This window comes from Oryza sativa, chromosome 3, assembly GCF_034140825.1.
Source record: "Oryza sativa Japonica Group chromosome 3, ASM3414082v1".
Lineage (NCBI taxonomy): Eukaryota > Viridiplantae > Streptophyta > Magnoliopsida > Poales > Poaceae > Oryza > Oryza sativa.
This window is the reverse complement of record NC_089037.1, coordinates 16,947,762-17,012,452: the sequence shown is the minus strand read 5'-3', so window position 1 is coordinate 17,012,452 and position 64,691 is coordinate 16,947,762. Positions and strand designations below refer to the sequence as shown.

The 64,691-nt window shown below is 45.7% G+C and overlaps 1 protein-coding gene across 2 annotated transcripts; it reads right to left on the bottom strand.

Moving 5' to 3' along the window:
• Window positions 1-4,769: 4,769 nt before the first annotated feature.
• On the bottom strand, window positions 4,770-14,853 carry LOC4333070 (3beta-hydroxysteroid-dehydrogenase/decarboxylase). Of its 2 annotated transcripts, XM_015774598.3 has the most exons (7): window positions 14,470-14,853; window positions 9,171-9,260; window positions 7,878-8,011; window positions 6,779-6,937; window positions 5,484-5,606; window positions 5,332-5,411; window positions 4,770-5,076 (listed from the first exon to the last, which is right to left on the bottom strand). In XM_015774598.3, exons 1-7 carry the CDS (start codon window positions 14,753-14,755, stop codon window positions 5,007-5,009), a joined length of 942 nt encoding a protein of 313 aa, XP_015630084.1. In that variant the 5' UTR covers window positions 14,756-14,853; the 3' UTR covers window positions 4,770-5,006. The 2 variants fall into 2 exon arrangements, with proteins under 2 accessions (XP_015630084.1, XP_015630085.1); XM_015774599.3 differs by lacking the exon at window positions 5,332-5,411.
• Between the last annotated feature and the right edge of the window lie 49,838 nt (window positions 14,854-64,691).

The following is a 64,691-nucleotide window of genomic DNA, read 5'->3' as shown; positions in this document are numbered from 1 at the left end:
CCACCACCACCCTAGCCGAGGCCCGCCGCCATCGCCGGCGACGGATCCGTCGTCCCCGCGGTCACCAGCGATGGAGCCACCGCCTGCTCCCGTTGCCGACGCTGGATCCACCACCTGCTCCTGTCGCCGCTGGGGAGGGAAGGGGAGGGGAGAGGGAGGGGAGGAGCCGCGGGCTACCGTCGTCGCCGCCGCCTGCGCTCGCCGCCGCCACCACTGCCCCCATGCCTCCTCTCCGTTGGATCTGCACAGGGAGGGAGGGTAGGGGCCACGCACCGCGGTCCGCTGTCACCGCTGTCACCGCTGGCTGCGCACGCCGCCGCCACCGCCGTCCCCATGCCTCCCCTCCGCCGGATTTGCAAGGGAAGGGAGGGGAGGGGCCACGCGCCGTCGTCTGCGCCCGCCGTCGGGAGGAGATCGAGGAGAGAGGAGTGAGAGAAAGATCGAGAGAGGATATGGAGGAGTGAGAGAGAGAGGAAGGATAGAGAGAGACAGATCGACTGGATAAGAGGGAGAGAGGGAGAGAGAGGACTTAGGCGCGCGCGGATGGGGGAGAGGAGAGAAAAAAGGAAATTTTTGAAGTGGGTAGGAGGGAAACTGTGGGGACACCCAATTTAGGTTTGGTGCCCCAAAAATCCACTCGTGATCGTCTAGGATTTCGATCACGCACAGATTGATATACATAACAACTTTCAATTAATTATACAAATTTGGTCATACAAACTAATTATACAACTGTTAATGGTTTTAAAGATCCAAACTATTACAACCTTATTTGAAAGTATAAAGAAAAACCCAAAGCTACTAAACTTCACAGGTATAAGCTTGAGTGGAGACTAAGCCTAGAAAAACTCGTCGTTGAAGTAGGCCTTGCTACCTTCTGGAACTTCTTCGTAAAACGGTTCTTCTATATGTTAGATTAAGCAAGAGTGAGTACTTATGTACCCAGCAAGACACTTATAAACATGATATGAATATTATTATGGAAGCTTAAATATCATCATCTTAAGCATAAGGTATTGAATTAAAGAGAAAGTAAGCACAACAACAAAATCTCATTATTTTCATTAATATTTTATGTTTAAAACTACTTATACGTCAGGAGTAGGAATCACCCTTATGACACAACTCCAGAACCGGGAGTACGGCACATTCGAATGATTTAATTCACCTCTGCGGAGACTGTCCAGCTTTACCCACACGATGAGAACAATTTGCAAGGCTGAAAACACCATAGCCGTTCGAGAGTCCCACTTACTACTAGTTACTGCACAGTGGTGTCTTGGTTCATCATAGTGGTCGAACTCTTGCCAGGCCTAGGCAAGGTATCTATATCGTCACACTTTCATGAATCCCACTGTTGTGAAACACTGCCCCCTAACTCCTTATGCATGTTTACCCCAAAACCACTCATAGAGCCACCCAACAGTCTTTCATAAAGTGGGACAATGTACTAGGCTAAGTCCAATTACTTGGTCGTGTGGATGGACGCAACTATGTCATTTCCCATGGTATAAGGGGGTAATTATAATCCGGTTAAACCATTCAAAACTTTCCAAACTCCCCACACCAACACCACAAACTTCATCATTCATCAACATTCATCATTACAACACAAAAATGCCCATTTTAACCGGATTTTTAAGTTTGTAAAGATATTTGAATAATAAATCACATAAAATGATGTCCACTGTATCTTTCCATAATCTCATATAACAATGCTTAAAAACATTAAATATCACTTTAAGCCACCAAAATGTTATTCATATGATTAACTTAGGCATAAAGTAAATATGGGGTTGATTATTTCATGTGGTCAAAATTTTAATTGTTTCTTGCCTTGCGCCTTGAAATTTTCAGAGGCTTCAGCGTAGTCGGCTGCATCCACATCAGCTCTGATGCCGACAAAATCTTCTGTATTGTCTAACGTACGTATACGTAAAAGATGGCAAATAAAGCCTATACGGAAAAGTACTATAAATAAACGGTAAAATAAAACAAAATTAGAGCATGAAGAGAGACAAAGGTAATAGGTCAAAAGATATTTAAATTTTGAAAGAAAACGATGTCGGTTTCTATAGGTTGGAAATAAAAATGGTATTTTAAAATAAAGAAAAGGTAATTAAATAAATAAAGAAAAGATATTTAAAGAAATTAAAAGATAATTTAATTTGAAAATGTTTTTATATAAAACAAGAAATTTAAAATTAAAGGGATATAAAGTGAATCAAATAAATTTAAATAATTTTTAAAGGTTAATTAAAATAATTTAAAATTAGAAAGTAAATAAATAAATAAAGAAAATATTTTTAAATAAAGAATTTTAAATTTTAAAAATAGGAAATTTGGTATCAAAATGAAGAGTTTAAAATTAGAAGAATATAGGTCAAAGAATTTCTGGAATTGAATCTTTGGTTTATGAGATATGGATCCCTAAAATTTGAAATTAAAATAAAAAGAAAAGGGTTACTTTATAAGAGGTGGGGCCCGCAAGTCAGTCTTCCCCCCTTTTTCTTCTCTTCTTCTTCCTCTTCCTCGTATCGGCACAGAGGAGAGAGAGACAGAGGAAGGGCGGCGAGGGAAGGGGTGCTCCGGTGGCCGACGGCGCTCGACGGCGGCGGCGGTCGGAGGAGGCGCCGGGAAGGGAAAAGACAGCGGCCGGCGATGGGGAACAAAGGGAAACGACGGCCGGCGATGGAGGTTTGGAGAGAGAGAGAGAGAGCGAGCTTTGAGAAGCTCGGATGGATCGGGGAAAATGGGAAGGGTGCGCCGGGTTTTATAGGCCGGCAAAGGCGGTGGAGGGAGAGATGGTCGACGACGGCACGACTCGGCGTCGATTTGGAGGTGGGGAGGCGGCGCGGCAAGGTGGCGGCGGTGGATTGACTGGGCGAGGTGGCGGCAGCGGATTGGCTGGGCGAGGTGGCGGCGGCGGATTGGCTGGGCGACGGCGGCGCCTGTGGTTTCAGCGGGGGCGGTGGCGGCGGCGGCTCACAGGAAGAGAAGGGGAGGGAGGCAACATAGACTTGTGCCAATTGGGCCGAATGAAGGGATTTCGGCCCAAACTAAATAGGAGCCTTTTGCAATTTATAAATATATTTGAAATATGATTCAAAGGAAATGAAACTTGAGGAGATAAATTTGAGGACTTTTTGAACTTGACAAGGAAATTTAAAATAGGGCTTTTAGGATACCAAAAGGATTTGAAAATTTTTGAACTAAAAACACAACCTAATTAATTAGAGATATAAATTTAAAAAGGATAAAAATAGGAAATGCTCCAATTTAGAAAAATGCAATAAGAACCAAAAGGAAAACTTGTCGCGAAAATTTTTCTCCAAAAATTCAAGATTTTTGAGTATGTTACAGAAACTATTTTCCCATGTAGATCCGCACGAGAAAATTGGCTCATTTTCGCGTGCGGTCCATTTAAGAGGACCGCACGGGAAAATCGATTTTCCCATGCGGTCCTCTTAAATAAACTGCATGCGAAAATGATCAGATTTTCCCGTGCGGTGCGAGTTACCGCCCGCACGTAATCTAAAAGGGTCCATGTCCAAGAATATCATTGCAGTAGTAGTGTATGGGCTATTTCGAGGGGAGCTACCCATGTGTGTGTTTATGATAGGACAAGTGTATTGTTCTCCTATGTGTGTGTTTTCTGTGAGGGGATGAGTGTACTGTTTCACCTCACAGCATGGGCGTCTACGTTTGTCCAATACAACGGTGAGTGTCTTGTGGGAAGAGTTGCTTCGTCACGGTGTAAGGGTCGGTAGGCCAATCATCCTGATGACACTAAGGTCCTGGACTTAGTGTAGGTTTTCTGCTCATGTGTTCATGCAAGGAATAGACAATAGATAATGTAAAGTCTTTGTAATGACGTCTAGACCGCACTCAATGTGTGGATTGTGGTAGTACTGATATCGGACAAACTAGAATGGTTCACATCACGTGGGTCAGGCTGTACGAACACTGTAGAGTCTAAAACTAAATGATTAGTCGTGCTCGTGGTTGTTGTTTGGATTTTGTTGCAGGTAGCTGAGTGTTTCGGGATTCGTTGCTTTTTCAGGGTGACTCTATTAGGGGCCTACACCTAGTTGGCTTGCTTGTGGGTTGGGTAGTTAAGCTTCCGTGAATCACTATCTTATTTGGCCGGTCAGCCTATGTTTATGATAATATTATTGTAGTATGTAATTTAATTAATTTCAGCCTTTATTCTTGTTTATCATTGCTTAGATGAAAGTGTGAGACTAGTCCTCGTCCTAGGAACTAGTGAAACACGAGTATGGGTTCAGAGCAATTGAGATGGTTGATGAATTTAGCAAATCAGTCTAAGTCTCTTGGAATTTGTAACATATTTGGTCGCTGCATTCATGTGGTTTGACGGGCATGTTTTAGGCTGACGTTGACTAGCACGCTTCTCCCGTCGAATGTCTCCCTTGTTCTCTACTCGACGCTTCAAGTTTTGTATTATGTGTGTTGTTTGTCATGCCAGGGGAGTGATGAGGTGGGATGGTTACCTTTTTATTTGGTTTATATTGAGATCCCATCTAACTAATATTTCACACTGTCATTCCGAATAGCATATATAATATCTAGCCAGGGTGTACTACATTCTTTTTTTTGGGGGGACGGGGGAGGGCGGGGGTGTTCATTCATTCTTGCTTATTTGAGAAGTAGTTATTATCGCTTGTAACTTTGATTAAAAGATAATATGTTATATAAGCAAAAAAATCTTAAATCTAATGCAGCTAGTCAAAATCCACACCAAGATCAGCCATAAGACTTAATGTTTTTGCATAAAGAGATATAGCAATAAAAATCTCACAGATATATATTACAATTATGTTGACTGCAACAAGTGGAAGCCCATTCTCCAATAAGAATCAATATTGTTCCCAACAAGATTACAATACTTAGCCATTTGTAAAAAAAATACATCAAACTTATATGTGTAGACATCATTGCCATCGACCATTGGTTATCATCCATGTCAAATAAATTTTACATCTTCAATAGCAATAGAACTTGCTCCATGTATGAGGTCTTAGATATGGTCGAAGCAAAATGAATTCACACATTCTGTAGATATGCACCAACATTAACAAACATTTATAAGGAATAAAGAATATTTCCATTAGTTCATATAGTGGCCAACTTTTATAAAACATAAGGAATCAAACAATTTGCATGATCAATACATCCATAGACAACTATCCTTCTAATTTATATTGCCAACTTCAATATTACATCAATTAGAGTGTATGGAGACTGCATATTTTAGAAGCTAAGAATATACTTTAGGTTATATGTATGATATCTAGGAAGAAGCATCACCTTTTATATCCAAGTTCTTCTAAAAGCATATAAAGAAAGTCCCACAAGTTCATAGGCTCCATATTAGTTATGAAGTAAGCCTAGAGAAAGTTAAATGCACCATGAAAATTTATCAGCAGTGAAACTAGTGCAATTCAATAATAGTGATATACCTTGCCTCCACTTATCTTTGAACCCTCTTTAGTCGAGAGAGTTTTCTCAGCACAAATGTGGCCATGTACCACATTTTCAACATATACAAAATCATCACAATTCATTCCATCGCCGATAATAAACTGCAAGAAGATATAGAACCCAAGCCCTTTCTATTTATTGTAGAGGAGAAATATAAATAATGTAACATGAAATATTCAATGTTCTTAGATATGCATGTATTAATGTTAGTCCACATAACCACACGAATTTTTAGTTAGCCTTGACCCCAGTGGTGGGTGCATTGTTGGGGATGATTGAGGCTCTAGCCCAACCTCCAACAGCTAGGAGTTCCTTAATATCTTTGCATCCACACTATCAGAGAAATTTACATGCATGCAAGTAGTGATGATGGGATAGTTGGAGAGATTAAGGGGGAAATACAATAAGTATGGGCTATTAGTTGGCACCTTATTAGCCGATAGTGTTGTAATCAATGATCATATTTTATTTATCTACCTGAATAATTGGGTTGGACACTTAATTAGGGGGGATTCATGGCCCCAGCCTCCATGTCGCATAACACAATAGATGCAAAAGTGAAAAACACACAACGGAGTGGCAATCGTGTGCGGTAGAGATGTGTAAACTGCATATATATGCATATATTTCTGAAGAATGCCATGCGTGAAGCGTCATCGGTTTCTTGCTTTATATGTATGTGCATGCGACTCATAACATGATTCTTTATCTGTGGCTTCATATTAATGAAACATGAATTGTATGGATGGTAGTCTGTTGATTTACTGAAAAATTTTGAGTTTCATAGTGCTTATGGATGTAGAGAAATTTATATGACGTTGTTGCAGAGAATTTACAATTTATGTTATCATTTGTTTACTATATATTTTTTGCAACGCCGATTATTTGGTTAGTTTCTTACAAAGGGTTAATTAACTAGTTCATAATCTTCATATCACACACAAACCATATGCTTGATAACTGAGTAAAAATAATAATGTACCACAGTTATGGTCTGTATGACTAAATAAATTATGTACATGTTTATTTACTTAAGGTGCACATATGTCTCGTGAACTACCTATATGTATATAATTTCCTACAGAAGCAAACAATGATGCACATGCAGAATTTGGGGACTTCCATGAGATCAATATTTCAAATATTGTATATGCTAATTACTTGAGGTGTGCCCAATCAAAAGTAGTATCATTAATCTATTTTTAGAACCATTTTGTTTAGTATTTCGAAGTATGAGAGAAATTAACACGATATGTACTAGACGGCTACATACCATCGTTCTCCAGTGGGAAAGTAAATGTGGTACAATGGTGTCACCAGGGCCAAAAATGCTACCAGGACGTATGGAACAAGTTAGAAGTTCACATATGCCGTTGGAATTTCTCACTAACTTCTCTGCTTCTGCCTTGCTTTGTGCATATGCATCAGGAAACTAACATTAATAAACACATAGTTAAAAACACAAAAAATCAAGTGTGAATTTTATACATACTGAAATAAATAAATATGGCTTAATTAAGTAACTATCTAAAAAAATTAGGCTAGTAGTTAAAAGTAAAAAGATCTCTCCCTGTATCCCTATGTAAATGTGTTGAAACATAGTACTATATATACTTTTTTTGCAATTATACTTTGGTATTCAAATAGTCGTAGAAATGTTCTATGTTGTAGATCTAGCCCTTGTTCTAAGTATACAAACTACCCTCTTCAACCTACAAGTAGTGATCATCACCATAATATATTTGTTGATACCAACATACAACACAGTCATTCTTTTCTTTGTTGCTTGGAACACATAATAATTAATTATTGGTGCAATCAAGGTACATACATAGAAGGTACTACATCCATCCCAAATATAAGTTTCAACCATTCCTAACGCAAAGACCAAGAAAGAATTTAATCACCTCCTTGGTTGAATCATATCCATACATGCAAACAATGTGAATGTGGTGCTTGATGGAAGAGGATTTAAAACAAACTAAATTTAAAGGACCAAGATGTGCTAGTTAATGTATGCAGGCATGCATGCATGCATACCTTATATTATGAAACATGGGAATAAAATGGTTGTGCCTTATATTTTGGGATGGAGGGAGTAACAAATATTCATCATTTAGCTAACTAAAAATAGGCTGAAGGTTAGAGAGAGGTAACTAAAAATACACAGCCAAACTTTTTTGTTAGCATCGATTTGATTAAGGAAAACATTTCACAACATGGGGGCATTAATTTTTTTTAGTTCGTGTACCAATGGGTACAACAAAGAAATGAGATTCATAATTGTACAAGAAATTTTGTGACTACTTGAGCATCTAGTAGCATGAGCAACCAAAATAAAGAAAAAATTGCATTCAGTCACATAGTAGAACCTTGTTTGGGTATGGCATTGATTCATCTACATCAAAAAGGCCATGAACTCCGTCAAATACAACACCACTGGAACTGGTGTATATCAGCCTTTTAACCTTGCACGTTACACAAGCATCAATAACATTCTTTGTCCCTGCGTAATAACACAAAATGACTCTTTTAAAAACAAAAAAAAGACAAAAATTGAGACTAATCAAATCCAAATAAGGTGTACATTTTTGAATTAATAACAATCATGTTACCGAAGATTCAAGAATGTTTATGTCTACTTTCATGCTCGTTGGACAAAACAAGCGGGCAGTGCACCCGTGAAAAAAGAATTCTAAAATTCGAAGCTTCACAGTGTTGTTGTCGCCGCGATGGTCCCACAGCGTCGTTGTCTCTGCCGAGGTCGCACAGCTCCCAAGGAGCAGAGAGACTGATATAAATGAGGAGACATGGAGTGGGAGGAGAGAAATTAAGGAGAGAGATGACGTGTGGCCGATCGATGTGATCTTTTCGATATGGGCCTCTTAACAAGTTCTCCTAGAAAAATAACTTTATTTTCACATATGCCAGCAAAATTTAAGGAGACATGGAGAGGGAGTAGAGAAATTGAGAGAGATGACGTGTGGACGACCAATGTGATCTTTTCGCGTGTATATGGGCCTCTAGACAGGTTCTCCTACGAAAATAACTCTATTTTCGCAGATAAACCTCTTAATAAGCTCGCGTGTAAAAATTAACTTTCATAGGTGGGCCTTTTGTAGACACCCCAAAAATTCTTTTACATACCGGTGTTCTTTTAACCTGTTTGTAAAAATAGAGGTATAAACAATATTTTAGTAATATTTTTTTTGTTTTTTTAAATTAATTTGCTACAGTTGTGGCATAATTTAATGCCTCTAGAAAGTGCTTATTCATTCTTATAGACGTAAAAGTATGCTGTTACATAAATGCCACAAGGCATAGTGATAACTTATAAAATCTCTCTTGGTTTGGTTTCTAGAGACAATTCACCAAAATACATTTACGAGCCATTTTGAAGAATGCCTCATAAAACATTTTAAAAATGGCCCTATAGTATTAAAAAATATCTCTACAAGGTTTTTTTTATTGGCGAGAGGATACGAGTCCACCGAGAGGTACCTTAATATCATGTGATGATGCTTTGATGAAACAGTTCTTTATTGCACTTTTTTTATAAATAATAATATTGATGACTATTTCTGAGTCATGTAAGTAATGAGATCATATGCCCATCATGTATAAAGGGGCTTCTCCATAAATGATTCATCAATGATTTTTCATACCTTCAACATTGACCTTGTAATGTAGTTGGAAGTCGTTGATGTCAGGGTCTGCAGCAGCTGTGTGAAAAACAACTTCCACCCCTTGAAAAGCTGCATGGCATGGATGACAGATTGAAAATTCTATACTTGCAGTTATAAAAAAAAATTGTTTATAGAGATAAATCATAGATTAGGAAAAAATTAGATATCAATGGACTAATATGTTTGGTGTTCGGGGTTGACACGGTTTATCACGATCATCTTACTTTGATTATAAATAATTTTAAATGATTATATTACGATAAAGAAAGTTTGATTATAAATAATTTTAAATGATTATATTACGATAAATGAAAGTTCAATCGATAATATAAGTATATCATAAATTGTATGGTCCTATTTTGTATAGATAATATGACATATTTTCAAGTATATATATTTTTTTTCTCGCAAGAGAAGAGGTGAAAGATTGAACTTGAATAACTTGTGTCAATTATTTGACAATGAAGTGGGTATAGTGTGTCATAGAAAAAAAATTGAAATATATTTTTTTTCACCTAACCGCGTGTGTGAGTTCGCTAATTGGTTTGCAAACTGGCTTCCTAATGCTAAATTAACAATGGCCTCACGCCGAATTAAATGTTACTACTAATTGATTACTAACGCTAATTTAAGAAATAACGCTCAATTAATTAATTACTAATGATGCAAATTAATTAATTAATCGCATGAGTTCACTTCGTAGGGATGCGAGTTCACGTGAACTTGTGATGACATCACGAACATGTCACGAGTTCGAGCACTCACCGTGTTAACTCGCCGAGAATTTGCACCTTGCTTCATGGTGGTAACGGTAGTACTTACGCTACTTCTTTCTAGTAATACCGGTGAAAAAAAGGTATACTTCCAAAAGAATTTTGTGTGTGATAAGGATCCATTTAGAAATGATCGTGTCTTTTCCTACTAATGCCACGATTGAAATAGGCGAATACGAGGATTAAGTAGAAAATGTAAAACGAGAAAATAGTACGTGATTAATTAAGTTTTATTTATTACAAATTTAGAAAATGTTTTTTTATATTTTTAAGCAACTTCTATATAAAAATTTTTCGCACAAAATATATACCGTTTAGCAATTTAAAAAATATGCTAACGGAAACCGAGATAGTATTTGGATCTTAATCTGCATTGTTTTTTCTTGGTGAAACTGTATGATGTATCAGTCACATACTCTCTCTCCATTTACAAGAGTTAGACATATTTCCTATTTGAGTTCTTTCAAATAAGTTGTTTTTATTTGTTGTTTCTATGCATGTAAGAATTAAATGGAGAGGTAAGTAATTGTTTCATCGAAACATGAGGAGTTATCTTAATATTAATGTATTGCATGCGTGCATACACTCTTTGATCTTTGTTTCATGCAAGATAAGTTAATTTCTTCTTTAGTTTTGGTGACAAAAGTAATAGGTGTAACTTTTTTTTTGGGAGGATGGAGTATTTTGTTTGATTGTGATTTTGAGTGGTTGGCTTATCATAAGAGCATTACCTCATGTCACAGAATAATTATTCTGTTGTTTATGCGCCTACTGTTAGCCCTATACTAGGAATTTAAATCAAAAAGCAAGTCAGAGGATTTTGTTTGAAAGTATTGTTGAAAAAAAGTATACTTTACTTGGAGCTTAGCCGTTTTTTATATTGATAATTGTGACGTTACACAGGGATTGTTGCCCGCGCGAATTTCATAGACTTAATTATTATGGTCCTAGTGCTATGTTTCCTCCATCCTCCATGATGTAACATACTTCCTCGGTTCTATAATAATTGACGTTTTGCATAAGATTGAGGTCAAACTTTTATAATTTGACCATCAATAACTTTAAAAATATTTAGTTTAAAAAAACTAGAACAACGTATATAGATTTGTCTTTCAAAGCACTATAATAAAAGTAAACATGCATTTATTTATTGTGTATATTATAATAGAAAAATAAGGTCAAATATATATTTTGTAGACCATGTCATTGTCTAAAACGTCAATTAAAATGAAACCGGAGGGAGTAACCATTAATCCCATTAATTAATCCAGTTTGTGTTATCAGTCAGGTTCAAATTACAAATCCGGAATGGTAATTAATAAGTGTAGTTTCGCTAACTCATCATTGCAAATTTAAAGATTATAGTATACATGACACACATGAATTTGGACGGAGAAAATTTTATATGAAAATCCTGTAACTTTATAATTGATAACCTTTTTATTTTGGCTCATATTGAATGCCTAAATATTTGCCAAAAGCTTTGGAAAAAGGGTCTAGTTAATAAGAAGCATGGGGTGGGGGGGGGGGGCGCCCAGCGATCGGTCCCGGGCCCCCCGCTCCTATAGGCACTCCTCCCACTTCTCCCCTTCCTCCTCACCTTCTTCTCTTCCTATTACAGTACACCACAAAAAAATTTTAAAAAAACAAAAAGTTGGAAAAATTTATGTATAAAAAAATTGAATTCAAATTCAAATTTGAATCGGGTATGTAAACTTTTGACTTATAAACTTTGGATCTATAAATTTTAGGTGTATAAACTTTAGATGTATAGAAATACTATATATATATAAAATATTTGAATTATTTAAATTCAAATTCAAATTTGAATCGGGTATATAAACTTTAGGTCTATAAACTTTAGGTTTATAAACTTTAGATGTATAGAAATACTATATATGAAAAATATTTGAATTCAAATTCAAATTTGAATCGGATATTTGAATTCAAATTCAAATTTGAATAAGATATAATTCAAATTCAAATTTGAATAAGATATAATTCAAATTCAAATTTGAATCGTCGGATATATAAACTTTAGGTCTCTAAACTTTAGGTGTATAAACTTTAGATGTATAGAAATACTATATATAAAAAATATTTGAATTCAAATTCAAATTTGAATCGGATATATAAACTTTTGACTTATAAACTTTTGGTCTCTAAACTTTAGATGTGTAAACTTGAGGTGCATAAATTTACTAAAATAGAAAAGTAATACGGTACCAAAAAAGGAAACCAGGTGGAGGGAGGAGGAGGAGGCGGGGGGGGGGGGGGAATTGATCGCTCTGGGCGAGCGAGGGCGATCGCTAGCTCAGTAGCATTTCCGAGAAGCATCTGCATGCTATCTCTGCGAAGCTTGCTTACCACTAACCACCGGCTAAAAAAACCGGTTACTGCTAGTAGTTTGAACTGTCTCTGGTACCTACTCCCTCAATTCTAAAGTGTTTGACGCCGTTGACTTTTTTTAAAAATATTTGATCGTTCGTCTTATTCAAAAAATTTAAGTAATTATTAATTCTTTTCCTACCATTTGATTTATTGTTAAATATACTTTTATGTATACATTTAGTTTTACACATTTCACAAAATTTTTTTAATAAGACGAACGGTCAAAGATGTTTAAAAAAGTTAACGGCGTCAAACATTGGGAATGAGGGAGTAGTTCTGTAGTACCGATGATTTGTTATCCATAGCCATTTTTGTAACCAACTGTGATGCTGTCACGGCCATATGGTCATTGTTTTCTTTGACATTATATTATATCAACCAAATAAATTAACATAACAAAAAGAAAAGCAAAAGCGTATAGACATTATATGTTGATGCCTTAATAATTAATTATTAGTCGAAATTCATGACGTGTACTCCCTCAGTCCTATATATAAAAACAAATCTATGATGGGACTATGAATCTAGATAGAACTAGGGTATCTAGATAGAACTAGGGTTTAGGGCATAGATCTGTTTAGGGTTTAGGGTTTTTGGTTTAGGGTTTAGGGTTTAGGGTTTAGGGTTTATTTTTTTAAGGACGGATGAACTACTTTCTTCAAGCATGTCTTGTATTCGCTTTTTCTTTAATGAAAGCATAGCTCGTATTTCTCGATGGAGAGAGCAATTGAATACATAGTTGCTGTCGAAGGGCCACGTTTGGAATTGACTGATTAGCCACATGTAAAATTAGAAACGTTATTAGATATGATTAATTGAGTATTAATTAGTGAAATCTTGAAAAATGGCCTATTTAGAAAACATCATGTCATTTTGTACTAGCTAAGTGTATCGATCACCATTGATTTTTCTTGGTGGAACTGTTATATTGTACCAGTCACATATTTGATTTGATTTGATTTTAAGTGGTTGGCTTGTCATTGGAGCATTAGCTCACGTGACAGATCAGAGAGGCCCAATCAACTTAATTATTCTCTTCTTATGCGGATTTTTGTTTGAAAGTATATATATGGATAATTATACTCCATTTTAGTAACAATCAAACGTTGACTCATTGCACTACACCGTGACCCACTTTTGCCAACACTCCTTTATGTAGGGAAAATATTTGCCAAAAGCTTCGGAAAAAGGGTCTAGGGGAAGAAGCATATCTGTGTGCTATCTCTGAGATGGTTAGCGGTAAGCAAGTTTCTCGCATATCGAGGTTGAGGTAAAAGTTGCTTGACACATCGTATTATTTACTAGTAGATTATTCGTATAATACGATTTTTTTTCCGTCAAAGAATTCGAATTTTGCAACCCAGTTCATAAACCACAAAATAGCAGTGATATAGTACTATACATATTGTAACTGATGGTGTTATAACCGGCAATTATACCTCCAAGCACAAGCATAATTGTTACTTACTTTGTTACCACCGGCTAAAAAACCGATACTGATATTTTCAAAACTTCTTGTATTTCCTTTTTTTACATAATAAGCAGCTCGTATTTCTCAATATAGAGAGAGCAATTAAATACAGCGTTGTTGTCTAAGACCCCGTCCTAAAGTGCTTTTTGAAATGGCCGATTAGCCACACGTAAAACGAGAAATTTTATTAGCATATGATTAACTGAGTATTACTTCATTCATTACATTTTGCTCATCTCATAATAATCATTATATAAGAGGTGTCAATTCGTTTATTTCTGTAGAGTAAATATCATGATTATATGTCTATTTGTTTATTTATATACAAGTAAATACTATGGTTGCATGTCAGTTCGTTTATCACTGCAGGAGTAAAAATGATATCGTTGCATATCCACATACATGCTAACATAACGTTTTGATCGATGAGGTTTAATTTAAAAGGAAAGATTTTTTTTCTTGTCTTGGCCTCAATACCATTCGCAAATATGATGAGATGTAGGAAGTAATTATTGAAAACTTTAAAACTAGATTTGTTTCATTTTTAAAATAACCTTTTATATAGAAAATTTTCATACAAACGGTGTCGTTTAGCGGTTCGAAAAAAGCGTACGTATACGGTAAGAAGATCGAATTAATTAACCTTTGGTCAACTGCGTTATGTCGCAAACATTGACGGAGTCATAGACGGCGTGGCCGTCGCGGAGGGCCTCGCCGAGGAGCCCCTTCTCCTCGACGGGGTCAAGGGTGATCGCCGGCGCGAGGTCGGTGATCCGCACGCGCCACTCGCCGGAGCGGAGCAGCGCCGCCACGAGGTGCCTCGCCATGAAGCCGCGGCCACCGGTCACCGCGCACCACCGAGCTGCGGGCTCTTCTTCCTGCAGCCGGCGGCCGCCACTACAACCGTTCGCGGCCGGCGCCGTTTCCATCGCTCTTGCTCGAAAGAAACAAGGGAGGGATATATAGCTAGCTAGTAATAGCTAATGGTCGTATTGTGTATAGTGCGGTGATCGATTAGTGTGCTGCCGGCCGGTATAGCTGCATTATCGTTTATTTATAGGCACGGCGCTGTACATAGAAATTGCCGCGCGTGGTTCAAAATATAAAATGAGACCCTACTGTTAGGTATTATCAACAACCAGAATAAAACAGAATAGTAAATTAACAGAACAAAACAGAATATAGTGCATTTTACGTTAGGCAGATATGTACATTTTAATAAATTACGGCATTGACTTTTACGTGTGCGTGTTGGACCATTCATATTATTTAACAATACGTAAGATATATGAATAATGATTAAAATATTTTTATGATAAAGTAACTGAGCCAAACAAAATAATTTTTAATCATGCATGTACTTTTTTAAATTATAAAAGAAATTATCAATCATGTATCCAAAAGTTAACGGCCATGCTATCTGTTAAAAAACGAAGGCAGGTAGTTTGTTCATCAAAGTTACACACAATAGACCAGTCTATACTTACTTTTTTCACTAAACGGTAAAGACCATGAAGAATTGTGTCTTGATCCAGTGATTTATTTCTTTAGTGATTTATTTCTTTTGTAAAGCAGGAAAAAAATCTGTAATTCCTAGCACATACGTTGACAGCAGCGTTATGAGACCAGTGGTGTTTGATTGAGTTTTAATTATTGCAAACTTGAAAATTGATTAATCTGATATTTTAGAACAACTTTCATATAGAAAGTTTTCGCATGAAACGCACCGTTTAGCAGTTTAAAAAACGTGACACGAATATTCAAAACTTTATCCAGTTTTTGAAGTGGAAACTAACGGAGATATAGTTGTTTAAAGTGGTCCTGTTATCGCCGAACATTTAACCGAGTTCAAGAGAAAAAAGCCCGTTCTAAATAGATAACTAAAGTAGGAAGATCAAAACTTTTGAAAAATGGAAAGATATATTTTTAAACATGTTAAACCTTATAATTAGCATAGACCACTACTAAAAAAGTATTTTTCCATGTGGTTGGGATACCTGTCTACCGAGAAAAGTTTGCGGAAATAGCGGTATTTCCATGCGATGCCTATGTGAGCCGCATCCAAAAATAAAATTCCAAAAAGAGATAAAAATCTCAAAATTGAAAAACTGAAATCCTAGCTAGCCCAGTGCCAGCCGTCGCCCGCCTCCAAGCACGGCCGCTGCCCACCAACCGTTGCCACTCCCGAGGTTGGAGGATGCGGATCCGCCCACCGTCGTCGCTCCCGAAGGTGGGGGCAACGCTCACCCCCACCACCGCTGCCCACCACCGCCGATCCCGTGGTGAGGGAGGGAGGGGGGCGGATCCACCAGCCTCCGCTGCCGTTCCCGTGGTCGGAGGGCGTGGATTCTCCCACCATCACTCCCAAGGGTAGGGGCGATGGATCCGTCCGCCCCCCGCTGCTCCTATGGTTGGGGCCTTGGGGGCGGTGGATCCGCCCACTCCTGCCTGCCCGAGGTCACGCACCGCCCGCTGCCATTCGCCACCAAGCACCGAGTACCCAAGATAGCCGCCACCGCTGCCTGCCACCGGGGTTGAGCCCGAGGTAGCCGAAGCTGCCTGCCGTGTGCCGCTGGGCACGCCCGCTGCCAACCCGCTGGACGCTGAGATAGAGAGAAGAGGAGGTGAGACTGGGAGGAGGAGAGTAGGAGGACTAAGAAGATAAGGTTGGACTTCTAAGCGAGCCAGACTTCTAAGTAGATTCTTAAGAGGTTAGCTAGAGAAAATATATATTTGCATGCGGCTAAAATAGACTCATTTTTGCACGCGGCTATTTTAGAGTCCGTTTGCGAAAATCTATTTTTGCATGACGATATCTTAAGGAGCTGTATGCGAAAATGGAGATCGATTTTTGTAGACGCGGCAGTTATGGTCCGTCTGCAATCAAACGGTGTTCTCCTCTAGAAAAATGGTTTTTCAGTAGTGGACTAATATAAAATATTTCGATCTCTAATTTTTTGTGAGATCCTGTTCAGTCGCCGAACTCGTACTTAATTGTTTGTCGTGACTGCCATTTTTAAATGTGGCGTTTAACAATTTACCACTAAATTATGTATCATAGACACATGAGAGTCCGCATGTTAGACTATAATTGGCAATTTGTTAAACGTCAAAATCTCTAATAGTTAAATGTCCCAGGGCCGGGGCGTAGGACTAGCTATCCATGCGTATGCGGCTATTCTGTATACGAAATGTGAACCACGAGCTCAATAATTCGTCCTTTTAATTTAAAAATAGATATTGTGGCATATGATATGATGCGTGCAATCAAATATCTCAAATGGATAAATTAATATAAAAAAGATTATAGATATGGTAATATATTAGTAATAGACTTCTCGTCCATCCCCTATTGCTTTCTATGAGCAGGAGCATAACCATCACTTTTAATTTCTCTTTAATTTTCATTCCGTGCGTGTAAGTTGCCTAACTTCATTATTACCATTTTCTGGAAAGTCTTCGACTTTCATCTTCCAAAAGAGGGACATTTCAACTTCATAAATCAGAAAGTCCGAAAAAAATTTCAAAAAGTCTTTACTTAACAATAAGAACTCTTAACTATATATTATGTTGGAAATATAGTCATTATTCGGCATATTTTAATCCAAGAAATTGAAACTATGATCATGGCATAAGCAGTGTAGGGTGATCTTAACATAACCAGTAGCATACTATGCGCATCATGAATGTCAGAAACAGGAACATACCAGTAATGCGATAACATGCTAGAGGCATCATGTAGAACAGGAACAAGAACATAGCGCACACAGTATAGCGCTAACAATGGGAACATGAGTAGCGCTAACAGCAGTAGAAGGAGAAGATTATACCCCGAGAATGGCCCTCCGCTGGATGGTGAGGCAGAATTGCCTCCGTTGTTGTAGTCGTTCACGGCACCTCCTCCTGGCGCACCAGCTCCGGATCCAGCTCCTGTCGGCGTCGGCGGCGGCGCAGCTCCTGTCGGCGGCGGCGCACCACCTCCGCCAATAGCGGCGGCAGCAACTCCAGACATGGCGATGAGCAGTCGTGCAGGAGGCACTCCCCAAAAACCTGATCACCCGCCTACCCGGTGCAGATCTCAGACGAAGGTGTGGTTTCGGAGGCACTGCTTCTTCCAATCTCTCGTGCGCGCAAGAGATCAGAAGCGGGGAAGCGAGAGCAACTCAGGCGCAGAGAAGGAGAAACTAACACCGGGAAAGAAGCGAGGAACTCGGATCGGACTCGCGGCCTCCTTATCTATCAGGAGAAAGAACGTGGACGCGCTGTTGCGGAGGGAATCGTGGGAACGTGGGTTAGTGGCTGCAAAAGGATAGCGACGTGACGTGACGCACGCACGCCCACCCGCCAGCCACGCCACGCCTCGCCTCGCCCTCGGCCACGGCCCGGCCCGGCCCGGCGCACGCGCGCGCGCGCGTGTGGCATTCCGACCCCCACCTCAACTAGTCAACAGGGAGCCTCTAATAACTCCCTATTTAGGTTGAGATATTTCTCGCTTAAATCCAGAGGTGGTATTATTATCCTCAACATTTATTATGGGCCTTTGAGATTTAATATTATAAGTTGGGCCTAGCCCAATTATTCTAACAATCCCCACCAAATTTCAAGGCTCATAAGAAATGTTCTCAAGGCTGTGCCTGTTTGATATACCAGGGTTTTGGTGGAGACTGTTAAGTTGAACTTCCACCTAGGAAATGAGCTACATCAGACCACAACTGAACAATGGACTATGCCTTGAATTGTAAGTTTTGTGTGATCAGGTTTCACTCAGAACCTTGACTGGTACTGGGCTGCCGTTCGCATCCCCTCTGTTTGGAGCATATAAGTCAAACTCCAGGCCTTTCATGAGTATCTAGAGATTGCCCAAACCTCATAGACTGTGACTAGCAGTCGAACTCATATAGGTGTGTTCCTTCTGAGATGTTCTGCAGGTCAACATCTCTGCTTGGAAAAGCCACTCGGATCACATTAAGACATAAGCCATCCTACCATGCAGGAAAGAAGAGAAGCACATCATGAAAATGAGCCCCTTTCAAGGGTCTCTTCTCTCAGTCACACAATAGTTTGTTTCACCATCCAAATTCACGGGATCTCCGATCACAATGGACAGGTTTCCACTATTATGCAACCTTAGGTGGGTATCAAGCCCATTTCCCTCGATGCACTGTCTATCACATTACGTGGTAGCCCCTTGGTAAACTGATCTGCCAGATTTCTAGCCGTTTGGACATAGTCCAATGCTATCACTCCGGAGTTTTTTCTGCTTTCTGACAGATTTCAGTCTTCTCTTGATGTGTCTAGATGACTTCATGTTGTCCTTTGAACTGTTCACTTTAATAATCACTGTTTGATTATCGCAGTTCATTAGGATAGCTGGCACTGGTTTTTCAACCACCGGCAAATCCATCAGGAGTTCACGAAGCCACTCAGCCTCAACTGTCGCAGTATCTAGTGCTGTAAGTTCTGCTTCCATTGTTGACCTCGTTAAGATGGTCTGCTTGCAAGACTTCCAGGAAACAGCGCCACCTCCAAGTGTGAACGCATATCCACTTGTGGCTTTTATCTCATCAGCATCAGATATCCAGTTTGAGTCACTATATCCTTCTAGTACTTTTGGATACCCGGTATAGTGAATTCCATAGCTCATAGTGCCCTTTAGATAGCGCATTACTCTTTCCAGAGCCTGCCAATGATCATCTCCCAGATTTGAGACAAACCGGCTCAGCTTGCTTACAGCAAATGAGATGTCAGGCCTCGTTGCGCTAGCCAAGTACATCAATGAACCAATGATTTGAGAGTATCTCAGTTGATCCCTTGCTATTCTTCGGTTTTTCCTTAATAGCACGCTGGGATCATAAGGAGTAGGAGCTGGCTTACAGTCACTATATCCAAAGCGACTCAAAACCTTGTCCACATAGTGGGATTGCACAAGTGTGATCCCACCCTCATCTCCTCTTTGTAGTTTGATGTTAAGAATAACATCAGCCTCTCCCAAATCCTTCATTTCAAAACTCTTGGACAGATAGTCTTTGACCTCCTCAATCACATTAAGGCTGGTCCCAAAGATCAGTATGTCATCGACATACAAGCATAAGATCACCCCTTTTCCCCCACCATAGCGATAGTATACACATTTGTCAGCTTCGTTCACAACAAAGCCTGCAGATGTAAGCGTGGTGTCAAACTTCTCATGCCATTGCTTAGGTGCTTGCTTGAGGCCATACAAGGATTTCAATAGTTTACACACCATTCCCTCCTGACCTTCTAGTACATACCCGTCTGGTTGATCCATATAGATCTCCTCCTCCAGCTCTCCGTTTAGGAAAGCTGTCTTAACGTCCATCTGATGGACAAGAAGACCATGAGAGGCTGCCAGAGCAAGTAGTACTCGAATCGTAGTCAAGCGAGCAACTGGTGAATATGTGTCGAAGAAATCCTCGCCTTCCTTTTGGGTATAACCCTTGGCCACAAGCCTTGCCTTATACTTTTCGATTGTACCATCAGGCCTAAGCTTTTTCTTGAAAACCCATTTGCATCCTACGGGCTTACATCCATATGGACGCTCAACGACTTCCCAAGTACCATTAGACATAATCGAGTCCATTTCACTGCGTACTGCTTCCTTCCAGTAGTCAGCGTCAGGAGATGAATATGCCTCTTCTATGGTTCTTGGGGTGTCATCCACGAGGTATACAATGTAGTCATCTCCAAAGGATTTTGCAACCCTTTGTCTCTTACTCTTGCGAGTATCTACAATGTTGTCCTCCTCAGGATTTTCCTCAGGCGTTTGATCATTGTGTTCTATCGGTGCAAAGTGCTCATGGGGCATGACAGTTTCTTTACTAGAAGTGCTAGATGTATATTTCATAGGAAATTCATTCTCAAAGAAAGTAGCATCTCTGGACTCAAAAATTGTACCAGCATGCATGTCGGGTACTCCAGAGTTTACTATTAAGAATCTATAAACCACACTGTGGATAGCATAACCAAGAAACACACAATCAACAGTTTTTGGTCCAAGTTTCCGCTTTTTGACTATAGGTACATTTACCTTGGCCAAACAGCCCCATGTTCGTAGGTATGAGAGATTTAATTTCTTCCTTTCCCATTCCTCGAATGGTGTTACTTCCTTGTGCTTCATTGGAATTTTATTCAGGACATGACACGCAGTCAAAACTGCCTCACCCCACCATTCCTTGGAAAGCCCCGCAGTGTCTAACATGGCATTCACCATCTCAGTTAGAGTACGGTTCTTTCTTTCGGCCACCCCATTTGATTGGGGTGAATAGGGAGGTGTCATCTCATGAATAATTCCAAACTCTTCGCAAAAGGATGCAAACTCATTGGAAAAATACTCCCCACCTCTATCAGACCTCAACCGTTTGATTTTCCTTTCAAGTTGGTTTTCTACCTCAGCTTTATAGATTTTAAAGTAATGCAATGCCTCATCCTTTGTTTTCAATAGATACACATAGCAAAATCTAGTGCAATCATCTATCAGTGTCATGAAATATTTCTTTCCCCCTTTAGTCAACACGCCGTTCATTTCGCACAAATCGGAATGAACAAGTTCTAGAGGTGCCAAATTCCTCGCCTCAGATGCCTTGTGAGGCTTGCGAGGTTGTTTCGATTGAACACAAGTATGGCACTTGGAACCTTTGACCAAAGTGAATTTTGGAATTAAACTCATGTTAGCTAAGCGCATCATACAACCGAAATTCACATGACAGAGTCGCGAATGCCACACATTAGACTCATCATTCTCGCTAATATGGTTCACAGCGTTATGATTATTACACATGTCATTCAAAGAAAAGCGGAACAAGCCTCCGCTGTCATAACCTTTTCCAACAAAAGTCCCATATTTAGATACGACACATTTATTGGACTCAAACACAAGTCTAAAACCTTCTCTACACAATAGAGAGCCGCTAACTAGATTCTTCTTTATTGAAGGGACATGCTGCACGTTCTTCAGCTGCACGGTCTTTCCCGAAGTAAACTTCAGATCGACCGTACCAACACCATGAACAGCCGCAAGCGACCCGTTTCCCATCAACAAGGAGGAACCTCTCCCGACCTGATAAGAAGAAAACTGAGAAATGTCAGCACATACATGAATATTAGCACCAGTATCCACCCACCAATCAGGTGAATGAAAAACAGAGAGAACTGTAGGTAATATTTTACCGTACCCCGATGTTCCTCCGCCCTCGCTAATGATCATGTTGGCAGACTTCCTGTCTTTGCGCTCAGGACAGTCCTTGGCCCAATGCCCAGACTTGCCACACACAAAGCAGTCTCCCTTTGCCTTTCCCTTGCCTTTCTTCTTAAAATTGGTTGCAGCCTTGGGTTTGACATCAGGCTTGACTTTCTTGTTGTTGTGGGATGCATGAGGGTTCTTCTTCTGTACCATATTGGCACTAGAACCTCCCTCAACCTTTTTGCCCCGGACGTCCTTTGCCCTCGCCTTCTCCTCAACACCCAAAGAGCCAATGAGATCAGGAACACTGAACTCTTGTCTCTTGTGCTTTAGAGAAGTGGCAAAGTCCGACCAAGAAGGTGGTAGTTTGGCAATAATGCCACCCGCCACAAACTTGTCCGGCAACTCACAGTTGTTGTTCTCAAGTTCCTTAGCCAGCATCTGAATCTCATAAGCTTGTTCTACTACAGAACGGTCATCGACCATCTTGTAGTCATAGAACTGCTCCATGACATACAGCTCACTGCCGGCGTCAGAAACTCCGAACTTGGCCTCAAGTGCATCCCACATGTCCTTCCCAGAAGGCATGTGCATGTACACGTCCACTATGTTGTCAGCGAGTACACTGATCAATGCTCCACGGAACACGCAATCCGAAGCGTCGAACTTAGCCTCTTCCTCAGGAGAAAGAGGTGGTTCACTTCGTTTACCCCGTGAAACATAGAAGCACTGCATCGCTGTCAACCACAATAGTGCACGTGCTTTCCATCTCTTATAGTTTGAGCCATCAAAAGCATGTGGTTTCAGTGCAGCAGCAAAGCCAACTACCGAAAATGACCTATCAGGTTTTTGGATTGTTGGAAATATAGTCATTATTCGGCATATTTTAATCCAAGAAATTGAAACTATGATCATGGCATAAGCAGTGTAGGGTGATCTTAACATAACCAGTAGCATACTATGCGCATCATGAATGTCAGAAATAGGAACATACCAGTAATGCGATAACATGCTAGAGGCATCATGTAGAACAGGAACAAGAACATAGCGCACACAGTATAGCGCTAACAATGGGAACAGGAGTAGCGCTAACAGCAGTAGAAGGAGAAGATTATACCCCGAGAATGGCCCTCCGCTGGATGGTGAGTGTCACGTCCTGATAAATTCATCCCGAAATAAAAATCATTTTCTAAAAGGAATAATAGAATTAATTAAAATTCGAAAAGAAATTGACAAACACTAAAATACGTACAAGAAAAATTCAAGTGTGGCCCGGAGAATTTTTGTTAAATTCTCCTTGGTCTAAAAGGAGCCCTCAAATTTTAGTGGAATTTTCAGAGCACAAATAATAATTATTAAGAAATAAACAAAGTTAAAATAATTTTATAAAAAGAAAAACTCTAAAAAGTCCTTTTTCCCCCCCTCTTGGGCTGGCTCGGCCCACCTCCCTCCCTCTCTCTCCTCTCCCCCGCGGCCCATCCGGCCTCCTCCCCGCGCGCGTGCCGCTGACGGGCGGGCCCGCCCGCCACCCTCGCTGACGGGTGGGGCCCACCCGTCATCCCCTACCTCCCGCCGCTCCCGCCGCTCCCGCCGCCTCGCCCGTGCCCTAGCGCCGCCGCCGCCGCGAATCCCGCCGCTCCCGTCCGCCCCGCGTGCAATCAAGAGGGGGGAAATATTCCCCGTGATTCCCTCCCTCTTTCCCCCCATTTTTCCCTCTCTCTCTCTCCCTCGGATTCGTTTGGAAACCTGTCCCCCTAACCTCGCCGGCGCCATCAATGGCGGCCGGATCTTCCGCGCATGTTTCCCCCTCGTCCGGCCGCTCTCTCCCCCTCCCAACCCTATATAAACACTCCCCGTGCCTCCCTCCACCGTTTCCGCCGCTCGCCGCCCTCTCTCTCCGCCGGAATCGAGCTCGCGCCGTCGCTCTCTCTCTCCGCCGTCGCCGCCGAGCTCCGGTCCGCCGCCGTCGTCGCCCCGGACCACCTCCCACCTCGGCGCCGCCTCCTTCGGCTTCGCCGCATCCTCGCCGACCTCGTCCACCCCTCCATTTCAGTCACCGACCGCCGGAACGCCGTCGACCCCGTCGACCCGAGCCGCGCCGCCGCTTTCCTCCGCTCCGGTCGCCGTTTCCGTCGTCGCCGTCGACCCGGGGTGAGCCGTGGACCGCCGCTTTGCTTCCCCCGTCCCTCCCCTCTCTCGGGCGCCGCTCCGCCGCGCCGGAGGTCGCCGGCGGCGACCATCGGGGCGCGGGCGCGCCGCCTCCCGTCGGCTGTGCCGGCGTGGCCGCCTTCGGGCGCGCCCCGCGGCTGCCGTGTGGGGCCCGGCCGTCAGCCGCCCGCGCCCTCGGGTGCGGCTGACGCGTGGGACCCACGGCGCCGGCCGGTGCGAGCCCGGGTGCGCCCGGTCCACTGTGAGCCGTGGGGCTGCCGCGTGGGCCCCACCCCCGTGGACCCGGTCCGCGCGCCCCTCCCCTCGGCTGACGCAATAAATCCATTTTTTAAATTAAAATTTAAATGAAGAAATTCGCAAATATTCACTTAAAGAGCATATAAACTTCAAATGGCCATAACTTGGCCATTTGAACTCGGAATTGGACCGTTCAAGTCTCTAATTTTTCCTTAAGAAGTCAAGAACCCATTTTTGTACTTTGTTTCTACTTGTTATATGGAGTTTATTAGAGTAAAAGCCTTTTCTTTTCCGTTGGTCGTGTAGACGCTGCAGCTTCGGAAGATCCGCTCTTCGTGGAAGTTGAAGCCGACGTTTGGGAAAGCGAGCAAGGCAAGTCACATCATCCTTGAGCATATTGAATCCCAGTTATAAAATTATTTTGATTGAAATTAATGCATTATCGCTTTATTTAAATTCCCGCGTTATCACTGTTTTATTTAGCCATGCCTATTTACCTTTGTTAAGACATTATTATTGCTATTGTTACTATTACCTTGTTCACCCTAGAATAAACAAAACCCCAACTAGTGGACACTCTACTCATGGTACCACTAGCATGATTTTAGGTAGATGCTTCGCTATTTTAATTAGGTAACTTTAGGTGGTTTTTCAACTCTAGACTTTGGGAATATTCATATCACCTGGACACTTTGGAATTGTTGGTTTATTGTGGAATTGGCTTCACACCGCTCCTTCTATTCAAAATCCCCAAAATGGTTTTAGGCTGGGCTCGGGGTGCATGGTTTTGATAGTAGCACCTCGGCCAAATAAGGACTGGTCTTCGGGCCTCTGTTGCAAAGCACTACCGTACTTCCACATGTCTAGTGGGTAAGACTTAGTTTGTGGCTCAGTATGGTTATAAACAAAAGTACACGGATTAGAGATGGACGAAGTCGGGGGTCGATGGACATCTCTAGGACAAATGAAGGCTATACGAGCTGCGGCCCGGTAGTCGAGATGTCATGGCACAGGGCTGGTGTCCTGCTGCTAGGGGCCCAATCCTGCCTACCTGTCCCGGAGGTTCCGGCCGTAGGTGGGATTGGGTCGGTACTCTTGTCTATGGCTAGGATGGGTTGGAAACTATGTCACGTCTTCCGTCTGTATACCGTGGTGGTATGTGGCACGTGGTTACACGTGAGGAAGATGTGTCTTGTGGGTAAAGATGTACACCTCTGATCAGAGTATAATCTATTCGAATAGCCGCGCCCTCGGTTATGGGCAAGCCGAGCAATGTACCCAAGTTAGTGTTTTAATTCTTAAAATTTGCTCAACAACTAAAATGTGGAATGGTTGGCCTGGGTTGGCTTGGGACGAGCTGGGACCCAGGGTCGGGTTGCCAGTTCGGTCTGAATCATCGTAGGCCTTGGGTTAAGGCAGGTTTGTGAGGGTTCACGGCCTTGATTAATAACACTGTGTAACTCTAGGATCGTCTTTATAAAATGGCTTTGGGCAACTAAGTGACGTTTAAATGCTGTTTACTGCAAAACCTAACCCCTATTATTATCCCCTTGTACCCCCTTGCATTAATCATGCATCTGCCGGTGTGACTTGCTGAGTACTGTGGTTGTACTCATTCTTGCTCAATCTTTCCCCCCTTCAGTAAGAGAAGCTTTGGAGAAGAGGTCTTAGGTGGAGTCTTGGCTTATACCCCAGTTGAGCGCCTGTGAAGATGGAGCCGTAGGCCCGCTAGTCCGCTGCTGTTTATTTTTGATTGTCAGGCCTTAAGTGCCTTTGTAATAATGTAAATATTATCGATATAATAAAGATGTGTCTTTTATATCATGTTTGTGTGGTGTACCCCGGCTTTTCCTGGGACGGGGATTAATACACTAGCGTTCGGGAAAAGGCAATTTTCTCGGTCGCGACAAGCTGGTATCAGAGCCATCTCGACTGTAGGATAAGCTAAGTGGATAAAACCTAAGGACATATTTTATAAATAAAACTATTTGCGAAAGTTCCTTTTTTTTCTCCTTCCCCTAATGCTATTTGCAAAAGGTTTACTCCCTTTTTCCTTCTTCGGATTTCAACTAGTACTAGATGGTTAGCTTTGCGAAGAAAAAGATGTCGCCAATTGTTTGCCGAAGCTCTGGAAGACCGCAGGGTCTGCTAGCGAAGTGGAGGAAGCAGTGAAGCCAGCTGTGAAGCCGAAGTTAAGATCTTGGAGAACCAACCGCAGAACCTAAGCCACCCTCTAGGGTTTCGTTAGTCGTGTGTTTCCTTGCTTGTGTGTGTAGCGTGTGGTTTGCATCAGTGGGGTGTGATGTAACCATGCTAGGTTGTTTGCTTAATCAACTTGCAGAATAAGCCTAACATACATCATAACAGCAAAAGACTTAGATCTATTAAGGTCCTATCCTTAGTTTCTAATCTGTCTCTCCCCTTTGTTTTCCCTCTCTCCCTCTCCAAACCTTTGCAACAGATGGCTGACAATGAGAAAGGCAATAAGGTCAGAAGTCAGGACATTGGTACTTCAAGCTCCCGAGTGAATGAAGCACCAGACACCAGTTGTGTGACACTGGTCCAACACCTGATTAACCAGAACCGATTGCTTATAGAGATACTACAGCAGCATCAGACGCCAATTCTGAACCTGAGTCAGATACAAGCTCAAGTGCAGTTGGAGGCAGTCCAATCACTCACACCACAAGTCAGCATGCCGCCAGCATCCCAAAAGACCCATGGTGGCGTGCCACATGTTGACTCAAAAGAAGCAAGTATCATTTGTTTTATGTGTGATGAGCAAGGGCACTATGCAAGGGAGTGTCCTCAGCAGAAAAGAAAAACACCAATGCGAACCGAAGATAAAGTCCGTAAGATGATCATTACCAGCACAGAATGGCCTCCACCAGGAATGACAAAACGTCAGGGAAGAAATACCTTCCGAGGTGCACCACAGTTGACAGAGCATCTTTTAGCTAATGGAGGTAGAGTGTCTGATAGTGAAGATTCAGATCAAGTCTCCTCAGATGATGAAGATGAAATGGAACGTAAGGCATGCTCTCGTTGTGGAGAAATCGGTCATGTTGCCAGCTCGTGTGCCACTACATGCGTTCATTGTGAGGAAGACCATCCACCCGACAGGTGTCCAACGAGCAGGATCACTTGTTTCTTTTGTGAAGGAACTGATCATGTACCAAAAGATTGTCAATTCAGTTTTCTGCTGACGAAGAAGATGGCCAACCAACCCGCCAGTTCCAACGGAGAGAAGCATCAAGGCAACACAAATCCTAGCCAAGATTACAGTTTCAGCCTAACTCCAGTGCCAGGACAGAGGAATCAAAATGAGAAAAGAAAATGCCGAGTTCGGGAAGATATCTGTTGCTTCAATTGTCAAGGAAGGGGTCATTTCGCCGACAAGTGCCCAAAACCAAGAAACATAGCTGCCAGCACGTCAGTTCACGCAACTCCCTGCAATCAGAAGCTTGCTCCTCAGCGAATTGTCATCCATGCATCCCGAAGCAGTCCTATAGTCCCCGTTGCAACAGCTTCAACTCCAGCGAGTGCATTACCACAAGGTGTCAATGCTCAATTTCAGCCCCAGCCACCAGTTGACAAGATAGAGGCCAGTATCGGCATTGTACCTTTGGATGTTCCAGCACAGCAGCCAAGAAATCAAGTACAAGATGAAGAACCCAAGCCAATGGGAATGAGAAAAGCATCAACGAAACCTCACCAGAGCTAATCCAAATTGTGGTTAACCAAACCAACATGTTGGCAACAGCCTTTCAACTATTACAGAATTGGAACAACCCAGCAGGGGCAACCAACGTTCAAGTACCTACAGTCCAGCAACAGTGCAAGTTATCAGAATTTCTCAAAACTGAGCCTCCAACCTTTGCCATTGCCGTCGATCCTATGGAAGCCAGTGATTGGTTGCGCACAGTCGAGAAGAAGCTGGGATTGATTCAGTGCACAGACCAGGAGCGGGTTGTCTTCGCAACTCATCAGTTGGTTGGACTGGCTTCAGAATGGTGGGATAGCTACGAAGCATCACGGCCAGAAGGACATACCATCACCTGGGACGAGTTTTCATCTGTATTCAAGAGATCACATGTTCCCGCAGGAATGATCACACTGAGAAAACGAGAGTTCCGCTACCTGAAGCAAGAAGATTTGACCGTCACAGAGTACCTGCACGAGTTCCATCGTTTGGCTCACTATGCACCAGAAGATGTGGAAAATGATGAAGATAAACAAGAGAAGTTTCTCCAGGGGTTAAAAGATGAGATCGCAGTGCAACTACTCCTAGAGGAATATGAAGATTTCGAGAAACTTGTGGACAAAGCCATACAACTCGAAAGTGAGCATAATCGGATGAAGAACTGTAAGAGAAGGATTGTCAGCATCCCAGTATTTCCATGTGGTAACCAAAGACAGCGCACTGAGCCACTTCAGATCACCGGATCTTCTGTTGCGCATCAAGAGTTTCCGCCCCAAGAAGATGGACACAATGCAGACAACAACATTAGCAATACTAATGATGATGATACCACCAACAACCATGCTTTTTGCCCCATTAGTGACCACTCAAATCAAGCGTGCAATGTCAACATCATTCACCAAGGTGTCGACGATAGTATCAATGATGGCACCCAAAATGACAACCCTAGCAATTGTGACTCTGAGAAAGACTCCAATGGTGATAGCAACTATGGTACCACTGATGCCAATGTTAGCAAGGATTTCCAACCACCAATTCCAACTCCAAGTCAGAATGATCATCCCCAGACGGATAGCTCAGCAAAGAAGACGTTGATTTGCTACAATTGCAAAGAACCAGGGCATTACTCGAGGGACTGCCTGCAACCAAGGCAAAGTCGACCTCCACATTACCGCCAATTTACACGAAGCAGACATCCCAATCGTATTGTGGTCACTGGAGCAAACGCCGTACCCGTGAGGCCTCGTGTTAATCAGAACCCATAGCAGAAACAATGTACCGATGCTAAGCACCTTTCCTTTTAAGCAGTGCTTAGTATTCATGTGATGAGGGAGAAATGTGTAATACAGACAAGTTCTATGAGGATTCTTTTGGAAGATGCGGATATGTGATTATGTGTATAATTGCTTACTAATAAGGAGACCTAGGGTCTCATTTCAGAGGAACTATGTTCCAACCTTGAGTTAATAACTAACCTGATGATGGCAAGGAAAATCAAGTGATTAACCAAAGAGACATTTGTTTGGACTAAGTGTTTCAGATGTGTCTTCTTTGGATCAAAGGCAACAACCGTCAGTCTAGCTTTTGATGAACCACTTGAAGGTTCTCTGAAAGGCAGCAGGCTCAAGTACCACTTTGTCACCAGAAGCATCCACAACTCTCGGAGTGAAGAGTACTTGGTTGACAAAGTTCAAAAGGTGATTGATAGAAGATACCAGCAAAGGTGTTTATCACCGGGCAAAGAAGTAGGTCGAAAGGTGATTGATAAGAGAAATCTGAAAAGAACACATCAGGGTTGAATGTGTAAAGGAATACTTTGAATGCTAAATGATGACAACATGAAGAGAATAGTGGAAAGTAGACTGAACATAAAGAAAGTGAATCCGAGTTGCTTGTTCGTGGGAGCTATTCCCAGTTATGAACCAAGTGATATGTTCGAAGATAGTCTACAGAGGTCAGATTAAAATCACATCTAACAACGAAGCTTCAAATTTGGCCGGATAACGATCAGACAATAAGAAGTCCAGCAGTAAAGCCATTTGGGAAGACGTCAAAGCATGTCAAGTGGGATAAGTTGGTTCTGTTGAGAAACATAATTCAAAGGCAAAGTTATCGACCCTTGCATCAAATAGCAGAAATAGCTAGCACCCGGAGACCAGGAAAGCTAATATGAGGCAGTTGGTGGCAAGTTAGAAGTAAATGACAAGCATGATATTCTTATGATGACAAACATGGTATCCTAGTAATGACAAGCTAGTGTTGACGCATGACATGAAGTGGTAACTTGTATGAGGTTGACTCCAAGGATATGAGTTATAAGAAGTTCTGGAACTGAAGCCCCATCTTCCAATGCCGCAGCCCAATCGAAGTCAGCTAGAGGTACAACCAGGGAAAAGTCAGGTGAAGAGAAGATTCCATCTATAACAGGAGATCGAGCCAAGCAGTCCAGAGTGGAGAAGTTTTGCTAGGCAAGTTTGTATTAGAAGACGCGACGAAAGAAGTCAGACAAGAAGAGAAGACCGCCCCACCCATCTTCTTGCTAGCCTCCTCGAATCTCGGGGACGAGATTCTTGTAAGGGGGGTGGATTTGTCACGTCCTGATAAATTCATCCCGAAATAAAAATCATTTTCTAAAAGGAATAATAGAATTAATTAAAATTCGAAAAGAAATTGACAAACACTAAAATACGTACAAGAAAAATTCAAATGTGGCCCGGAGAATTTTTGTTAAATTCTCCTTGGTCTAAAAGAAGCCCTCAAATTTTAGTGGAATTTTCAGAGCACAAATAATAATTATTAAGAAATAAACAAAGTTAAAATGATTTTATAAAAAGAAAAACTCTAAAAAGTCCTTTTTCCCCCTCTTGGGCTGGCTCGGCCCACCTCCCTCCCTCTCTCTCCTCTCCCCCGCGGCCCATCCGGCCTCCTCCCCGCGCGCGTGCCGCTGACGGGCGGGCCCGCCCGCCACCCTCGCTGACGGGTGGGGCCCACCCGTCATCCCCTACCTCCCGCCGCTCCCGCCGCCTCGCCCGTGCCCTAGCGCCGCCGCCGCCGCGAATCCCGCCGCTCCCGTCCGCCCCGCGTGCAATCAAGAGGGGGGAAATATTCCCCGTGATTCCCTCCCTCTTTCCCCCCATTTTTCCCTCTCTCTCTCCCTCGGATTCGTTTGGAAACCTGTCCCCCTAACCTCGCCGGCGCCATCAATGGCGGCCGGATCTTCCGCGCATGTTTCCCCCTCGTCCGGCCGCTCTCTCCCCCTCCCAACCCTATATAAACACTCCCCGTGCCTCCCTCCACCGTTTCCGCCGCTCGCCGCCCTCTCTCTCTGCCGAAATCGAGCTCGCGCCGTCGCTCTCTCTCTCCGCCGTCGCCGCCGAGCTCCGGTCCGCCGCCGTCGTCGCCCCGGACCACCTCCCACCTCGGCGCCGCCTCCTTCGGCTTCGCCGCATCCTCGCCGACCTCGTCCACCCCTCCATTTCGGTCACCGACCGCCGGAACGCCGTCGACCCCGTCGACCCGAGCCGCGCCGCCGCTTTCCTCTGCTCCGGTCGCCGTTTCCGTCGTCGCCGTCGACCCGGGGTGAGCCGTGGACCGCCGCTTCGCTTCCCCCGTCCCTCCCCTCTCTCGGGCGCCGCTCCGCCGCGCCGGAGGTCGCCGGCGGCGACCATCGGGGCGCGGGCGCGCCGCCTCCCGTCGGCTGTGCCGGCGTGGCCGCCTTCGGGCGTGCCCCGCGGCTGCCGGGGGGGGCCCGGCCGGCAGCCGCCCGCGCCCTCGGGTGCGGCTGACGCGTGGGTCCCACGGCGCCGGCCGGTGCGAGCCCGGGTGCGCCCGGTCCACCGTGAGCCGTGGGGCTGCCGCGTGGGCCCCACCCCCGTGGACCCGGTCCGCGCGCCCCTCCCCTCGGCTGACGCAATAAATCCATTTTTTAAATTAAAATTTAAATGAAGAAATTCGCAAATATTCACTTAAAGAGCATATAAACTTCAAATGGCCATAACTTGGCCATTTGAACTCGGAATTGGACCGTTCAAGTCTCTAATTTCTCCTTAAGAAGTCAAGAACCCATTTTTGTGCTTTGTTTCTGCTTGTTATATGGAGTTTATTAGAGTAAAAGCCTTTTCTTTTCCGTTGGTCGTGTAGACGCTGCAGCTTCGGAAGATCCGCTCTTCGTGGAAGTTGAAGCCGACGTTTGGGAAAGCGAGCAAGGCAAGTCACATCATCCTTGAGCATATTGAATCCCAGTTATAAAATTATTTTGATTGAAATTAATGCATTATCGCTTTATTTAAATTCCCGCGTTATCACTGTTTTATTTAGCCATGCCTATTTACCTTTGTTAAGACATTATTATTGCTATTGTTACTATTACCTTGTTCACCCTAGAATAAACAAAACCCCAACTAGTGGACACTCTACTCATGGTACCACTAGCATGATTTTAGGTAGATGCTTCGCTATTTTAATTAGGTAACTTTAGGTGGTTTTTCAACTCTAGACTTTGGGAATATTCATATCACCTGGACACTTTGGAATTGTTGGTTTATTGTGGAATTGGCTTCACACCGCTCCTTCTATTCAAAATCCCCAAAATGGTTTTAGGCTGGGCTCGGGGTGCATGGTTTTGATAGTAGCACCTCGGCCAAATAAGGACCGGTCTTCGGGCCTCTGTTGCAAAGCACTACCGTACTTCCACATGTCTAGTGGGTAAGGCTTAGTTTGTGGCTCGGTCTGGTTATAAACAAAAGTACACGGATTAGAGATGGACGAAGTCGGGGGTCGATGGACATCTCTAGGACAAATGAAGGCTATACGAGCTGCGGCCCGGTAGTTGAGATGTCATGGCACAGGGCTGGTGTCCTGCTGCTAGGGGCTCAATCCTGCCTACCTGTCCCGGAGGTTCCGGCCGTAGGTGGGATTGGGTCGGTACTCTTGTCTATGGCTAGGATGGGTTGGAAACTATGTCACGTCTTCCGTCTGTATACCGTGGTGGTATGTGGCACGTGGTTACACGCGAGGAAGATGTGTCTTGTAGGTAAAGATGTACACCTCTGATCAGAGTATAATCTATTCGAATAGCCGTGCCCTCGGTTATGGGCAAGCCGAGCAATGTACCCAAGTTAGTGTTTTAATTCTTAAAATTTGCTCAACAACTAAAATGTGGAATGGTTGGTCTGGGTTGGCTTGGGACGAGCTGGGACCCAGGGTCGGGTTGCCAGTTCGGTCTGAATCATCGTAGGCTTTGGGTTAAGGCAGGTTCGTGAGGGTTCACGGCCTTGATTAATAACACTGTGTAACTCTAGGATCGTCTTTATAAAATGGCTTTGGGCAACTAAGTGACGTTTAAATGCTGTTTACTGCAAAACCTAACCCCTATTATTATCCCCTTGTACCCCCTTGCATTAATCATGCATCTGCCGGTGTGACTTGCTGAGTACTGTGGTTGTACTCATTCTTGCTCAATCTTTCCCCCCTTCAGTAAGAGAAGCTTTGGAGAGGAGGTCTTAGGTGGAGTCTTGGCTTATACCCCAGTTGAGCGCCTGTGAAGATGGAGCCGTAGGCCCGCTAGTCCGCTGCTGTTTATTTTTGATTGTCAGGCCTTAAGTGCCTTTGTAATAATGTAAATATTATCGATATAATAAAGATGTGTCTTTTATATCATGTTTGTGTGGTGTACCCCGGCTTTTCCTGGGACGGGGATTAATACACTAGCGTTCGGGAAAAGGCAATTTTCTCGGTCGCGACAGTGAGGCAGAATTGCCTCCGTTGTTGTAGTCGTTCACGGCACCTCCTACTGGCGCACCAGCTCCGGATCCAGCTCCTGTCGGCGTCGGCGGCGGCGCAGCTCCTGTCGGCGGCGGCGCACCACCTCCGCCAATAGCGGCGGCAGCAACTCCAGACATGGCGATGAGCAGTCGTGCAGGAGGCACTCCCCAAAAACCTGATCACCCGCCTACCCGGTGCAGATCTCAGACGAAGGTGTGGTTTCGGAGGCACTGCTTCTTCCAATCTCTCGTGCGCGCAAGAGATCAGAAGCGGGGAAGCGAGAGCAACTCAGGCGCGGAGAAGGAGAAACTAACACCGGGAAAGAAGCGAGGAACTCGGATCGGACTTCCCCGAGAGCAACTCAGGCGCGGAGAAGGAGAAACTAACACCGGGAAAGAAGCGAGGAACTCGGATCGGACTTCCCCGAGAGCAACTCAGGCGCGGAGAAGGAGAAACTAACACCGGGAAAGAAGCGAGGAACTCAGATCGGACTCGCGGCCTCCTTATCTCCTCCTTATCTATCAGGAGAAAGAACGTGGACGCGCTGTTGCGGAGGGAATCGTGGGAACGTGGGTTAGTGGCTGCAAAAGGATAGCGACGTGACGTCCGCCAGCCACGCCCTCGGCCCGGCCCGGCGCGCGCGCGCGCGCGTGTGGCATTCCGACCCTCACCTCAACTGGTCAACAGGGAGCCTCTAATAACTCCCTATTTAGGTTGAGATATTTCTCGCTTAAATCGAGAGGTGGTATTATTATCCTCAACATTTATTATGGGCCTTTAAGATTTAATATTATAAGTTGGGCCTAGCCCAATTATTCTAACATATTATTGGTTGTCGGGGAGTGAAATGCCCACTGACTATATTACCTTCAAACGATGTTACACAAGGCAAGCTGATCGGCTGTGTGAGCGCAAAAACTAAATTAAGAAGAGAGAATAAACTTGGGATAAACAAAGAAGGGAAATAACAAACTAAATTAAAGAACTGCTGGAAAGACGTGCTTGATGTTTTCCACCTACAAGATGAACCAATCTCGAAATCAGAAGTAAAAACTAGCCCCTAGCTTGGCAACGTCCATATTCGCATGCTACCATGAAGCACGCCCAACAAAATCTAATGTTGCCAGAAGGCCTTGTGCATCGAAGGTTGTGGTTGTCTAGGCCTTGTGCATCAAGTTAACCATCAAAAGTTCGCTTTATCATGTTGTTGTTTGAATCAGTGCCTGTCGATACCATTTGGAGGAAGGAGAAAAATGAGGGGGCCACTAGGTTGTGGTCATTGGCCACTCGCATCAAGTTATCTTAATCAGGCTTTATCAAATTTCCTAGCTAGCTCAACGACTTTCAATGCTCATTTAGGGGAACGAAGCCCCAAAAGAGGGAGGGTCGTTGAATGTTGCGACCAGAGACACCCAAGCGAAGAGGATGAACGTGAAACAAAGATCTGGACAAAAGTGAAAAGATGAGAGGCGGCAATCACACTAGTTGACAAAACAACAATAATGCGGCAGCCGTGGAGAGCATAGTTAAGTAGTCATAACACCACTAGCCCAGCCCATAATTCAAATCAACTTGCAAACACAAATCACCGATCAACAAGCATGCCAAAATCACCGATCATGGATTGATGCCAAGGTGGTCGAAGCATGACCTAGAAAAAAAAGACTATATTAACACCATCCATGGGGGCAGATCGACATTGGCACCAGGCTGATAGAAAGGAAGGGAAAGGATGTAAATGGGCTGGTGCCAAAGAAGTCGACAACGAGAGACCTCCAGTGTGAATTGTGAAATGAGCAAAAAAAAAACAGATGGAGAGATGGATGGGAATGGAGGAGAATATGGGGAGAGGAATACCTAGGAACAGGATTGATGGTAAAATTGTGCGATAGCAATGATGCGGTTGGCAGTGGTGGCATGATTGGTAGTGCGGGCCACCTACACCTTTTGGCCACTTCCAACCGCACTAGTCGGCCGACACCCACGACATCGATCTTCTATCACAAGCCAGCACAACCACCCGGGTCAGGAACACTGGAGCTACCTCACGACCAGATAGGCAAATAATGTTTTGGGAGTTGAGTAAACCATTTTGAATTACCTAGGGGTAAAATAGGCAAATAATGTTTTGGGAATTTAGTGATACAATGAAATAGTTTTAGGGAGTAAAATGGACTCTTTCCTCCTAAAAATATTTGTTTTATTTGTGTCATCCTGACAATATTATTTCTTTTTTTCTCAGATTCTAGACAATCTACTTTTTCTGCATGAAAGATTGATTCCGCGCATGCAGCTATGCGGTGGATATCGCGCTTAATTGGCCCTTTTCTTTACTAAACAGCGTGAAACAACCTCTTAATTTAAAGAATATTCTCAAAATTTGTATACTGCCATCCCGAATAATTTCATCCCATTAGTTCAACCAAATTTCACCAACCGCATCATTCATTAACACTAGTGACTAGTCCAATATTTCAGATATGTATGTGCAATATTTCAGATGTGTACATGTTAGATTGGCATAATATCTCACTGTCGCTTGTTCCTTTTAAAAGGGGACAATTGTGCATATGACTCCATTCGAAACTCTAATTGCCATTTTGATTTTTTTTAATTTTGCTTATTTGACTATTCTTTTTAAAAATAAAGTTCATACCCTTGCTCATTTGACCCTACATTGTTAAAAAATTTTTTGTACTTTTTTCCTGAAACTCATTTTTTTATTCAACCCAACTTTTTTGCACCGCCGGAGAGCTAAAAAGAGTGATTAGATGTTACCTTATTATGCTAATCAAATGTTAATCGAAAGATATAAATCTCGCATTCGTTGCATCGCTCAAAACGAGATCCATTTACTAACCGCTCTCTGTAAACAAAGTAATTTGCGTATACACCCAAGAACAATTGAACAAGCTAGAAAAAAAGGTGCGAAGAGAAAAAAATATGCCAAAATCCAAGCCTACAGCAAAACTGCAGACCATTCTTCTAGATCATTGCTTGCTTCAATCAACAGTAGAACTGCAAAAATGGATCTTGCGCAGCTGGATCCAGCATAGGATGCCCTCACAGCTGGATCTTGCGCAGGCGCAGCTCCCTTCCTCTGCTCCAAGGACAGCCGCAGCCGACGCCGCTCTCTTCCTTTCTCCGAGTGCAACGGCCGCAACTGTTACCGACGCTTCCTCCTTCAGCGCCACGACGCCACCGCTCTCTCCCTCGGCGCGCGGTCGCAACCGCCGCAGCTGCTCCCTCCGTGCGCGGCCGCCGCAGCCGTTGCCGCCAGCAACGAAAACCCAAGTGGTGTCGGGAGTTGGGATTGGATAAGGAGGTGGGGATGGGTACGGTTGATTAGGAATTGGGGTATTTTGGTCTCTCTGGAATTGTATTTTTTTTTCTTTTTCCTAGATGAAGTCCTAACAGGGACTGAAAATGAGGTCAGAGGGCAACTTTGATTTTAAAAATTGGGATCAAATAAGTAAACCTGAAAAAGTAAGGTTAAATTGATAGTTAGGCCTTAAAATAAAGTCAAATAAGGAATTATTTTTTTTAATAAAATCTCACTGTCATGTACACGTACAGATAGAATGTCCAATTAATTGAGGATGGGAGTTGATACCGACATGCTTCAGTTGAAGGCAACAATCCCAGTAACACTATGACGGGATGGGCTATCCATTGTGTCGTACCACTGCCGGTTAATTTATCGTGAACCGACAGTTATAGTCTGGTATGTTTAGATGCTGCCCTAAAATTTTACACTCTGTCACATCGAACGTTTCAATACCTGCATAAAGTATTAAATATAGGCTAAAAACCTAATTGCACAGGTTGTGACTAATTTACGAAATGAATCTTTTAAACCTAATTGCTCCATGATTTGGCAATGTGGTGCTACAGTAAATATTTGCTAATAACAGATTAATTAAGCTTAAAAAATTCATCTTGCGGCTTACTGACGGATTGCGCAATTAGTTTTTTTATCAGTGTCCGAACACTCCATGCGACACCCTATATAATATCCGATGTGACACTCCAAAACTTTACACCCCTGGATCTTAACACCCCCTAATTACTGGGGGCTCCTGTTCCGCGCGTACGCGCCAGAAACGGAGGCGGCACACGTTTTGACGGCGCGAAGAGCGTTTAGCGCTAACTAATAGCTCTTAGCGCTAACTTTTTTTTTGGCTTTTTCCGAATAAATATTCATCACGCGTCTTTCTTCCTTTTTTTAAGTTGACTGAAACAAACTTTCAATTTCAGATTTGAACTCAGATTTAAAAATTTCAAGTCAAGATTTGAATACTTTCAACTTAGATTTAAAAAATTTTCAACTCAGATTTTTAAATTGAGTTAAAAGTTTTCAAACCTGAGTTAAGTTTTTAAATCTTGACTTAATTTTTTTTAAGTTGAGTTGAAAGTTTCAAATCTTCATGAAAGTTTTCGAATCCGAGTTGAAAGTTTTCAAGTCTAAATTGAAAGGTTTCAAATCCGAGTTGAAAGTTTCTAAATCTGAATTGAAAGTTTTCAAATCCGAGTTGAAAGTTTTCAAGTATGAATTGAAAGTTTTCAAATCCGAGTTGAAAGTTTTTAAAACCGAGTTGAAAGTTTTCAAGTTTGAATTGAAAGTGTTCAAATCCGAGTTGAAAGTTTTTAAATCTCGACTTGAAAGTTTTAAATATGAGTTGTGTCGACGGGGGATACCCGTAGACCGGATTTAGAGGGTATTGGGGTACGCTGGTACGAGGATCTACGTAGTACGACATCAAGGAAACAGGAGACAGAGATTATACTGCTTCAGGCCCCTTCATAGGTAATAGCTCTAATCCAGTTTGTATGGGATTATATAGTGGAAACCACAAGTTACAAAGGGAATAACAGAACTCGATGATATCAACGAGATCGTAGTTGAGTTGGTTCGACTAGATCACCCGGCGACTTGGCTCCTGCAGGCTCGGCTTCGTAGGCTGTGGTGGTTGTCTTGGCTATGAGATTCGATGCCCTAGGTCCTCCCAGGGGGTCCCTTTTATATCGCAGGTCAGGTGGTTTCCAAGTAGAACTTGGAGACATCGGACCCTGCATGATACAGTGACGACCCAGTACTATACGGGTAGGAATCTTCCTATCGGTGAACTTCGTGATGAATTTCCTTAGCGCATATAGAGAACGTCCGTACTCGTGCGGATATACCATATTGCCGTATAGCATATATCCAAGGGTGGAGGGTATGCCTTATCCGTAACCCTGACAGTAGCCCTCGACTTCTGCTTAAATGAACTCATGTAACCGATCGCGACTTCTGATGTCGGAGTTGTTGTCGTTCTCGACTGGTCAATCTCGGTGTAAGAACCGTAGAGACAAAGAGTAGTCGACAATACCATGCGAAGTTCAACGGTTATGAGTGAATTTAAATTGAAGTCCAAAAACTGCCGCGCATAACGGACCTGGAAATTTCCGGCGGCCATCTCTCTCCTTTCCTTGGAATTCGCACCGTTGGTAGTGCGCCTATTTAAGGGAGTTTTGGGAATCCATTTTAGAGTCCGCCTATTACGAAAACTTTCTAACCTCCAAACGCTCTTCGTCTTCTTCGCTTCCACACAAACCCTAGCTTACTCGCCTCGGTCTCTTCTCCGGCGATCCCCGTCGGCAGTGGACCTCGACAAGTCCACTTCCACCAGCGCGTCCCTGAAGAAGTTGCAGGAGGAAGGCGCTCTCCCCGGTCGCGGGACCATGGAGAGGGAACTAGGAGGTACTGAACCTGAACCCGTCCTAGGCCGCATGGTTGCGGTTGAGGACTATATTCTCTACGGTTTTCTTCCTCCGCCTTCTGAGTTTTTCCTTCTCGTCTTGAATTTCTACGGTCTTTCTCTGCTCCATCTGAACCCCAACTCCATAGCCTTCCTCAGCATTTTTTCACACCTCTGTGAGGCCTACATTGGGGTAGAGCCGTTTCTTGACCTGTTTCGTTTCTATTACGAGTTGCTCTGGATGGAACCTAAAAAGGTATCCGGGTGTGTTGGTTTCCGACTTTGGGATGGCCTGAAGTCATGATACATCCCCTTCCAGTGCCCCTCTTCTTGCAGTAAATGGCGGGCGAGATGGTTCTATCTTCAAATAGAAGATTCAGATCCAGTCTTCGTTGTCCCTGAGGAACAACCAGACAAGATTCCGTCTTGGACCGCCAAACCCGCCTTGACCTTATCCCTTCAGTCCTTCATCGATATCATCGATGACCTCCGAGAACGAGGGTTGTCGGGTTATGAAGTCACTGCCGACTTCATTGGTAGACGGATCGAGCCGCTCCAGGCTCGAGCCCATCCAGCCTTTGACTACTCTGGGCCGGAGGACGCGACCCGGGTTTCTCCTTAGGGTATTTTTCTTGCATTCCGGGTTCCCTTCCTTATGCGCACATTCCTCCTGACTTATCGGAATCTGGTTCTCGATCTACAGGTGTGAACAGCACAACCGTGGAGCGCCGTGTCGGCCAGGTGATTGTCAGCAGCCCCACGACGGCGAGCAACGTCCCCGTCCCTCTTTGTGAGAAAGGGGTGGCTGAGCGCAAAGCTACAATCAACGTGAGTGTACTCGATGACCCTTTATTTTTTCCTTCCTGAATCGCATCGTGACTTCATGTGGTGCAGGCTCTCCCTTTGCCTGACGTCATTGGGCCGCTTGTGGACCACCAGGCGGCGGCTTCGTTGAAGGAGGGCGTCGCCCAGGAGGCGTCCAACGTGGCCATTGCCGCTGCTGCTACCACGACCAGTGGCGGCAATGTTCCGAGGAAAGGGAGGAAGTTTTCCTCCGTGCTCGGCAACCGCCGGAAAACGCCCACCCCATCGGTAAGCCTTCTTGGTTATCGATTGCGTAGTCAGAAGATGTCATCCTCACATTGTACTCGGTTTACTTAGGCCTCGGATGCGTCTCCCCCGCCTCCGCGACCGCAGAGGCTGGTGACACTTGGCGAGAAGTAAGTGGATGAAATTTGAGGTCCTTCACTTGATCAAATTCTGGCAGCCCGTTTTGATGGCCGACATGGCAATCTTTCGTAGGGCGGCGCGGGTGAAGGCGGCGCAAGATGGGTCCGGAGGGAACTCCAGCGCGTCTCCTGCGGTGGCCTCGACAGATGTCGTGGTTGTGCCCAGGTGTTGTGAGGTGACGCCCAGCGGCCCTGCCAGCGGTCTTGTGCCCGCGCGAGGCCCGCCTGCCGATGTCCTCACCTGGGAGGAGCTCCAAGTCGAGATGGGGCGCATCATCGAGGCCGGCGCTCGCGGTCGCGAGATTGCGGAGGCGAGGGCAGCGGCGGCGTCATCGGCGAACGAATGAGCCGACAAGCTGGCGCGTGATTTGGCGGAGGTTCGCGAGGACCTCCAGAAGATGAGGGAGCTAGTGGCCGGCAACGAGCGGCAACGGCAGGGGCTCGAGAACCGCATGTTGGAACTCGAGAACAACCTGTCGGAGATCCGTGGTTCGCTGCGGGTCACCTACACCGGCCTACACCAGCTTGACGGGGAGTGTGGTGTTACGACCACCATCCCGGCGAACTCCGATGAGTTCTCGCTGACGACTTCGCTCGCGGAGCTGGCGACGGCGATGAAGGCAATCCCCTCCAAGCATACGGCCAGGATTGGGGAGGAGACATCCAACAGGATCTACACCGGGGTGTGCCACGTCCTCGCGTGCATAAGGTTGGCGCACCCTGAACTCGATCTCCAGAGGATCTTGGATCAGGGGGCTGCTAACGACGCGCGTAAGGACATGATGGAGGAAGTGGGCGATCTGGGAGAGTCTGTTCTCCCACTTTTTGAAGAGTAGGACTTCAGTTCGCCTGTACTCTTTAATCAATCATGCTCTGTAAAACTTTCGTCGGTTCCAACTGCCTTTGTATGTGTTGTTATCACCTTAGTTTTCTTTAGCATTTTGATTCCGAGTACTTTATTATTGTGTGTAGAGATGTCGATGTTAAGGATGTCCAGCAGCGCGGGCAGCCTGAGTTGCCTGTACTCGTGCTGGCACTTGCGCTTGAGCCGTATGTGCCACAGGACGGCGTGGACCAGAATCTGCCCGTGGACACGGGCATGGCGACAACTTCCTTAGGTTGGTCCTTTTTGTTTCCACCCTCTTCGCTCTTCTATCTGGATTGACTTAGTTTACCATGTTCTCAAGAGAGGCAGACAGCTTGACTCAGTCGTTTCCATGCTGAGCAGACCTCGAGAATGCACTTGCCGACCGAGATCGTCACATCCAATACTGGAGGACGAAGTTTGAGGTGGCAGAACTCGAGACGACTATGCTAGAAGTGAAGAAGGATCGGGCCGTGGAGGCACTCCGAGGTCGCGAGGTGTGGTTCAACTCGTACCTCCGGAGTTGTTGTACAGCCATGGCGGGAGTTTGCAAGGAACTCCGAGTGCCTCGTGGGGATCCCGAGGAATCTGCGGCCGGATACATCTCATGGCTGAATGGGGCCTGCGCCCAGCTTGAAGGTATCGGTAAGCGTATTGACGAGGCCTTGAAGCAGGAGTGTCGTCGGTCGAGCCGATAAGCGGGAGGGCACGTGCTGGCCTGTATACGAGATCATCGTCCACAGCTGCACCTCGCGTTCCTTCACGAAGGGTTTGCACGTTCTCGGAGGACTCCCGCGGAGATAGACCAGCTGGCGAAGTTGATGGCGCTGCTTGCGGAGAAAGTCTTCCAGTCGATGGACTAGCGTTGGCCTTCTTGGTAGTCTCTGTATCCTGTGACAAGTATCTCAGGGTAGAGTGTAATATATTTTGAATTCTTGTGGGATGTAAGAAACACCTGAGAAATAGAAAAGAAATCTATCTAACTAAGCTTTCTTACTCTGAATGGAGTGTGTACGAGTGTCTTCTCACTTCGCGACTTCGATCAGTCACTTGAGACATACACTCTCCCTAGCCCCCAGCCTTGTCATCGGAGAATTCTTCTTGGGAGATAAGGCTCTTGGACCTTTGACCTGCCTTAGTTGAACAACCACTGATCCTAGCCCCCAGCCGTGAAGTTGGAAAGTCCATTTCCAATTACACGGCTTGGTTAATACGCACGGCGAGAACTCTTACACGACTAGGTCTTACATGGTCTTTCGTCTCTACAGGATCCGACAAGGCCTTATCAGCTCTGGGCGTCCCCAGCCGAAGTTCCCTTAGGTTCCTCGGAGGCCTTGTCAAGACGGCGTAAAGGGACATGAGGATAGGTTTCAACACTAGGTGTCATCTAGGTAAGGGATCATCGGGAAGGGATACTTTGATTGAAATCTGTACCTGAAAATAGGCTTTATTGAAGTTGTAAGATGTCTTACAAGTAAGGATACTATTGACTTATACATAGAATTTGCGCAATTGGTCAATGTTCCAAGAATTTGCTAACTCGCGACCATCGCCGTCTACAATCTTGAATGCGCCTGGCCGCAAGACTTGAGTGATCGTGTACGATCCTTCCCATTTGGGTGAGAGTTTGTTTTGCCCTTGGCTTTGAACTAGCCGGAGGACGTAGTCGCCGATCGAAAGTATGCGTGCTCGGATGCGCTTCTTGTGATACCAGCGAAGGGCCTGTTGGTAGCTAGCTACCCTGATGGCAACTCGTTCTCGATGTTCCTCGAGTAGGTTCACGTCATCGTTTTGCTGTTCCTCCTGATCATCATCAGAGTACTTCTGTACTCGTGTACTCTGATGTTGTAGCTCAGTAGGGAGCATTGCTTCTGAGCCGTACACGAGAAAGAAGGGTGTCTCCTTGTTCGACGTTGTCGGTGTGGTGCGCACGGCCCAGAGTACGGAGGGGAGTTCTTCGACCCACTTCTTGTCATGTGACATGAGCCTGTCGTAGATACGGGTCTTGATCCCTTGTAGTACTATGCCATTTGCCCTCTCGACTTGTCCGTTGCTCTGAGGGTGAGAAACCGAGGCGAAGCAGATCTTGACTCCCAGTCCGATGCAGTAATCCTGGAAATCAGCGCTGATGAACTGGGAGCCATTATTCGTTATGATGCGGTGAGGCAATCCATATCTGCAAAATATCCCTTTAATGAATTTGATGGCGTTGTCGGCCTTGATTTCCACCGTGGGTGTTGCTTCGATCCATTTGGTGAATTTGTCGATCGCCACGAACAGGAATTTGTAGCCGCCCTATCCTCGTGGGAATGGTCCGAGTATGTCGAGCCCCCAGCACGAGAACGACCAAGTGAGAGGGATGGTTTGCAGTGCTTGCGCTGGTAGCCTTGTGTGTTTGCTATGAAATTGACAAGCTTCACACCGTTGTACCATGTCGCAAGCGTCTTTGAGGGCAGTTGGCCAGAAAAATCCTTGTCGAAATGCTTTTCCGACCAATGTACGACCGGCGGCATGTGATCCACAGATCCTTTCGTGTATGTCGAGGAGGAGGTGTTTCCCGTCGTCGGACGAGACGCATTTGAGAAGTACCCCGTTTGGCGCTTTCTTATATAGATCGTCGCCGATCATACAGTAGTTTTTTGCTTGACGGGTTATTTTCTCGGCTTCTGCATCATCCTCGGGTAACTCGTCGCTGCTTATGAATTTAATGAGTGGGGTCCGCCAGTCGTCCGTAGTCTCGATGTCGGCAACGGCGCATTCTGCCTCTGTAGCCCCCGAGCTGATGTCTGGGGCGACTGGACTATCTTCGTTGTTGGCCTCTCTCACTGATGGCTTTGTCAGGATGTCCAGAAAGGTGCCGGGTTCGAGTGGCTCTCGTTTGGACGCACGCCATGCTAGATTGTCTGGCTCGATGTTGTCCTTGCGATATACGTGTCGGACCTCGATCCCATCAAATCTTTTTTCCAGCTTCCTGACTTCTGCGAGATACTTGGACAACTCGGGGCTGGAGCACTTGTAGTCTTTGTGCACCTGGTTTGCGACTAGCTTGGAATCCCCTTTTACGATCAGTCGCTTGACTCCAAGTGCAGCCGCAACTCTTATCCCAGCGAGTAGTCCTTCGTATTCGGCTGTTTTGTTAGTCGCCCTGAAGTTAAGGTAAATTGCATGCTTAAACTGATCTCCCAAAGGTGATGTCAAGATGAACCCCGCACCTGCTCCTTGGCTGTTGAGTGCGCCAACGAACGCCATTGTCCATGTTTCGTTGTCTGTTTGACTGTCTAACCAATTTTCAGGCATAGTCCAATCGGCTACGAAGTCGGTGAGAACCTGGGACTTGATGGCTGTTCGTGGTACAAAGTGGACATCAAACTTGGTTAGCTCGACTACCCATTTCGCAATGCGGCCGACAACGTCTTTGCTTCTTACCACTTCACCAAGGGGGAAGGAGGAGACAACTGTGACCCTGTGGGCTTGGAAGTAGTGGCGTAGCTTTCTTGACGTCATGATTACTGCATAGAGTAGTTTTTGGATCTGTGGGTATCATGTCTTCGCGTCATGGAGAGCTTCGCTGATGTAGTAGACTGGTCTTTGCACCTTTTCTCTCTCGACAACAATGACCGTACTCACAGAATAGGGCGTGGCGGCAATATAGAGGAATAATTCTTCATTAGGTTGGGGAGCAACAAGTACAGGGGGATTCGACAGGTAGCGCTTGAGTGCGATAAACGCCTCTTCATCTTCCTGTGTCCATACAAATTTGTCTTGATTCTTTAGCAGAGCGAAGAAGGGATGTCCTTGTTCTCCCATCCTAGCGACAAACCTGCTTAGTGCCGCCATGCATCCGGTTAGCTTCTGTACTTTCTTGAGTCTCGTGGGCGACTTCATGTTCTCGATTGCCTTGATCTTCTCAGGGTTTGCTTTTATTTCTCTGCCAGAGACGAGGAACCCGAGCAGCTTGCTCGATGGTACTCCGAACGTGCACTTCTCAGGATTGAGCATGAGGCGATATCGTCGGAGGTTGTCGAAGGTTTCCCGTAGATCGTCAATTAATGAGTCGCCTGTCTTGGTCTTGACAACAATGTCATCGACGTAGGCCTCAACATTGTTTCCCAACTGATCGTTAAGTGCCCCTTGGACCGTGCACTGGAAAGTGTTTCCTGCGGTTATCAGTCCAAACGGCATCTTAACATAGCAGAATACACCGAACGGCATGATGAATGCTGTCTTCTCCTCGTCCTCTTTTAACATGCTGATTTGGTGGTAGCCGAAGTAAGCGTCAAGGAAACTTAACAGCTCACAACCAGCTGTTGAGTCCACTAGTTGGTCTATTCGAGGGAGAGGGAAGTGATCCTTGGGGCACGCCTTGTTGAGGTCGGTGAAGTCGACGCACATCCTCCACTTCCCATTGGCCTTCTACACCATGACTGGGTTGGCTAGCCACTCTGGATGAAGTACCTCTCTGATGAAACCAGCTTTGAGAAGTTTGTCAAGTTCTTCTCGTATGGCTTGTTTCCGTTCTGGTGCAAATCTCCGCAGTTTTTGTTTTACTGGCTTGACATCGGGTTGCACCATAAGTTTGTGCTCAATCACCTCCCTGGGGACCTCCGGCATGTCGGACGGCTGCCAAGCGAACACGTCAGCATTGTCGCGAAGGAAGGTGATGAGCACGAGTTACTATTTCTCGTTCAGTGATGCCCCGATCTTGACTGTCTTGTCGGGGTTGGCGCTGGAGAGTGGAATGATTTTGATTGCGCCGTTTGGTTTCGGCGTCTTGGTTGTTTTGCTTACTTTCTTCGGTGGCTCAGCTGTGGCGGGTGGGCTGGGAGTGTGCTCGACCATGTCAAGGCTCCGCTTATCGCATTGGACCGCCAGCTTTGCGTTCCCTTGAATAGTGATTGTTCCCTTCGGCCTGGGCATCTTGAGTACTTGATACGTGTAGTGAGATGCGGCCATGAACTTCGCGAGTGCAGTTCTCCCGATGATGGCATTGTATGTTGTGTCAAACTCAGCGACATCAAACATGATCTGCTCTATTCAGAAGTTGCTCGCTTGGCCGAAAGTCACAGGAAGCATGATCTTGCCCAATGGCTTGGACGATGACTGAGGTGTGATTCCATGGAAGGGTTGATCGGTGGGTGTCAACTCGCTTCGTGGAATCCCCATTGCGTACAAGGTGCTGGCGAAGAGAAGATTGATGGAGCTGCCGCTATCGATGAGGACTCGCGCTACCTTGATATTCCGAATAGTGGGTTCGACCACGATCGGATATTGTCCTGGGATAACAGCTGCCTTGGGGTGGTCCTCATCTGAATACTCGATCTTCTGTTCAGACCACTTCATCTTGGGTGCAGCCCCCTGCCATGTCGAACAGACTTCACGCTCCACTTTTTTGTATTCTCGCTTTGAGGAGTACGCCGTGGAACCTCCGAAGATGTGCGAGACATGAAGATCGGAATCTGGGTATGCCGAGTCTGAGTCCTGAGTGGTAGCCTTGGCGGCTTTCTTGACTACATGTACTCACTTGCCCTTCTCCAATGCTTGTTGCTTTTCCAGCGACTTTTTGAAGATGAGGCAATCCTCTAGAGAATGTCTGTCCGACTTATGTATGGGGCACCATATTCTCTTCGTGTCACTGCCTTGTGGGTCTGGGTGTTTGGGAGGGCGCTCGTATTCCGACGCGAGGACTTCCGCTTGAGCTTTCCTTTTCCCACTCTTGCCGCTTTTCTTCTTGCTCGGTTCAGGTGCGTCCTTAGCTGGCTTCTTCTCTCCCCCCATCATCGGCTTGTCGTTCTTGCGTCTCAGTGCGTCGTCCGCGTGAGCGCATCGATCGATGACCTCGAACAATCTTCGAGTAGTTGTGATTCGACTTGTTGCCAACTCCTGGGTAGTATAGCGATCTCTGACACCGATTTTGAAAGCGCGAATCACAGAGGCGTCGGTGATTTCAGGGATTGTATTTCTACACTCATTAAAGCGTCATACATAGTCCCTCAAGGATTCGCCCGGATTTTGTGTTAACGCATGTAGATCGTCTTCGATCGCGTGGCGCTTGTAAGTTCCTTCGAAGTTAGCGATGAATTGCTGCCACAGATCTGCTCATGAAGAAATCGAGTAGGGCGGGAGGTGCATCAGCCATGAACGCGCAAAACCTTTCAACGCTGTCGGCAAATAGTTTGCTAACGTGTTGTCATCTGCTCCAGCAGCATATAGTACCGTGGAGTAGACCTAAAGGAATTCTTCTGGGTCAGTACTCCCATCGTACTTCTCTATTGCCCCGGGTCGGAATCTCTCAGGCCATCGGACATCACGTAGGGAACGGTTGAAAGCTCTACACCCGGCCATGGGGGCGGTGGGTTGTCGGCGATCGTATGTCCTCCGTGGATGTCTATCGGATGACGAGGATGAAGAAGATGATGACGATGACGATGGGTTACTCAGCTCCGGTGTCCGATTCCGAGGACGACGTTCGGGTTCTCGAGAGTCCTGCCGTCGTCCACCATTGTTGTCCTGGCACCGACTCCCATTATCATCACCGTCATGTCGGTGTCCTCGACCAGTATCGTCCGGCGTCCAATGTTCGTGATCGTCGCGGTCGTGGCGGTTGTGACGATTATCATGGTGTCGGTCTTCGTTCGAGCGGCCTCCTCGCTGTTCATTCTCGCAACGTCGTGAAGAGACATGATGTCGGGAACGATTCTCGTTGTCTCGCGCGCGTCGTGCTTCTCGGCGGCCATTCAAATGGTCGCGGAGATCGCCGGTGCCGCGAGGTGGAGGGGTGGCTCGTCTAGGCGACGTCCGTTGCTCCGGTGGTTTGCCGTCAGCACCGCCAGCTGTCGGATGTTCTGGTTGTGCTCTGGTAGCGGCCTCCTCGAACGCGTTACTGAGATTGGCTACCGATTCCCGTAGTCGTTCTGTCCATCGTGCGAGATCATCGTTAAGTACGGGATCATAGGGGGTTTCTCTCAGTATTGCGTTGATGGTGCCGAGGTGTTGGGCCGGTGTGACCGCTTGATTCTCCGCCTCTGTGTTAGCGTGCGCAGACGTGCTGGTCCCACCGATGGCAAATACGTCGCGTAGTGTACTGGAGGATGATGAGCCATAGTCTTCGAGCAAGTGTAGGACTGACGGCTCGTGGGGATCGATGTCGATTACTCCAACGAATCGATCCGAGGTCAGCGTCGCTCCTTGTTCCTTGTCTGCATCCCTAACAGAGATTTTTGATTGCTGGACCTTAGGAAGCGGCGTCTTCATGGTGCAGAGAAGGACCTTGCAGCTTGAGAAGTCGTGATTCTTCATCTTGTGAATAGGACAATAGACATCACGAGTTGGAGAAGCACACTGGATTCCATGCTCTTTACAGGCACGAATTTCAGCTTGTACGTTGAGAAAAACCCAGCAAGCATGCAAGTTGTGTTTCCTGGTCTTGTGGATAGGACACCAGGGCTTTGTTACCTCGGAAGTTGTCCTTGTCGGCTCGTGGTTCTTGTCGGAAGGGCAAGGTTTGGCCGCACTAGGATCCTTCTCGGGCTCATATGATGTCGGCGTTTCGTTCTTCGCTACGGCGGGAGGATCCTTCGACATGGAGTCGCCCGGGATTATAGCCACGGCGTTCTCGATTCCGGTCATTGATGGACCAGCCGAGATTGGTACCGTGGTGTAAACCGGGAAGACGATTTCACCTACTTGTGTCCACACCAGCATTGTTGAAGTAGGGACTCCTTGGATGAGGCTGGTGTTGACGCTGTTGTCGACGAGGCTTGATGTCATAGTAGTAGAACCTTGAGCACCAAGATCCCCTACCTGGCGCGCCACTGTCGACGGGGGATACCCGTAGACTGGATATAGAGGGTATTGGGGTACGCTGGTACGAGGATATACGTAGAACGACATCAAGGAAACAGGAGACAGAGATTATACTGGTTCAGGCCCCTTGATAGGTAATAGCCCTAATCCAGTTGGTATGGGATTATATAGTGGAAACCACAAGTTACAAAGGGAATAACAGAACTCGATGATATCGACGAGATCGTAGTCGAGTTGGTTCGACTAGATCACCCGGCGACTTGGTTCATGTAGGCTCCGGCTTCGTAGGCTGTGGTGGTTGTCTTGGCTATGAGATTCAATGCCCTAGGTCCTCCCGGAGGTCCCTTTTATATCGCAGGTCAGGTGGTTTCCAAGTAGAACTCGGAGACATCGGACCCTACACGATACAGTGACGACCCAGTCCTATACGGGTAGGAATCTTCCCATCGGTGGACTTTGTGATGAATTTCCTTAGTGCATATAGAGAACGTCCGTACTCGCGCAGATATACCATATTGCCGTATAGCATATATCCAAGGGTGAAGGGTATGCCTTATCCGTAACCCTGACAAGTTGAAATTTCAAAAAAAAATATTGATTTGAAAGTTTTAAATCTTGACATCTACTTCTACATGCGTGTAGTAGTCAGCGGGAAAAAGAAAAAAAAGAAACATGGAGGACAAAAAAAGAAACACGGCAATTGCGCAAAAAAAGGAAAGAAAGGACATGTGTAGCAGTTGTGTAAAAAAAGAAAAAAAAGAAGCGCGCGCGGCAGTTGCGAAAAAAAGGAAACACCAGCGCGAGGGTTTGGCGACGTGAGCCAGGGCCGAAAACGCGTGCAAGATATTTAGTTAGCGCGTCTGCGCTAATTAGCATTCTTGCTAATTACTCATGTTCGGTAGCCATGTTTCGGAACTTCTTTTTTCCTTTTATTCATGTACTCCCTCTATCCAATAAAAAAACCAATGATTTGATTCTTTTTTTATAGGGGAGTATATCCATTCGTGCGGTACAAACTAACCTCATCTTCGCTTGATTTTGGCTGGTCAACAAAGTAGGGTGGGACGCACCTATCAAATATAAATCCTGTTAAAGTGTTATCATCATTGTTAGTAAAGAAGTTAGGAGATTGCCTTCTTAACAAATGTTCTTAACAAATGTAAGGGTCTGGTTTGATCGAACCTTGTTAAAATTCGACAATATTAAAAATGGTTGGACAATAATGCAAACATACTATAACCTTACTAACCGCTATCGGTAATTAATTTCAGAAAATTAAACTAAAATTTTATAAGTCCCAAATCAAATAACACCTCGACCATCTTAACATAATCAAATCACCATCACACTAAAGTTTATATAAAAAACTTCTATTTTATAAGTGCAACTTCTATTTGATAAGGTAAACCGTACGGAGTAGTAATATATATAGGAAATACTCATGGCCACAGTGCTAATCTCTAGATCAACGTATTAAAGGGCTAACATTAATTTCTCCATCCAGTGGTAGAGACATGTATAGGATAACTATGGCTTGATAGCGATCTTTATTCTCGGATTGGTAGTCCCGGTTTGAAAACTGGGACTAAGGAGGTTACAAAACGGGAGTAAAAACCACTTCTCCACCCGTGTGAGTATCTTCTAAACTTCTATTAACTTTCATAAATAGTAATTAGTAATTTTGAAAATATAAGGTGAGTATAATAAGCAAGTTGAGTTCTACTCTTGAAGATTTTCTGGCTCCACCCCTGTCTCCGTCGTTATCGTCCTAGGTTAGGTCAGTGCTGAATTCTAATCCAGTTGACAGATATAAAGCAACACCTACGGTGACAATTGAACGAATAAATTAAATGGTAATTCTATCGTATGTACGTCCATCAAATCTGATGCTAACTACTCCGACCGTTGTCAACTGTCAAGGTAAGTATTTATACGTTATTTAGTGGAGATTAAGGTTCGGTGAGACAATTGAGCTCATCATTAAATAAGAGATGGTTTCACGTTAAAAAGAAAGTTGGTTAGGGGTGTGGGAGTTCGGTCGGGAATAAGAATGGAAGAAATTTAAAGGGGATATGATTGATGGGACAAGTAATACTCTATAAATGTGTATTTCTTGTATATAAAATTCGAATCATAAAAATGCTTATACTTATAAGAACAGGCGGAGTAAATAAAAGAAGTCTTTGCAGTAAGAATATAATGGACAAACACAAGCCCAAATTTATACTTAAAATGTAGCTATATATTTTAAAATGGACAGGGGTATATGAGAGGGGTCTATTGGATATTATGTCAACAAAGGGCTACTTGTACCCAAAGACAATGTTTGATGGTAAATTTTGCTACAGGACATCCCAATTGTGTGGTTTTAGCTCAGGGACACCGCGAAAGTGAAGTTTTGGGGGAAGACATTACATAATCGTGGATATTTGCCGATCGACACCGCGCCGTATAAAGAAAACTTACCGTGCTGACGTGGCGGACGGGAGGCCTTTTTTGACGCGGTCGGACCTAAATGTCCCTGCGCCTTATCTCAGTTGCCGATGGCGTCGTGTAACGCCCTGATTTTCGGTCGGGATTAAAAATAAATTAATAATGCATTTTCTAGAATTTAAATAAAAGTTAAATCAATTTAAACAAGTGAAATAATGAGGGAATTAAAAATTTCCATTAAAATCATTGCCGAGAATAATTTGTAATATTTTTTGTGCTCTAAATATTCTTTGAAATTTTCCCGTAAATTTTCGGAGCTCAAGAAGTAATTTTAATAGCACAAAGTTCATTGAATCAATTAAATAAAATGAAAAACAAATTAAAAACTCCCCTTCCTCCCTGGGCAAATTTTGGGCCAAGTCCCTTTCCCCTCCCACGGCCCGCGCCCCCTCTCTCCCTTCTCTCCCTTCTCTCCCTCCTTCCCTCCTTCCCCTCGGGCCGATTTCCTCCCCTCGGCCCGCCCTTGCAAAAAAGTCTACTTTTTCCCCCCGGGTCCTCTCTCTCTGACCGACATGGTCCTAAGGCCCCATGTGTCAGCTTCACCCCATTCCTCCAGCCGGCCGGCTTCAACTGCCGAAGCCACCATTGTTGCCCCACGCCGCTGCCAAAACCGCCGCCTCCCGCCTCGCGCGCACACGTCCGACCATGCGGACATGGTTGCCGCCCACTCCTCCACCCCTTCCCCCTCTTTTCCCCCAAAACCGGCACCGGATCGACCCCCACGAACCCACGCCGCTCCCCCACTCCGGCCAGCCGATTCCGCCTCTCCCGGGCTCGATCCCGCCATTCCAAGGCTATAAAAAGCATCCCCGGGGCTCCCTCTCCCATTTCCCCATCCACCCCGAGCTCACCACGCCCCCTAACCACCTCCCCACCATGCTCCCTCTCGCCGCTGCTCGCCACCGCCGCTATAGCCGTCGCGGTGCTGTGCCGCCGCCACAACCGGCTTCGACGTGCCTCGCCGTACCCTGGCCCCCGCTCTGTGTCCCCATTCCATCGCCGGAGCACCACTACCACCACCACACCCGAGCCGCCTCACCTCTACCGCCTCCAGCCGCACCTCGTCGCCGTCCTAGCCGTCAGCGCGCCACGCGACAACCTCCGCCGGCTTCGCCGCTGCAAGGGCAAGCCCGGCCGCCGCCTCATTCCACCCATTCGTCACCGGAACCACCTCCCCCACCGCAGGCCCAAGGTCACCACCGTTTTTGCCGCCTCCGGCCGCCATTTGGCTCTACTCCCGATCACCTCTCGCCGCACAACCGCCTCCCACAGTGTCGCTGCGCCCTGCTGTGCCCCGATCGCTGCTCCAAGCCACCAGAAACCCACCGGAGGTCCATTCCCTTCCGCGTTCGCCAGTGGTTGTTGAAGCTCCACCACGTCGCCCTCCCGAGGGGCCTGCCGTCGCTGTTCCTTGCCACCGGCCGCCTTCCCATCGCCTTCTCGCCGTTGCACGAGCTCGGTGAACATCCCTCCCTCTCCCTCTATCTCTCCTTTGCCGGCCATCTCGCGACGCGCCGTCGCCGCCGGGTCGCCGCCGCCACGCTCCGCGCCCGTGCCGCTGCCGGCTGTGCCAGGCAGTCGGCTGCCGCCTCCCCTTGCCGCACCACGCCGCCACTCCCTCACATGCGCCGCCGCCGCCCGCGTGTGCCGCCGCTCCCCGCGCCGTCGCCGGCTGTTGCCGCCGGTGGTCGCGTGCCGCCGCCGCGCCTTCGCTCGGCCGGGCCGGTCTCGGCCGCGCCCGTGCCCCAGCCGGCTGCCTCCCCCTCAGCCGCCCGATTGGCTTGGCCGATCTGGGCCGTCCAACCCGTGGACCGGCGATGGACCGTCCTTGTGGTCCCGGTCCACGGTGGACCGCCTCCTTGTCTCGCTGACGTGTGGGTCCCGCTTGCCGGCGCCGCCCCTCCCCCTTGATGATGTCAGCCGTCCCATTCCCTTTGAGAAAATAAATAATAATTGCGCAATAAATTGGTAGTAATTCTAGAAATTCATTTAAATGGCTCAAAACTTCTAAAATCCATATCTAATTCATCCGAACTCCAAATTGGTCCATTCAACTTGCAAAATTCATCTAAAATTGAGATCTATATGTTTGTTTACTTTTTATGTACTGTTTTCTTGGTATTTTTCAGAGTTTTCCTCGTTTTACGTGCCTGCGAGTAGATTCCGTCGTTTCGGAAGTCCGCGGTAGCAAGGATAAGAGTTCAGAAGATCAAAGTGAAGAAGCAAGGCAAGTCACACATTCCCCTTGAGCATGTTGATCCTAATTTACAATTGTTTTATCGTTCGCAAATAAACATGCGTTGTTTTGCTAATTACATGGGATCAGAGTTTACCTATCTGCTCGCTTGTGCCATATTATTTGATATCTGTCCTTTGTCAACCTTGGGTAATAAATCGACTAGCTCATGTTACTTATGTGACACAGCTAGAACTGTTTGCTTAGCCATGCTTAATTACCACTAGCTCAGTTGATGGGATAATTACAGTTTTAGACCTGTTAGTATCATGACGATCTGCGTGCTCGAGACACCCGACCATGTTCTATTGGTCATAATTATCCAACTAAAATGCGACTGAATGGTGGGCTGTGGGTGCATGGTTTTGCTAGTCGCACCCATAGCAATTAAGGACCGGTTCACGGGAAACCCTGGAAGACTAACAGTGCTTACCACAAGCGGGAGTGGGTAACTGCTTGATCTGAAGTATAGCTCGACCCTTTCCGCGGGAGTGGGTAACTGCTTGATCTGAAGTATACCTCGACCCTTTCCTAGGCACCGGTGGCGAGGGAGGGCGTGATGGAGTTGGGTCGGCCGGGGTGTCCGGTTGTCCAGCTGCCGGATTCACCGCGGCGCACGAGGGGACTGCCCGCTGCCTTGCGAGGAGTGGGGGTGAAACCTTAGCGTTGTGTGGATGGTTAGGGGAGAGTTATATGAAGGGTCTTATCACAGTCACTCGACGTGGTGACGTGTTCATCATGGGCACATGATGACACGGTGACATGCCAGTGGATTGTGTCTTGTGGGTACAGTTGTGCACCTCTGGCCAGAGTAAAACTATTCGAATAGCCGTGCCCGTAGTTATGGGCGATCGACCAGATTCGCCGTGATTATTTTCACCCTTAATAAATCGACCCAATGCACTGTAGGACAGGTGGGTTGGTTGGGCCTGTTCAACATGGTGTAGCGTTGATCAGTGGAGATCTAATTTACTTTAACTACTCAACTATTTTACTTGTTTTTCTCAATAAAATGTTTTACAACTGCCTTTATGCAAATAGCCTCAAGTCATTCTTGAATCCCCTTGCACGTCTGCATCGTTGGTGTGGCTTCCTGAGTACGGTGGTTGTACTCAGCCTTACTATTATTCCCCTTTTCAGAAGTGTAGTGCTTCTGAGCTGAAGACGAAGTTAGAGGACCAAGGCTCAGACCCCAGTTGAGTTTTGCCTGTGGAGTGGAGCTGAAGCCCTGCTAGGATCGCCTTTTTTCCGCTGCTGTCGTTCTCTTTCGGTGTGAGGACTAAGTGGCTCTTCTGTAAGTATTTTACGCTTTATTTACGTTTGGATCTGTTTATTACTTGTCGTTTTATGTACCTTGGCTGGTCCTGGACAGGGATTTAATACACAAAATAGTCTGGAAATTTAGGCTAAATTTCTGGGCATGACACATCGGGAGACTGGCTTCAATGTCACTGTTGCGGTCGCCCATGGCATTTAGGTCCGACTGCGTCAAAAAAGGGCCTCCCGTCCGCCACGTCAGCACAACAAGTTTCCTTTAGACGGTGCGGTGTTCATTGGCAAATATCTACGTTTATGAGATGTCTTCCCCCAAAACTTCACTTTCACGGTGTCCCTGAGCTAAAATCACACAATTGCAATGTCATGTAGTAAAAGCTAAAACCACACAACTGCGATATCCTGTAGCTAAATTTGTCATGTTTGATTTGTCTAAGTGTCGGTACAGTATGCATCTTGGTGGAACGGGCATCCTGTGTGCCACCGGATCAGAGATCGATCTCTATGTGCTGACTGCTAATTAAAGCAGGGAAAATTACCGGACAATGACAAAAGGGAAACGTACCGGCCATCGCTTTGTGCTAACTGCTAATTAAAGTAGGAAAAGATACCGGACAATATTGATAATTAGTAGGGAAAATAGAACTGTACAATGATGGGAATAGTACATCAAATTATCAAGGAAAAAGTATGAATTACCCCGAACTATCGCGGTCGACCGAATTACCCCATTAAACTACAAAACCGGATATTCTTCACCTCCAACTATGCAAATCGAATGAATTATCCCCTTCGACCCAATCCGTAGTGGTTTTGGTCCACGTGGTGTACACGTAGTATTCCAGTTAGCATTCTATTTATAAAAAATGTGAGACACACCTGTTATACTCTTCCACTCTTCCTCTCTCTCACGGGCGGCAGGCGGGGGACACAGCGGCGACGGCTGGGGATGAGGAGGCCACCGCCAACGACCGCGAGGCAGAGGAGGCGGAGGCGGATACAAGGCCCGTGAAGATGGAGGCGGAAGCGGCCGCCGCCGCGCACGTGGCGGCCCTAACGGCCTCGGCTAGCGTGGCGTCGCCGGAGTCGGACATCACTGCAGCGAAAGAGGAGCGGTAGGAGAGGTCACGCAATGTGGAGGCGAGGCGGGAGAGGTCGTGGTCTGAGTGGGGCGCGCACACAGCGCGACGGCGAGGCAGGTCGCGCTGTGGCGTCGGATCGCGGCGTGGGCCTCAGCGAGGAGCTACTTGAGCACCAGGAGCGACTCGCGGAAGCACCCGTGTGCGCCGAGTGGCCGCCTCCTCATCCCCTGCCGCCGCCGCCGCCGCCATTTGCTGCTGTTCCGTGTCCCCCGCCTGCTGCCCGTGAGAGAGAGAAGAGAGAGGGGAAGAGTGAGTGGAAGAGTATGATAGGTGGGTCCCACATTTTTTTAATAAATATAATGCTGACTGGACTGCCACGCGTACGCCACGTAGACCAAAACCACCGTGGATTGGGTCGAGGGGGGTAATTCGTCCGGTTTGCATAGTTGGGGGTGAAGAATATCCGGTTTTATGGTTCATGGGGATAATTTGGTTGACCGCGATAGTTCGGGGGGTAATTCGTACTTTTTCCAATTATCAATCAAGTATTAAGTATGTGAAGCGGGTGTAGCAAAGTAATCTTCACCGCCAAAGTATGTAAAGGGGATATAAAACACTTATGTCTAGGTACGCTATCATCTAAAAAAATGTCTAGGTACAATAATGAATTAAGTGTAGCAATTAATCTTCAACGCCAAAGAATGTGAAAAGAATAGAAACTGTGCTCTTTTCCAACGGAAGAAACAGAGAAAACATATGAATAGATTTCCACGTACTATATGCATGCAAATACTATAGGATTTCGTAACAGAGTAACGCTCGAGACAATCTGTTTTGAACTCTGGATGGTTCCCAGAAACTTGATAGTTGGGCTAGTCACCCAGAACATCCTCTAATCAATTAAAATTCACCAAAAATTAAGTTGTTTTTATATGATCATATAAGAAACTAAGGCGGGAGAGGAGAAGGAAGGAGCGAGGTGAGAAAAAAGAAATGAGCCATTTTCAGTTTTATTGCTGCTTGGTCATAACTTATTTCTTGGGACCATAAAACATCAATAGCAATAGCAATATCAGATATCCGTAACAACGTCCTCCCCTAATAAAAATGAGAAAGATATTCTCCCTCCATCCCAAAATGTTTAACGCCGTTGATTTTTTAAAAAAATGTTTGACCGTTCGTCTTATTAAAAAAAATTAAGTAATTATTAATTCTTTTTCTATCATTTGATTTATTATTATATATACTTTTATGTATACATATAGTTTTACATATTTTATAAAAGTTTTTGAATAAAACAAATGGTCAAACATGTTTAGAAAAGTCAACGGAGAGGGAATGCGTGCCATTCTGGTGCTAACCACCATCCACCGGAGATCGATTCACGTACGTTGACACTATTTCATCGGCCCATAATCGAATTATTATTTTTAGCTTTTAGACCTTTCTAAATTAATATTTTATTAATAGACCCTACAAAATTTTATTTCTAATTCTGAACATTTTGACCTTTCTAAATTAATATTTTATTAATAGACCCTACAAAATTTTATTTCTAATTCTGAACATTTTGACCCAGTCAGAAAATTTGATGTTGCCAAATAATACTGCCACGTGGCCCACGTCATACGCATCAGCGTGACAGGAGTACCACACTGGAAGGTTATGCCACGTCGTGATCTTGTCACGCCATGATTCCTGCGCGTGGCAGACAGATGCTGCAACGCCACATTGCTCGGCGTGGCAAAAATTGGCACTTGTATAATTTTGTATTGTCATGGGCTTCTGGCGTGGCTATGCTTTGCATGCCTGATGCGCTAGTGTTTGCACTAGCTGTCAGTCTGTCACACGTGATAATTTCGCTTGCTTGGGTCTTTTATCCATGCGTATTTACATGACTAATTTTAATCGTTAGTTTTATTTTAAAAAAAAAATTAAAAACAGAAGTCATTATTACTCATATTTAATATTTAATCATCTAATAACAATAAGTATGCTAATTATAGAAAAATTTCAAATAAGACGAAAGATCAAAGTTGGACATGGAAACTTATACTCCCTTTGTCTCATAATATAAGGGATTTTAACTATTTGTTTGTACTGTTTGACCACTCTCGTCTTATTCAAAAAATTTGTGCAAATATAAAAAACGAAATGTTGTGCTCAAAGTACTTTAAATAATAAAATAATAAAGTAAGTCACAAATAAAATAAATAATAATTTCAAAAAAAATTAAATAAGATGAATGGTCAAACAGTACAAGTAAAAAAAATCAAAATTCATTATATTATGAGATGGTGGGAGTAGTTGCACTTATAATAGGATGTAGTACTACGTACTCCTACTCACTCCATACTCCCTCGCTGTCACAACTCACAAGCTCGATGAGTACTTGAATCAATCTGACAAGAATAAAGGCACTAGACATGCAAAGCAAGCAAAGCAAGGCACTACCGCACTACTAGACCGCACAAGATCTGTCGCATGCACTTGTCGATAGTCCCAAAAGTTTTTATCTTTGGACATCTAAAAATTTTCTTTTCACGAACTAAACATATGGAAAAACGCTAGAGAAGACGGCTTTGCATCATGAGGCTGCATCGCCACACATGATGGCGTGGTAAGACTATGACCTGGCATAACCTTTCAAGTTCCAACTTCACGCCACAGTATTATTTAGCAACGCTAATTTCTTTGGCGTGGCCAAAAAATTTAAATTTTAAAATAAAATTTTATAGGGTCTATTAATAAAATATTAATTTAAAAGTCTAAAAAAATCCCTTCAATCCCCATATGAAGATGGATAAGCTTTACAAATAGACAAGCTCCCTTAGGATCTAGCTGCTAATTAATTGAGTCAACCGCGATTAACCTATGAAGTTAGACTGTCTCCAACAAGTGACCCATAAGGGCACCCAAACCCAAAATGGGTCTTCGATAGTACTATTTCAGCCTCCAACAGAGTACCTACACAGAAGACCCATTTTACGTGCTATAAGAGGTATAACTTAAATCAGAGTATACTCTCTCCTGAAGACCTATTTGCAGTAAGGGTTCTCTTTTAGGTTTTATTGTTGGAGAAGACCAAAAATAGGTATTGAACTCTTTGACTGTAGCGCTATGCAAACGTGAAATGCGTATTGTATTTTGGGTTTCATTGTTGGAGATAGCCTTAGTAGAAAACAGCTTTCCAAATCATCGAAAGAGTTGATTTATATCGGTTTCCGAATATTCGGGAGACGTTACACTTGGTTTTGCTGTTAAGATAGATAATTCGAGGAGCAAAAGAGGAGATATGTAAATTAGACTTAATCCTAATAACAACCATGAACGAATTCTTAAGGCCTTCTAAAGGCCCATACATTGATTTCCCTAAAGGAATAAGTTCACTCTAGGTCCCTCCATTTGTCGTCTAGTCTGATTTTTATCCCTGAACCGAAAAACCGGATACAATACATCCCCAACTTACAAAACCAGTGCAAAGGAGATCCTCGATGGTATTTGATCCTGGTTTGGCTGATGTGATGCCTACATGGATATTTTGAATAGATCTTTTTTTTAAAGAAAACGCATGGAGGAGCCTTCCATGGTAAATTATATTAAAAGGAGAGAGAATAAAAGATTACAAAACATCAATCCATGATTGAACCATGGGACGATGAACCTCTTTGAGCCTAATTAAATGTAGGGCCTGTTTGGCACAGCTCCAGCTCCAGCTCCACCCCTCCTGGAGCTAGAGCTCAACCAAACAGTTTCAACTCCACTAAAACTGGGAGTGGAGTTGGGTGGAGCTCTCTCACAAAATGAACTAGAGTTGTGGAGTTGGGTTTAGGCAGCTCCACAACTCTACTCCAGACCCAACTCCTAGAGCTAAATTTAGGAGTTAGAGCTGTACCAAACAGGCTCGTAGACTCAAATCCATCCTCAAATTCCTTCTCCAAGAAGACACACTGGGCAGAACGCCATTGAAGATCAAATTATTTCTTTCCTTCCAAATGTTCCAGGTAGCAAGAAGGAGTTCCATGAAACAGGGATTTGCAAAAGAAACACTCTGAGACTGAATCATCCTGTGAAACTCCAAATTGGAACTCCAAGTCCAACCCAGAACATTCCAGCATTGAGCACTGAAGATACAAAAGAAAAAGAGATGCTCCTTCGTTTCTCTGACCCCCTGAGAGCAGCAAGAGCACAGGACTGTTGCATTGATCGGCTTACAGTGCTTCCTGTCCAAAAGATCCCTTGTATTGACTCTGTCCATTAAAAGGAGCCAAGCAAAGACCTTTATCTTCATATTCAGCTTACTTCTCCAAATCCATCCAAAAGTAACCGGAGGTGACATTGACGTGGCATTGACGTGGCGTCTACGTGGTAGTTTGATCCCAAAAAATAAATAAAAATAGCAAAATTGAAAACTAAATAATTAAAAAATATGCGGGCCCATATATCAGTCAAACAAAAAAAATTAAAAAAAGTGGAACCCACATGTAAGTGGGTCCCACTTCCTCCAGCTCATCTTCTATACGCGACTCCGCCGGCGCCCAAAGTCTATGGCGAGGCTGGCATGCGGAGTGGGAGGAAGCGGGGAGTCCGGCGAGGAGAAGTGGCATGCGGGAGAGGAGCGGCGGCGGGGCGGGTCGCAAAACGCCGACTCGTCGTCATCCATGTTGTTGTCATTGTCCTCCACCGCCTTGCCCCTTGCCTGTGCCGCAGCCGCTGCCTGCTGGAGCTGCACGTGGAGCGCCGCCACGGTGGACTGGTCAACAAGTGCCACCCATCTCCCTGCCAACCTCTCCACCCCACCACCCATCTCCCCGCTAGTCTCTTTGCCTCGCCTCTCCCTAGAGCCCTCCCCCTCCGACTCAAACGACAAGGATACGCGGGTATGGAGTAGGAGGTGGAGAGGGCAAGGAGATTGCGCGCCGTGGCCACCCTGCTCCGCCCTGCAGCCAGAACCGCTCCGCCCACCAGCGGTGGTTCCGGTACTCCCGGTCGCTCCTCGCCGTGCGCCCTCCCATCCTTCTCCCAGCCATCACATGCTCCAACCTCGTCTTCCCCATCTTCCTCAGCTCCACCTTCTTTTCCACTACCTTCTCCATGCTCGGAACTCAAGCTACCTCTTGCTCTGCTCTGTGCTCTTGCGTCTGGCGAGGCGCGCCGCCGAGGGTGAGGCGGTCAGCGAGGACCACAAGTGCCGGGGGCCTGGGACAAGGGTGAGCGCTGCCTTGACAAGTGGCCACTGCCGCCTCTCTGCTCCGCTGCAGATCGCTTGCCACCACCCATCGCTCGGGAAAGAGAGAGAGGAAAGAAAGAAGAGGGAGGTGTGAGGATGACATGTGGGGCCACATGGGCCCCATCATTTTTTATTATTTTGTGTATTTGGCATGTGGGTCCCACGTTTTTATTATTTTTGGGTATCGAATTGTCATGTAAGCGCCACGTCAATGTCACGTGGGACGAAAACATAGTCAAAGGAGCAACGTAGGCGCCACGTCAGCCAAAACCGAGCACAGTGCTGCCGAGGGACCTCGTTTACACGGTTTTGTATGTTGGGTGATGCATTGTATCTGATTCTACGGTCCAAGGATGAATTTCAGACTCGCCGACAACTTGAGGGACCGAAAGTGCACCTTTTCCTTTCTTAAAAAAAATTAGGCCCATTACCGGTCTAGAATTTACACATCCGTCACATCCATTGGAAAAAGTACACCGAAGGTCCCTCAACTTGTCATCGAGGTAGAAAATCATCCCCCACCTGCAAAACCAGATATATGACATTTCTCAACTTAAAAAACCGTTCATTTTAGGTCTTTCGGTGGTTTTGATCCTGGTTTTATCTAACGTGGCAGTTCAGTCAGTGTGGGACCCACACGGGCCCTACATGTCAGGGTGTCCACGTCAACACCTTATCTCTTTCCCCTCTTCCCTCCCTTCTCTCTCTCTCACTTCTCTGCGCAGGGGCGCAGGCTGGCCGACGGGGCGACGTGGGAGAGGAGGAGGGCGGCGGGGCGAGGCTGGACCACCGCCGCACCAGAAGGGCGGCCAGAGCAAGCGAAGCGGCTCTTTTCTTTCTGCTCTTCTCTTCTCTTGTCTTCAGAGAGCGAGGCCACCGGAAGCATAGGGTGAAGCGGCGGCGGGTGGAGCAGCAACGAGTGAGCACGGTAGCAGGCGGTGGGTGGAGTAGCGGCGGGCTGGTGTGGCAAAGGGCAGTGAAAGGGGCAGCGGGCGGCGAGCGGAATGGCGCGACGGGCGAAGCAGTCGAGGGGTGGTGGGCGTAGCGGCGCTCGTGGGTGCGTCGTCGCAGCCGCGTTGCGTTGCCTTGCCGTTCTCTAGGGCTTGCTCCTGCTGCTGCTCCTGCGAACTTTAATCTGAATCAGTGAACATGCATTTGCATTTGCGCAGGCAGAAAAAAATTAATTAGGGGGTGTTTAGATCCAGGGGTGTAAAGTTTTGGCGTGTTACATTAGATATACAGACACACATTTGAAGTATTAAACGTAGACTAATCTGTCATCTGCTCGTCTTCATCGACCTCCTACGCCCCGTTCCGGTGCAGGCATCGGTGGGAGAGTGCGGCTGCGGAGAGGCAGCGTCGATAGGCGAGCGCGGTGGCGAAGAGGCAGCAGCCGCAGGTGAGCGCGGCTGCGGATAGGGAGCGGCGGCGCCGATGACTTCGCGCCGCTCGGCCTCATTGTCGTCGGTGGCTTTGTGTGCGGGCAGAGCAGAGAGGCGGGGGGAAGCGGAGCAGAGAGGTGGGCGAGTGGCAGAAGGGCGAGCGGCTCCGAGCGGTGGCTGGGATAGGGCCGACGGGAGGGACCCGAGTCATCGTCGTTTTCCTTGTCGCCGACTGCCGCCCGTCGCACCAGCCCTCTTCTCAGTCGTGCTCCTCCCTCGCCGGCCACCGCCCGCCGCCCGTCACGCCGGCCTCCTCTCTATCGTGCTCCCCCTACCGGCAACCGACCGCCGAAGGCTGCCCGTCGCGCCGGCCTCCTCTCCACCATGCTCCCCCCTACCGGCCGCCAAAGGCCATGCCAGCCCTCTTCCCTCGCCGGCCGCTGGACACGCTCGCTGCGCCGGCACTCCTCCCGTGCTGGCCGTGCTCCTCGAGGGGAAAAAAGTGAGAGAGAGAGAGAGAGAGAGAAAGAGAGAGAGAGGGGAAGGGAGAGGAGGGGAAAGAGGGAGGGCGCTGATGTGGAACGATGACATGTGAGGCCCACGTGATCCCACGCTGACTCAGCCACCACGTCTGATAAAACCAAGGTCAAAACCACCTAAAGGACCTAAAGTGAACAGTTTTGTAAGTTTAGGGACTCTAGATATCTGGTTTGCGGTTGGGGGACGATTTTGTAACTTGATGACAAGTTGAGGGACCTTCGGTGTACTTTTTCCACATCCATTTGCGAAGGCGATTAACAACCCATGTTTCGAATTTGGAATAAGCCCACTTAGAATCGCACTTACATCAAAGTTTGATTAACACTACTGGAGAAGTGATCTTTGCTGGGTCAGTTGATTTCGACAATAGTCCCGGTTAAAAAAAATTTGATCTTTCGTCCCGGTTGGTGTTTTAAACCGGGACTAAAGATTATGTTTAGTCCTGATTCATCGGCATGTCAGGGGGCCGAGGATCTTTATTCCCGGTTGATACTACCAAGCGGGACTAAAGATTATCGCTTTAGTCCCGGTTGGTACTACTAAAGAAATGATCTTTAGTCCCGGGACTAGTGGTAATCTATAGTCCCGGTTGGTAGTATCAACCGGGAGTAAATATTTTCTCCCATCTCTGATCGGTTAAGTCCGAGAGGAGATATTTAGATAAGATCGGATCATCCCGTCTCCTCCTCTCAGATCCGATCCCTTCTTCCTCTACTCCCTCTCCTCCCCTTCCTCCTCCCCCTCCTCCCCTCCCATCCGGCGGCCAGCGGTAGGCCCGGCTGCGCGCAGGCAGGCCGCGGGGCCGGCCGTGGCCATGGCGAGCGGCGGCCGTGGCGGGTAGGCGGCGGCGGCCGGCGGGGCCGCGCCCGGCGGCAGCCGGCGGGGCCGGCCGTGGCGAGCGGTGGCCGGCGCGCATG

What these genes read in the sequence shown, in the direction of transcription:
- LOC4333070 (XM_015774598.3), bottom strand. Translation starts at nt 14,755, where the DNA reads ATGGAAACGGCGCCGGCCGCGAACGGTTGTAGTGGCGGCCGCCGGCTG. An exon ending in CAATGCCATACCCAAACAAG is followed by an intron (nt 6,938 to 7,877) that starts GTTCTACTATGT and finishes TATTAATGTTAG; the next exon opens with TTTCCTGATGCATATGCACA. An exon ending in TTTCCCACTGGAGAACGATG is followed by an intron (nt 5,607 to 6,778) that starts GTATGTAGCCGT and finishes ATCTTCTTGCAG; the next exon opens with TTTATTATCGGCGATGGAAT.